The 72,089-nt window shown below is 42.4% G+C and overlaps 1 protein-coding gene and 1 long non-coding RNA gene across 4 annotated transcripts; one reads left to right on the forward strand and one right to left on the reverse strand.

Annotated features, from left to right (window-relative positions):
* Window positions 1-13,714: 13,714 nt before the first annotated feature.
* LOC114559213 (uncharacterized) lies at window positions 13,715-17,046 on the reverse strand. Of its 3 annotated transcripts, XR_003693034.1 has the most exons (4): window positions 15,505-17,046; window positions 14,458-14,513; window positions 14,002-14,382; window positions 13,715-13,832 (listed from the first exon to the last, which is right to left on the reverse strand). It is a non-coding gene; the product is annotated as an uncharacterized LOC114559213 (long non-coding RNA). The 3 variants fall into 3 exon arrangements; XR_003693035.1 differs by having other exon boundaries at window positions 14,019-14,513; XR_003693033.1 differs by having other exon boundaries at window positions 14,002-14,513.
* A 441-nt stretch (window positions 17,047-17,487) lies between these two features.
* Window positions 17,488-24,214, forward strand: LOC114558197 (uncharacterized). Its single transcript, XM_028581997.1, has 5 exons — window positions 17,488-17,559; window positions 20,666-20,798; window positions 22,499-22,911; window positions 23,516-23,719; window positions 23,813-24,214. Exons 1-4 carry the CDS (start codon window positions 17,488-17,490, stop codon window positions 23,684-23,686), a joined length of 789 nt encoding a protein of 262 aa, XP_028437798.1. The 3' UTR covers window positions 23,687-23,719; window positions 23,813-24,214.
* The last annotated feature ends 47,875 nt before the right edge of the window (window positions 24,215-72,089 follow it).

Here is a 72,089-nt window from a genome sequence, read left to right on the forward strand (position 1 = left end):
TCTTCATTTGCTCCCTCAAAGCACCAGTGAAATGATAACTGATGAACTTAAATAAAAACAGCAGGGGACATAAAATAACTGTTGGGACTAAAGCAATGATAATGTGTTTTGATATTTACAGCAGCATTTTTCAACAGTTTACTTCAAATAAAGAATGAGGGAGTGTCAATGGCCCTCATTTATGAAACGTGCATACTACCTCAAACAGGCGTAGGACGGGCGTATGCCAATTCCTACGCAAAGCAAGGCATTTATCAATTTGAACGTGAGCATAGGCTGCGATAAAATTTCAGGTCTGGTCTGAACTCATGTACGCAAGTTTTCCAGTGTGACTAGTGGTGGTTTATTGTATAACCACCCGGTTCATTGAATTGTTGTACCAGCGATTATTGATGAATGAGTGTGCATCGCAACGACCCCATATTACAAGTTACATTTCAGAATTACAAATTAATTGTATATATCATGCTATTAACTGGTTTATTTTTGGTAGGCCTAATTTCCCTTTCACTTCAAGATGGCCTAGAACATGAGGACTGAATTAGGCATACAACAATTTCAATCAAATAATTAAATATATATATATATATATATATTAGGTTAATCGATTTGTATTGTGAATGTGAAATGTTTATTCAGTCGCCTATTTAAACAAGCGCTTTAACAGTCCTGAAGTCAAAGCGATGGCAGATCTGACTCTGTTAGAGGACTTTATTGTGCACTTAAGAAGCGAGAGGGTTTTTTTGGACCGCGCAGATTTTTTTATGGAGAGTGACCAGTGGCTAATGAGTTATTTTCGTCTCCCGAGGCATGTCCTTCTGCAGCTATGCCACGATTTAGAGCCTTGGTTAAAAAGATAGACTCGAAGGTCCAATGCCATACCTGTGCCAGTGCAGTTGCTCTCTACGTTGTTGTTTTTAGCCACCAGGTCTGGTATACCACAACCAACAATTAGTCAAAGTATGCCAGCAGTTTTGGCAGCTATCAGGTCCCTTTCTGCTAGGTATATTCAATTTCCATATGAAGATGCTCAGCAAACTGTGATTAAAAGACAATTTTATGAGATTGCTGGGTTTCCAAATGTGATTGGAGCAATTGATTACACTCATGTGCATCTGAAGCCACCATCCATGAATGATTACGCATTTATAAATCGCAAAAACTGAGAGTGCACTGCATGGCCAGAGTCATCTCCTCTGTGAGTTACGCCCACGTACAATTATTATTATAAAAGTTCTACATAGTTCTTGGTGAAACGGTTTGATGCGATTCCTCTAGGTGACAGAGGTTATCCCCTGACTAAGTACCTTATAACACTGCTTGCAAATCCCCAAACCGAGCAGGAGCTATACATCTATCCACACGAGCCACAGTGGATAGATGTATAGGTTTGCTCAAGGGCAGGTGGCTCTGTCATGGGTCAGTGGGGGAGACTCTGCTATACACCCCAGAGAAGGCCTGCAACATAATTATGGCATGAAGGGTTCTTCACAATATTGCGCTGGAGAACGGGGTGCCATTCAATGAAGTGCAGCCAGATGACCCTATGCCTAGAGATTCCTAGCCACCATTGGGGGCTCTACGAAGGAGACAGGATCTAATTCTGCGCTTCTAATATAGCAAGTGACCCTATCTTTGGGTAAGGAAGCTACTTCAAAAAATACAATGTGGAATGTTTTGTGAAAATAGTTAATTTATTTGAAATGCACTTCAGGTTCTCGTTTATTGCTTTCAATGTGTTGTTAATGGCCAGAAGTGAACGATTTATTTCACTCATCCATCTGCAAATCTCCGCCTGTCTTTCCAGGACTTCAGCAGTTAGTACAGAGGCACGTGTTGGTGGACCAGGACGGGGAGAAGACAAGCGCTCTTGTTCCGCCGGTCTGTGTGGACACTGATCTGCAGAACCTTGAGCACTGGTGCTTGGCTCTGACTGATCTTTAAAAAAGAGAAAATAAAAGATTCAATGCACTTCATTTTTGTGATGATTTTAGGCAGCCAACAAATCAGTGTTTGTACTGTGGCTATTTCTCTCACCATTTGCCTGCACTGACTCAGGTACATCAGTGTCTCCCCCGCCGCGAATGCCACTAATGGAGGGAGACCCGATAAGTGCGGCCACTCGCTCCTCAGCTGACGTTAATATCAGTTTGGGGTCTGACCGGCCTCCTCCGTTCCTCAGCGTCTACGATCCTCAACATTCCCTGACTTGTTGCAAGTGTTCCTAGAAGAATTGATGCTGGTTTGAAAGCAAAGGGTAGTAACACCAAATATTGATGTGATTTAGATGGTTTTTTGGTCACTCACTTTGCATTTTGTGAATTGATAAAAATAAACAATCATTATTTATATTTTTTAAAGCATTCTTAGTTTACAGTATTTTTTTCCACACCTGCCTAAGACTTTTGCACAGTACGTATGTAGATGTTACCTAAATGTAGGCCTTAAAATTCTGGTTCTTGGGTTATACTGTATGTAAGCCAAACTACACAGCGAAATGACACTCTGATTGAACCAATCCACAGCGCAGTTACAGTAATTAGTATAATTAGATAGCATTTTTTGGACAACTTATCTTATAGAGAGAGGAATTAGATATAGTATGCTATTACTTTATCACCCATTTACATGAGCAGACAGATAGCATTTAAGTCATTGCTTACAGAAGAACTCATTAGGAGCAAAGTCTGGCCTAAGTACATTGTGATGCCGTGAGAGGTGTGTCTTTGCAGCAGGTGGGGTGTAGGGCAGAGACCAGACAAAAAGTAGTTGCAGACAAACAGAGGTTTTATTGTCAGCAGTCGTTTCAGAAAAATTGTCCAACGAAAAACAGTAATTTAACTCAAAATAGTACTGGGAGTAACACCACTAGGTTTAGCAGAGACTCAGTAGCTTCAGTTCTTTCCCCAAGAACTCTGTTCCTCTTCCCTTTGCCTCTGCTCTCTTGGTCTCTTTTTCAGTGCATGAGCACCTGCAGTAATCAACAGGCTGGGCATTTGCACCTCCCTGTGCAGTGCATGCTGGGACTTGTAGTGTGGGTGGCGGCCATTTCTTCCCGGGCCTGACGACCTCGGCAGGGCGAACGAGGACCAGAAGGCATCACGGCGGGACAGGGCATCCGCATTACCATGGCGTCGTCCTGGTCTGTAAACAACAGAGAAGTTAAAGGGTTGGAGCCCCAAAAACCACCGGGTTACCCTACTGTTTGTCTCTTTGTTTTTAGCCATCCATTGTTACGGTAAATGATCCGTAACCAGAGTAAACCGTCTTCCCAAGAAGTAGTATCTGAGTGTGTCAAGGGCCCACTTTATCGCTAAGCACTCTTTTTCCACTGTGGCATAGTTCCTCTCTCTTGGCAGCAACTTCCGACTCAAATAAAGAACTGGGTGCTCCTCACCTGCATGATCCTGGGACAGGACAGCCCCCAGACCCACCTCTGAGGCATCTGCCTGGACCACAAACTCCTTACTAAAGTCTGGGGCCATGAGGACTGGTTTCGAGCATAGTGCTCTCTTCAGATTGACAAATGCCTCTTCCGCCGCCGGGGTCCATTTCACCATCCTGGAGTGTTTCTTTGTGGTCAGTTCTGTGAGAGGAGCAGCTACCACAGCAAAGTCAGGAATGAACCGTCTGTAATAATTGGCAAGGCCTAAAAAGGATCTCACCTGCCTCTTTGTCAAAGGTTGTGGCCACTCCTGGATGGCCCCAAGTTTTGCCTCTTGAGGTTTGATCAGGCCCCTGCCGATGGTATACCCCAGGTAGTTTGTCTCACTGTACACCAGCTGGTTTGCCAGCTGGTTCGCCGTCAGGCCTGCTTGGCGGAGGGAATCCAGGACCTTTTGGACCCGAGGTAAGTGGCTTTCCCAGTCTGCACTCTGGATAACCACATCATCTAAATAAGCAGCTGCATATTCTTTATGAGATTTCAATACCTGATCCATTAATCGCTGGAAGGTGGCAGGTGCCCCCCATAACCCGAACGGCATCCTCCTGTACTGCCAAAGGCCTCCTGGAGTGGCAAATGCTGTCTTTTCTTTCGAGTCTGCTGCTACGGGAACCTGCCAATAGCCTTTTGTAAGATCGAGAGTGGTTATAAATCGTCCATTGCCTAGACTCTCAATGAGCTCGTCAACCCGAGGCATGGGGTAGGCATCAAACTCGGACACAGCATTTACTTTTCTAAAGTCATTACAGAAACGTATTGAATTGTCAGGTTTGTCAGCCAGGACAATAGGGCTTGACCAAGCACTTTTGGACTCTTCAATTACCTTCAACTCCAACATTGTCTGTACCTCCACCTCAATCAGTTTCTTACGCACCTCTGGTACCCGATATGGCCTTTGGTTCACTACGTGTCCAGGTTGCGTGCGTATTTCATGTTCCACCAGGTGCATGCAGCCCGGGAGGGAAGAAAAAACATCCTGATTGCCATCCACCTGCTCCCGGGCTTGCTGTAGTTGATGTGGGGAAAGGTCAGGACCAAACTGCACTGCATCCCGGGCCACTTCGCTTGTCTTCCTAGGGGAACAGACAGTGCCTCTCTATCATGCCATTTCTTTAGGAGGTTAACATGGTATATTTGCTCACCTTTCCGTTTTCCCGGTTGTCGCACTCTGTAATTGACTTCCCCCACTCTTTCAATGACCTCAAATGGTCCCTGCCACGTAGCCAAGAATTTGCATTCTACTGTGGGTACCAACACTAACACTTATCTCCTGGTTGGAACTCCCTAGGTTGGGCTGCTCGGTTGTAGGCTGCACTTTGGTCTCGTTGTGCCTTCGCCATGTGCTCTTTCACAATGGGAAGTATGGTGTTCATTCGTTCCCGCATCGCCCCCACATGTTCAATAATGGTTCTATGGGGACAGGGTTGCTCCTCCCAGGTCTCTTTGGCAATGTCCAGCAGTCCCCTTGGTTTGTAGGAATACAGCAAGTCAAAGGGTGAGAAACCGGTGGAGGCCTGTGGGACCTCTCTCACTGCAAACAGGAGGTAGGGGAGAAGCTGGTCCCAATTTCGTCCAATGGCCTTTCTCAGCATGGCTTTGAGGGTTTGGTTGAACCTCTCCACTAATCCATCGGTCTGTGGATGGTATACTGAGGTTCGGATCTGTTTCACTTGAAGCAGAGCACACAACTGTTGAGTAACTCGGGACATAAAAGGACTCCCTTGGTCAGTAAGAATTTCTTTTGGAAGCCCTACTCTACTGCTGAAAAGAAACAATTCTTTAGCAATTTGTTTGGCATTAGCCTTTCTTAAGGGGATGGCTTCTGGATACCTGGTAGCATAGTCCACAAGAACGAGGATGTACTGATGGCCCCTGGCGCTCTTAGGGAGGGGACCCACGATATCCAGACCCACCCTCTCAAAAGGCGTTTCTATAATGGGCAAGGGAATGAGCGGATTCCTGTACATTGGTTTTGGAGCTGTGACCTGGCACTCTGGGCAACTGCGACAATAATTCTCTACCTCCTTATGAACCCCTGGCCAAAAGAACCTCTGCAATATTCTTTCCTTTGTTTTGTCCACCCCCAAGTGAGCCCCCAGTAAGTGAGTGTGGGCTAATTGCAGAACTGTGGGGCGGTGGAGTTTGGGAACAAGTAGTTGCTCGATCACTTGGTCATTGTTTTTAACTACCTGATACAACAGACCATTCTTAACAGCCAAGTGAGGGTAGGAAGGAGTTAACCTAGTCCCCACCAGAGCTCCCTCTAAGACCTGAACATTCTTTAGGGCATTACTCAGGGTGGAATCTTGCATCTGCGCTGTTCCAAACTGACCTTTAAGGGGGGTTGTTGTTCCCATGTCCGCAGCCTCATCTTCACTGGGCCCAGGCGGCAGCTCTGAGTCAGTAGTCTCCCCGGGTTCTGAATCCCCACCCTCCACTGCAAAAACCTGAGTTGCAGCAGAAGGTGAAGAACATGGCTTGGCAAGGTTAACCCAGACTTTGCTCATTGTCCTAACTTGCGACTTACGTTTTCGGGGTTCCCGGTTTTGCGTCTTTAGGGCTTCGCTCCACAGTTCGGAGAAGGCTGGACAGTCTCGACCAATCAGGACAGGAACTGGGAGTGTCTTAATGACCCCCACTTCAACATCGAAGGAACCCTTCGTAGTTATTAACCTCACCAGGGCAGTTGGGTACTCCCGGGTGTCTCCATGGACAAAAAACAACCGGAACCGGTTCCCCTCGAGCAGGGTGTGAGGCCTCCAACACAGCCTCCTGGACCAAGGTCCGAGCACTTCCCGAATCAAGCATGGCTTCTACATCACGCCGGTTGACTGTTACCGGGCAGATCGGTCTGTGGTCTCCCTTCTCCCCAAGGAGTGCAGCGAAGTGCACCTGAGGGTTGCTTGTAGACCCCGCTGTGGGCATTGGCTCATCGGACTTGTCACACTGCCATGAGATATGGCCCACCTCGCCACATCGATAGCACTGTCGAGATTCAGGTTTCAGGAATCCACTTTGCTGTCCTGGTGGGTTAAACCCTCTTCGTTGGGAACTGGAGGGAGGGCTATCAGGTTTGGGCTCTTTTTGGCGGACCCAGCTGGGTCGAAGGGGAACAGAAGCTGAGGGTTCCTTACGGGGGAGTCGGAGCATATCGGAGGCTGCCTGATACTGCTCAACTGCTTCTACTAACTGCATAGCGGTTGTTAATTTCTGGTGACTGATTACCCTTTTTGCTTCATAGGGCAGAGCTCTAAGATAACGGTCCATAACCAGGGTTTCCACTATGGCGGCTGAGTTGTTCTTCTCAGGTTCTAGCCACCTTTTGGTAACTCGCATCAGTTCATGCAATTGGGCACGGGGCGTGGTCCCCTTTTGGAAACTCCAATTATGGAAATGCTGTGCTAAACTAAACTTGGTCAGGCCATGGCGGCTCAAAATCTCCTCCTTTAGCTTGTCATAGTCATGTCCAATGCTAGTCTCTACATCTTGAAAGGCCTTAAGAGCCTCCCCAGAGAGAAAAGGGGCCAAGAGACCTACACACTGTGCCTTTGGCCACCCCTCCCGGGTAGCAGTCGCCTCGAACGCATGAAGGTAAGCGTCCACGTCATCCGTCACTCCCAACTTTGGAATGAAATCCCCCACCTTGAGTTTCGGCTGGGTCTGTCGAAGCTCCAGTTCCTTGAGTTGATTTGCCTTTAATTGCTGTTGCAGCAAGGCCGCATTAGTTTCTTGCTGTGCCCTCTGGGTCTCCACCAGCATCTGTAGTAGTTGCTCCATGTGAGCCTGGGAGTCCTTAGTGCGAAGTCCTGAGAAACGTTCCACCAAGTCTTCAACGTCTCCGGGTTCACTCATCTGTCTCTATGCACCTACTGCCCACATTCTCCACCATATGTGATGCCGTGAGAGGTGTGTCTTTGCAGCAGGTGGGGTGTAGGGCAGAGACCAGACAAAAAGTAGTTGCAGACAAACAGAGGTTTTATTGTCAGCAGTCGTTTCAGAAAAATTGTCCAACGAAAAACAGTAATTTAACTCAAAATAGTACTGGGAGTAACACCACTAGGTTTAGCAGAGACCCAGTAGCTTCAGTTCTTTCCCCAAGAACTCTGTTCTTCTTCCCTTTGCCTCTGCTCTCTTTGTCTCTTTTTCAGGGCATGAGCACCTGCAGTAATCAACAGGCTGGGCATTTGCACCGCCCTGTGCAGTGCATGCTGGGACTTGTAGTGTGGGTGGCGGCCATTTTGCCCTTGGGTAGCCACTGCTGCAGAGGAAAATAGCGTCCCTCTACCACACGTCCCCTTGTGATGCCACAACATTCATGCAGCTTTGATGTGTCTAAAAGCTAACATTACAGTAACTTTTGTTTAACAGAGTGGAAATGGAAGAAGAGGATATGTCTGTCACTTTTTACTTGTTAACATCTTGGTTTCTTGACTGGGTGTTGACATAAGTGTAGCTCTAATACAGTAACAAAAGATGTGAGTGCAAAGATTTTGCAAACGCAAGTTACGAATACCCTGGGGGCTAAGCGCCCCCTGTCTTTAAATCCTAGTGACGTCCCTGGTGCCTGTTAAGAATGTATGATGGCAACAGATAAAAATCTACCAAGTTAATGTTAAGGCATTGCAACCTTATATTCTGTATTTTCACAGAGTACAGATGGTATACAGAATGATAGTCAGCTTCATGTATATACATCACAAAATACACTGCTGCATCATTGTGAATTAAAACAATTTCAAGTTCTCCCAACTCCATGGACTCGTCATTTATTGAAGAAAATGCCTGTTTTTATATGCTGTTCCTTTATGTCTGTGAAAACACTAGTATTGCTTTCTGAAAAGCCAAACTCTCTCATTGAGTGTTTAATTGCGTCACTGCAAAGGCTGGGGTAAAAGGTGCAACTATCTTTGACTTGCAGAAGCTGACTACATCCAGGCCCTGCTGAAAGAAATGCCTGAAGCATCTGATGTCTTTCAGATAAAGTTAGGCAGATGTTTTTAAAGTTTTTCAAAAGCCTGGCACATCTCTTAAAGTAGCTGTGTTTACTTTCAAAACGCATCGTCCACACTCTGATCAAGGGGCCGAATTTCATGATTAGTCCTGCATGAATTGACGCATGAAATGGTGTTTTGGTTTTAGAGGAATCAATCTCAGGAAATAAACACTTTCTTGATTCAAAATATTCTTGGATTAAAACATCAAGATAGGTTACCTGTGACAGTGAAATCCTTTGTGCACAAATCAAATCAACAATATCTTTAAGATGGAGTGTTAATAGGATAATACGTACTTTGTCATCAATTAATACAGGTAGCAACCTAATAAATTCCAGTTTTGAATGGCTTGACCTGAAAGCTTGGACCCCTCTCTTTCCATCTGTGCGCTTCCATGTTCCAGAAATGCTTGTTACTAACCTAGCTCTGGGGAGCTTATTCCCCAGAGTCCATATCTTTTCTTTTCGCTCCAGAATGTTTCCTTGGATTAGGGTGGCCCCTAAATCATGGTTGAAGCCTGTCACCCTGCTATGCCCTGTTACACCTGCTACGCTCTGCAGTGCCCTGCTACCTCCTGCTGCGTCCTACTACGCCCTGCTATGTCCTGCTACGCCCTGCAGTGCTCTGCTACGTCCTGTGACACCCTGCTATATCCTGCTACGTCTTGTGCCACCCTGCAATGCCCTGCTATGCCATGAACTACTACAACTACTATTTCTGGTCATTGTTTCATTATCTTTATTGTGACTATTATTGCCACTGTTCATCACACCCCCAACCGACACCGTCAGACACTGCCTACCAAGAGCCTGCGTCTGTCCGAGGTTTCTTCCTGAGAGGGAGTTTTTCCTCGCCACTGTTGCACTGAATGCTTGCTCTTGGGGGAATTACTGGAATTGTTGGGTCTTTGTAAATCATAGTGTGGGGTCTATACCTACTCTATCTGTAAAGTGTCTTGAGTTAACTCTTGTTATGATTTGATACTATAAATAAAATTGAATTGAATCGAATTGAATCACCTCTCCCCTCCTCCTCACACACTAATATTATGCAACTCAATTTTATATCATATATGTAGTAAGGGGAAGGGGAGAGTGCATCAGCTGGTGGCCACAAAATGAGTTCTAAGAGGCAAATGCGCACCGTCAAAGTGTGTTCACAAATAGTGCTCTTTTTTCTCTCTAACAGGCTCAGGTGGTTACTGTAAGTCCTGACAAAAGTATGGAAAGCATTCCCTTTACCCTTCACTTGTTTTGGCTGTGTCTTCTAAGAACTACGTTTTAGCTCATTTTGCGTCTGCCAGCTGATGCGCTCTCCGTCAATACTGGACCAATTAAAGATATTCTTCTCCCCATCAGTCTGGCGCACACACACACACACACACACACACACACACACACACACACACACACACACACACGGGAAATAGGGCCCAGGTTGAAAAATACTGAAGTCACCTTTAATCAAAATTGTGAAAAAAAAAGTGTGTTTGGGAGCTTCTAAGTCAAATACTTGCAGGCTTTTACCAGAAAGTTGCCCTTAAAAAAAGGAACATGCTCAAATTATTAATGTAAATTTTGGAGGACCAATCCCCTGAATCCAGTGCTTCATTCTCTGTGCATGTTAAAGAATACAATAATAAAAAAAACACCATGCACCATGTGAAAAGGGATACATAAATGTTGCTGGTGTTGGAAAAAAAAATATTAAATAGATACATGTAGTCTCCATAGCAAATATACAGGCATGTTTCCAAGGGACTTTGTAAATAGTGTCTGATACATATTAACTATAAACTGGCAAGAACACGAAGCACTGTAAGTAGGTGTACCTAATGAAGTGCCAACTGTCAACAGTACAGGGGTCCTTTTCAGGTTTAGTGAAAACTGTGAGTTTGTTAACCCTGAGATGAGGGAAACTCTGGGTTTTCTGTTTCAGAAAGGGAGGTTAATCAAAGCTGAGAGAGAGGGGTATCTCCAGCCCGTTTCAGAAAGAGAGGTAATTGAGGCCAGAGCAGGTTTTCTTCAAGAAACCTTGATTTTCTCTCAGTCTCCTCCCTCTGACACAGCGCCCTTTCATTTCCTCATTCATTCATTCAGTCTGTATCAGGCGCATTTTAGCACAGTTTGTTATCTGCATGAATAAAAAAACGTATGTTAGGCAGATTATTAGTTGTTTTTTTTATCAAACATTGCATGTCCTTTTGTTGACGATCCTGTTGATGAAAAAGCTGTATTACTTCACAGAGAGTTTACGTCGGGAGATGATATTGAGTCCCGACTATTTTCATTTCCAGATAACCGATTTGAGAGGTATTTTCTTCACAGTCGATCAGCTATATCCGTCCTCATATCTAACATCAACCATCGTGGGCCTGCTTTTACATCCCAGCAGATTCTTTGTGTCGCATCATGTTTTTTGCAACATTGGTGAGGCAGATCATATTAGTAAAGCCACTGTATGCAGAGCAGTCAGAAAAGTGTGCCTCGCTCTGAAACGTTTCTTAAACATTTTTGTAGTGTTCCCTGGACACAACCAGTGAGAGCCATTAAAAATAATTAAATGATTATAAATTATATTTCTGTTAATGATCATGGTGCTGCAGGCTCAGCAAATTGAAAGTGTAATACCAGAATGTGTGGAGTGGAGAGGATGGAATGGGCTGCCAGCAGTCCTGACCTCAACCCCATTGAACACTTGTGGGATCAGCTTGGGTGTGCTGTTCGTGCCAGTGTGACCAACACAACCACGTTGGCTGACTTGCGACAAATGCTGGTTGAAGAATGGGATGCCATCCCACAACAGTGTGTGACCAGGCTGGTGACCAGCATGAGGAGGTGGTGCCAGGCTGTTGTGGCTGTGTATGGTTCTTCCACACGCTACTGAGGCTTCTGTTTGTGAAATGAATAAATTGTTAAATTGCCAATATGTCTTGTTTTTTTTTCATGGGCACATATTCAGTGCTGCTGCTCATCCCACAAATCCTGTGGATGGGGCACCATTTGAAAGGGAACTAAACAGGCTTTCCAATGGAATAGGATTTATTGGCAAAAAGCCACAGAGAAATAATCTACCATACACAAATTTACTTACTTTTTGTGCTAAATGTACATGTTCAAACTCGCTGTTTGTGCGCATGAGTAATTTCACCGACCAGTTTGTTTGTGGTTGTTACCATGGTGAATCATAGTATCATGGCTCTATCCACGCTGCCTTTTTATTGTGGTGGTGCATGTGCTTAGCTCTGAATCAACCTACTCCGAGTTGATTGAACCCACTCAAATCAGCTGTCCTGGAACCGAAAACTCAGAGTTTCCCATCTCAAGGTAGATCAACTCAGAGATCAGGGTTAGACTCAGAGTTTGTTTGAGGACAGTCTAATTCTTCAAATTTTTAGCACAGCAGTTTACTTTTTAAAGACATTAACTTCGGACTGGCTTTCAGCCCATCCCGCTCAAGGAATAGCTTTTGAAATACCTCAAAAATATCTTTTGGGAAGCTGAGGTTGAGTCCGTATATCAGCTCCATTAGCAAGGCACAGGCTCTAGGTATGTCCAGGTCTTGCAGGACTTCTCTTCCCTCAATGAAGATCCTCGCGGTGGCTGGATCAGACATGGTGGCACCTCTGGATATGACAATCTTCATCACTTCATTGACAATATTCCCACCATCCTGGCATAAGTAGGTCAGAATCAATGTCAGTGTTTTACTCATCATATTTAAAATCAAGTGTAACACAAAGTACAGTGTGTCTGAACTTAATTGTCTGATTTACCTACCAACTGCTCTTAAAGAGTTCATCCTCCTTTTCTCTGAGATACACCATTAAGACACGGATAGCAACCTCTCTCCTTTTTTCCACAGACTCATCCTGTGTATAAGACAAAATATGCTAAACTGCTCCTCTATGAATTTGGGTTTTTAATAATTACATCACTAGGAAAATAGACCAAAGAATGAAGTTTATAAGACTTTGACTGTACAAATTACCAATCTGTATTGTTTATAATTAAAATCAAATAATGAATTGATCATATTAAATCTGTTGGCCATGTCTAAGTCTATCTATCCTATCTATCTATGTCCTTCTTGTGTTTAAAATGTGCAAATTTTACAAATCCAATTAATTTTAAAATTAAGAATCTGCTTGCAAAAAACTGCACAGAAATAGGCTTTTGTCTTACTCCATGCTTTTTCAGAATACAAACATTAATGGCAGTTCAGTGCCAATTAACATCGTTAAGCTACCACTGCAAAAGAAAGATACAAAAGACTGCTCTGAAGCATGGTGCTCTTAAGACACTAGCTAACTAAAAGTATGCTAACTCAACAGTCGGTGAATTAGCTTAAGACAAGTTACAACTTCAATTTTAGTGTGTGAAAACAAATCAGAATCGGAATCAGAAAGGGCTTTATTGCCAAGTACGTTTTTTGTTGTTGGTGCATGTCACACATTCTCTAAATATAAGGACACACAGTGGCCCTCATTTATCAACCTATCGTAGAAACCAGCGCAGATGAGTGCAGATATCATCTTACGACAGGCTTCACGTGTGATTCATCAAACGTTGGTATCACACCAATCAGAGCGTAAGAACGGTCATACATTGATAAATGCAGCGGCTGGAAACGATCGTAATTAAAATGTCATGCCCATATATATTCACGGATTAGAGGCCTCGCCCCTAGAATTTACGACATGGATAAGCGACATCCGGCAAAGAAAAGGAACTTCTCTGAGGCAGAAATAGAGACGCTAACGTCTCAGGTGGAGGCAAACCGCTTAGTTTTATTTGGAAGCTTAAAATCAGGTATCAAAGGATCAAGAAAAAATGCGGTGTGGACCGAGGTTACTGCTGCAGTCAACAGCGTTTCTACAGTAAATCGGACTCCTGCAGAGGTTTGAATATTTAAGTCATTTATCCAATAAGTAATAAATCATTTTCTACACTTAAATCATTAAATATAACTTGTAGTACTCTGATTTCCAATAAGTTAAAGAAAAAATGGTCCGACATCAAACTGGCCACAAAAAAACGTGTTGCTTTGATGAGGTGCAGCCAAAATCCGACGGGAGGAGGCCAGTCAGACCCCGAAGTGACATTAACGCCAGCTGAGGAGCGAGTGGCCGCACTCATCGGGTCTCCCTCCGTTAGTGGCATTCATGGTGGGGGAGACACTGATGCACCTGAGTCCGAGCAGGCAAATAGTGAGAGAAATAGCCACAGTACAAACACTGATTTGTTGCCTGCCTTACATAATCACACAAATGAAGTGCATTGAATCTTTTATTTTCTCTTTTTAAAGAACAGTCCACACAGACCGGCGGAAGAGGAGAGCTTTTCTTCGCCCCGTTCTGGTCCACCACCGCCTCTGTACTAACGGCTGAAGTCCTGGAGAGACAGGCAGAAATTTGCAGATGGATGGGTGAAATAAATAGTGCACTTCTGGCCATTAATGACACATTAAAAGAGATAAATGAGAAACTGAAGTGCATTTCCAATAAATAAATGAATTATTCTCACTAAACATTCCACATTGTATTTTTTGAGGTATTCTTACCCAAAGATAGCACGTACTATGTTAGAAGCGCAGAATTAGATCCTGTCTCCTTCGTAGAGCCCCCAATGGTGGCTGATGTGGCCACAGATCTCCATGCATAAGGTCATCTGGCTGTAGGCCTATTTCATCAAATGGCACCCCGTTCTCCAGCGCAATATTATGAAGAACCCTTCATGCCATAATTATGTTGCAGACCTTCTCTGGGGTGTATAGCAGAGTCCCCCCCGCTGACCCAAGACAGAGCCACCTGCCCTTGAGCAAACCTATGCATCTCTCCACTGTGGTTCGTGTGCGTGTGTGCGTTGAACCTGCGCTCTTGCTCGTTTTGGGGATTTGCAAGCGGTGTTATAAGGTACTCAGTCAAGGGATAACCTTTGTCACCTAGAGGAATCACATCAAACCGTTTCACCGAAGAACTATGTAAAACTTTTGTAATTATACGCAGGCATAACTCACCGAGGAGATGACTCCGGCCATGCAGTGCGCCCTCCTGTAGCTTTGTTCCAACGCTGCTGTTTTGAAAAAGAAAAGAGTTGTGCGTCCCACCGGGCTACCATATTCAGAGAAGACATCCTGGCATCACATATGATCTGAACGTTGATTGAATGAACGTTTTTGCAATTGATGAATGTGTAATCATTCATGGATGGTGGCTTCAGACGCACATGAGTACAATCAATCGCCCCAATCACATTTGGAAACCCAGCAACCTCATGAAATTGTCTTTTAATCACAGTTTGCTGAGCATCATCATATTGAAATTGAATATACCTAGCAGCAACGGACTTGATAGCCGCCAAAAGTGCTGGCATACTTCTACTAATTGTTGGCTGCGATATACCAGACCTGTCCCCGATCTCCCACTGAAAGGTCCCGGTGGCCAAAAACCCCAACGTAGAGAGCAACTGCACTGACACAGGTATGGCATTGGACCGGTGAGTCTCTCTTTTTAACCGAGGCTCTAAATTGTAGCATAGCTGCAGAAGGACATGCCTCGGGAGACGAAAACGACTCATTAGCCACTGGTCACTCTCCATAAAGAAATCAGCACGGTCCCGAAAAACCCTCTCTCGTCTTAAGCGAGCATTAAGGTCCTCTAACAGAGCCAGATCTGCCATTGCTTCAACTTCAGGACTGCCAATGCGCTCGTTTAAATAGGCGACTGAATAAACATTTCACCAATCACAATTCACTGAACCGGGTGGTTATACCATGAACCACCGCTAGTCACACTGGAAAACTTGCGTACACAAGTTCAGACCAGACGTGAGATTTGATCGCAGCCTACGCTCACGTCCAAATTGATAAATGCCGAGCTTTGCGTAGGAATCGGCGTAGGAATCGGCGTACGCCCGTCGTACGCCTGTTTTAGGTCATACGCATGTTTCATAAATGAGGGCCAGTATGTATTAATAAAGATAAAAATACATGTAAAATAAATAATAAAATAAGATAAGATAAAAGTTAGTACATGTTGCATATGAAACAAAGAAAGATACTCACCAAGACACTTTTCTTGCAAACTCTGTTTCTCCTGCTCTTCCTTTGTCTTGTAGAAGGCGTCAGTTCAGTACTGAACTCACCTTTGAAAGATGCTCAGTAGAATGACGAGTAGCACTAACTCAATCCTTTTCTATTGTTAAGAAAAGTTAAAAGTGTTCACTCAAAATCAATATATATTTAAGTTAAGACACTTTTCAATATTTTCATTTTGATCTACTTCTTAAAATAAGTTATCAACTTGCTAAAACATGTATATGTAACAAATTAAATTTGTTATGCTGTAAAACCTCATGATTTTAAGCTTTACTTACTTATCCCATGACTTTTTACAGTGTCAGAAAGTTATCACTGAAATTCTTTGGTAATTCAGTGCTTTCATTTGTTGTATCAGTTGAGCATTGGCCAGCATCTGCACATGCAGCAACAGCAGCTTCAGACTGAGAAGTAGTTTCCCTGTACATGTCACTTATGCTGTATACTGAACATGCCTATGTTTTCTGGACATATGAGCAGTAAATGACGACTTCACAGTGAAAATATTTTTACAGCCAGTGACTTGCAACAGGTCGCCCCTCCACTATATGCTCTTTTAAGTGGGAGAGAAGTTCCTTCACTGTGTGAAATTGGCGCTCACACAGTGAACAGCACATTTCAAATCTGTAACGACTAACGTCCTAAAATGTCCACTTGCAGTCAATGCTAACGCATTTGAAAAGACAATGTGGTTCATTCCTGTGAACTCTACAATGCAGAACATAACCCCTTAATGTAGCTACTATTTTGCTGCAAAAATGGCAGGTAATAATTTTTAGAAAAAAATAATAAAACCACCTGTTTTTTAAACGTTTAACGTGGCGCTGCAAAACCACAGCATGAAAAAAACAACAAATGTTAACTTAACTTACTCAAAAGAAATTTACTAGTAACGTTAGCATGGAACCCAGCAGATTAACCAGCAACCAGTCAGCTTTGCTGTTTGTCAAAAATAGAAGCGAGTATTTTTCAGAATAACAGTCATCAAGTTAAAGAAAAGCATGCGTTTACCTGATAAAAGAGGATTCTCCACGTTGTCACTTGTCACGTTACATACAGCTCCTCCATGCTCCATTCGCGGGCAGCTTGGGCGGTGGTGCGCTGCACACTAACGTGAACTTTGCCAAGCTTGGCTGCTACCGCAATTATTACGTTCTCCCCATGTCTATTATCTCCGGTTACTCTGGCTTCCTCCCACCATCCAAAGACATGCAGATAGGATAATTGGTGTGAATGTGTGTGTGAGCGGTTGTTCGTCTGTGTGCGATGGACTGGTGACCTGTTCAAGGTGTACCCCGCCTTGCGCCCAATGCTAGCTGGGATTGGTTAGAAGATGCCTGGATGGATAGTCTGTAACTAATCAAATTAATTATTAAGCTGTTTGTCTATTTACAGTTTTTAAATTATGTTATGTCCACAGACTTTTTTTTACAGTGTATTATTGCCACTGTTCACTCATCACTCCCCCAACTGGCACAGTCAGACACCGCATACCAAGAGCCTGGGTCTGTCCGAGGTTTCTCCCTTAAAGGAAGTTTTTCTCACCACCGAGGTTTCTATCTAAAAGGGAGTTTTTCCTCGCCACTGTCACACTAAATGCTTGCTCTTGGGGGAATTACTGGAATTGTTGGGTCTTTGTATATTATAGAGTGTGGTCTAGACCTACTCTATCTGTGAAGTGTCCTGAGATAACTCTTGTTATGATTTGATACTATAAATAAAATTGAATCGAATCGAATTGAATCACCCCCCCCCTCCTCCGTCCTCACACACTAATATTATGCAACTCAATTTTATATTATATATGTAGTAAGGGGTCCCTGCTCGTTTCTCTCTCTGGTTTGGGTTCTTTGCCCTAAAAATGCAAAGACTCCTGCTTTAGACTTTAGATGACTGTGAAACTAAATCAGCCTTATTGAACAAATAAAATTCAATGGAACATCAGTATTGATGGTCAGGGGGCTGAAAGCCAATGTGTCCCAGGAGACAAACGCGGTGAACTCCAGTCCATCCTCACTGCAGGTTGTGTTGTTGTTTTCCTCTCTGTCCCCCCCTCCCCACCTGCCCCTATCTGCTGTGTGCCATCTCTAATAAAGCTGCAATCCCATAATACTAATCTCATAAACTAATGAATGCTTGGCGCCCAAAGCGTGGGTGGCTTTGTAATCAAATCACACAGCTATAAACCTTTATTGGTGTTTGCAGAAATTGCTGAAATTGACGTTTAACATCACGAGTATGAAACAAACAGGCCGGCAAAACTCGGTGGAAAAATCACATCTCTAAAAGATCAATTCAGAATACAATTTTTCTTTTTTAAATTCCATGAGACACACAGCAGATGTAAGTATCCAGCAAATCCACAGCAGCCACTTGCCAAATGATGGTAACATTTGATTCAATGTCAATTTAATAAATTTCAAGTCTCTGACTCACCCTGGACAAGCAAATCACTTTCCATAAATGCACTACTGACTCCCATCATTTCTCAAACAAAGGCGTCATATCTGTGAATTCAGAGCACTTTGCTGCCTCCAATCTTCTGCAAAGGGATAACTCAACACATTTCCCTCCTTCGTGCCTTTAACATTCAAACTGTCGCCAGCAAAGTCTCTGCTTACCTCCTCACAAAAACAGAGCTACTGCTGGCGTCACGCTGTTCTCATGAACCATTCATATACATATAGCTATGAAAAGTAAAGCACTCTAATTCTAACCCTAACCTTAACCCCAACCCTGCTGTATAAGAATGCTCTGTTGCCGCATGGGAGGAGGTCAGGGTGGATGACTGGGTCATAAACGTAAGACATATACCCAGGAGTGTTTTAATTTAAACCACGATCTTTTTTCTAATCTTAACTAGTCGTTTTGATGTCTGAACTTAACTGTTGTAGCGGCATGACCTAGGGCTGCACGATATGAGGGAACTATGTGATATGCGATAACATTGTTGAATATCGCAATAACAATATTACTTGCAATAGATAGACCGAAGTGCAGTTTTCTGCTGATATTTTTTTTCAACAAACAGTAGAGTTGGGTATCATTTGGATTTTTTTTCCGATATTGTTGCTTTTAAAACGGTGCTGGTGCCAAAACGGTGCCTGAACCGATACTTTTAAAAATATTTATATATATATTACAAGGAGCACAAAAACGACAGTCGGCGACATTTAAGAATGGCTTGTTTATTGCTAACCATACGCTCAAATAATTTTTTAATAATAACAAATGATAAAAACAACCACTAGATGGGAAAAGGGTATTTTACAATAACTTTGAATGCACCACGAGACTAACGAGGCGAGTTTCAAGTAAACGCACCATTGAGTTGTTTTTCCGACAACGGCAGCTGCAGACTGTTTAATGTCCCGCTGTTGGAATCCTCTACAGTGAAATACACTCACACTTTACACCGTTTAACGTTAGCTGTCAGCATTTTAACCGTGTTTAATCCAGCTGCTAGCTAACGGTAGGCTTGTAGTGAACGTGACATACATAATTCACCTTTGTTGTTAAACGTAATATGTTATACATGTAATTTACTGTCCTTAGTCACTTCATGTAAATACGTCTGTTCAGGGATCGCGGCCCCTTTAAATGTGTGATGACGTGGGACCCGAGGGGGTGGGGTTGCTGGGCAGCACCTTTCTCTGTGGAATTGTATTTCCTATAAAAATAAACGACACACACATTTGTGTGCTCAACGTAAAAAGTGGTCTCTTGCAATTTCGGAGCACCAGAGAGCAGCACAGGCATTTCAGTGGCACCGAAATGAGGCACCAAAGTCCACGTTGCTATTCGGTCCAGTAGATACCGGTCATCAAGTTACCCAACCCTAACGAACAGTGTCTATCACGATATGTGGCAGCCTTTTGCGATGTGTATATTGTGGCAGTTGATAAACGATGACGATAAAAAAATGTATATATTGAGCAGCTCACTTTTTGTTGGCTAAACTTAACTGCCACGGCCTCTGAAAAGACTGACCACTCACTGTGCTCTGTACAAGGTTCAAAGTCACTTTTCTGACGGCTAGACTCAAAGTAGCCAGGATATCAATTTGTGTGCAAAAGTACAATATCATCAATGTGTTGCTGGATCAATACAGTGCAATACAAGTACATTATTTTACTATATTACTAAACTATTTAACTATTTTCCTACCTACTTTAGTTTCAAATCCTTTAACCATCTTCACATTATCTGATTCTGACATACCGAAGCACAATACTTTCACCCATTTACACTATTCCTATTCTGCTACCATATTGTCGCAACAAGAAAGGTTAACTCTTACATTTACATCCAGGAGTTGACTCAAACTTGCATATGGCTCTACAGTTAGATTGGTCAGAAAAGGTTCTTCTCTTTGAGGGAGCTTTCAAAGAATCGGAGCAGGAATGAGAATTTGTAGAGCTCAAAGGTGATTCTCTAATCCAGGGTGAGTCAGAAACTTCCCAAACTGTCTCCAAACATCTATAAGCTTTGGCTGCAGAATGTATCAGGTTTCTCTGTAAATCTAACCCAGTGGGATACAACATGAAAATGGCCAGTAGAAGTTGCAACTATCAGAGTTATAGGAACTATAGTGTCTTAATGCTACATGAGAAAAGAGTAAAAAAATGCTGACAGAGACCATCACATGGGTTGTTACCACTGATTCACTGGAACCTGATGACTGCCATTTCTCAGAGTGTATTACTTTCTCCTGTTATTATTATTGTTGTCTCAAATGTGGTCCTCGGTTAACTTGAAAGGATAGAACATGATTACATTAGCTTTTATGGGAGGCTGTACAGAAGCAGGTGTTATTGAGTTTAGGTTTATATGATGAATGCTGCATGCTGCCATGTACTAGAAATCAATACATATTATATTCACAAACAATACAAATCCACACTCACAACATTGGAGTTGTGCCTTCATCACTACTCTGCAGATTTTTACAACCAGTCCATCTTCAATAACTCAGTAACTCTCCACAGGCATAAAGACACTGTCTAAACAAATGCACAGTGGAAAGAGTGTGTGTGTGTGTGTGTGTGTGTGTGTGTGTGTGTGTGTGTGTGTGTGGGTGTGTGGAGAGGGCTCTCACTCTCTTCTACTCTCCTTGTGTGTCCATTAGGAGGTGTGCTTTAATCTTTCCCAACTCAATAATCTTGACCCAGAACAGGTGTCCCAGCTGGCACCGGCATGGCGGGAGGCCTTCACTGTCCCCCTCTCTGCCTCTGTCACGGTGCAGGCTTGGACGGACCCAAGTGCAGGAAGGCGAAGAGTGTGCAGCAGTTTGAAATAATAATAATAATAATAAATGAAACACAAAGAGACTTACAAATGTGTAAGCAGGAGACAATAATCCAAAAGAAACTGGAACTCGGAAGGAACAGGTCAAAATTTGTGATGGGACATCTGACACCGAGGCACCGAAGCTTGTATCACTTCTGCAAAGCACACTGGTTCGAAACAGTGCTGGAGGTTGTATGAAATTGAAATAAGCATGTGACTGATGACGTCTGAAGCTTCGAACGTCACTGAAACTCCGGAAGGGTTTGCTGGTTTCGCATTTTTGCCGCTGCACCGATACCCCGGGGTATAAGAGAGAAGCACACCCGGAGAAGTTTTGTTGTGTTTCATCGAGTAGACTTGCCTATTTCAGAGTTTATTCAAAATACAATGTGGACAACGTTCAAGGGAACATTTTGATTTATCCCCGAATAAGGTAAATGGCTATGTTTTATTTATGTATTATTTGGCCTTTTATTATTATTATTATTACCATCACTGTCATTCAGACAACATTATCTGCTTAACAAAGTAGCCTAGATGTATTAATTACCTAGTAAATCAGATCAAATTGGCTATTCTAACAGGCCGGTCCAGGTTTTTATTTCAAAACAGTCACACTCTTTGCATTATTTTAAGGTTCCGTGTTTACTGTGCCCACAAGAACTGGCATACAATAATAATACCGCTTCAATGTTGAGGCACCTCCGTGCAAAACACGAGGCAGCAGCAGAAGATGCAACATCCAATGCTCCACCCAGCAACAAGATTCATGGCAATGTTAATTCCGGTCCTTCATTTGGTTTGTTCATTATTGTGATCATTATTATACAACACAGCCTACTAATCTTGTCTCACCCCACCAGGAAGAAACACGCACCAAAGTGGGCGAAAGGATATCACTCCAGTCCTCACACCTTGCAGAAATCAACATTTATCGCCACCCTTGATCACTATATATCCTTTAAAATGTCACCTAATTCAAATACAAAGCTCACTTCACTTTTTGTTGTGGTTTCTTTCTTCAAACATTATGCTAGGCCTACTTCATGGCTACATTGTTTGTCCCAAACACTGGCAGAATGGTTTCCTTTAATAAGGCTCAGAATTCGCATTTAAAACATGCAAACACACAAAAAGCAAATGTCAGATTTTTTGTATTTTTTTTTTAATTGATAAACTTCCATATACATTAGCTGCATAATAATGAAGTAATGAATAACTAATGAATTAATATTGTCATTTATATCAGTGGTTCCCAACCTTTTTTCCTTGGCGCCCCCCCTACTCATGTCTAAGAAAAGCTGAGCCCCCCCCGCCCGAAACCGAAGTTGAGGTAACTCTCGAGATAGAGCCTTACTTTCTTTTTTGATACAGAGCAGTTATCAGCACTGTTACGTTTCTCCTCCATGTTTCATTCATAAAATAGTGATGCCGTGGCGGCAGGAAAAATGAGGATACAACAAAATATATAGTTTTCATACAGACTTTTGTATACATTAGATATTCTAGTGTATTATCATCATTTGTTTAACATGTGCAAAATTTTTTTTTTACCTCAACCTCAAACCAGATAAAGACTCGCGCCCCCCCTGTGATCTTTGCCGCCCCCCCTGGGGGTGCCCGGACCCCAGGTTGGGAACCACTGATTTATATGATGCTTCTTGTGTGACAGTGTCCAGGAAACTGGAGCTGGATGAAGCCTTGCTGGAGATGCTGGTGGTGGATGCCCAGCCACTGAGCATTGTGGAGAATGTAGGGTTCAAGGCCTTTGTTAATCTCCTGGATCCTACATATGTTAGACCTGGGAGGAAGACCTTGAAGGCAATGCTGCAGAGGAAATATGAAGTCACCAAGGAGAAGGCTATGGCTGAGCTCGGGAAGGCATCCACAGTAAGCTTGACTGCAGACATGTGGACCTCTATAAACATGGATGCCTACTTGGCAGAAACATGCCACTATGTCACTGAAGAGGTCAAGCTTTCCACTGTGCTTTTAGGAGGGAGGAAGTTCCCTGACACGCACACAGCAGCTAACATCGCTGAAGCAAAGTCAGCCCTAATGACAGACTGGGGAATTACAGGGAAGGTAACAAGCTTGGTGACCGACTTTGCGTTGAAAATGATTGCATGTGCTAATCTATTACATCTCCGCCATGTCCCCTGTTTCGCACGTTTTAAATCTTGTGGTGAAGCGATCCCTTGCTCTAACCCCTGAGCTGGAAGAAATGCAGTCTCGTGCACACCGCGTTGTACATCTTTTTAAATGCAGCACAACTGCCAAAGAAAAACTGTGTGAAATCCAGCTACAGATGGGTAGACCTTTGCTGAAGCCAATTCAAGAGGTGGAATAGCACCTATGCCATGCTGTAGAGGATTCATGAGCTGTGAGAGCCTTTGGGAGCATTACTCCATTTTCAGCAGAAGAATATGACTCCATCCAGTAGTGTCTGCTGGTTCTGAAGCCATTCAATCTAGCCACTGTTGAACTGTCTGAAGAAAATCAAATGTCTGGCTCCAAAGTCATTCCCATGGTTAAGATGTTAAGACATCATACTGGCAGACTTTGTACAACAATAGCAAACCCCTTGGCACAGAAACTGGCCAGTAATGTGCAAAGTACTCTGAATGATAAGTTTGCCATTGTTGAAAAAATGACTGCTCTCAGTGTGGAAATTCTTTTGGGCCCCCAGGTACAAGGAGATGGGGTTCTGCAGTGCAAACTCGTCTCAGCCTGTAGTGGAGAGACTCACCAGGGAATGTGCAAACATCATTCCACCACCATCATCACAGGAGTCTTCAGAGCAGGAGGACAATCTCTGGGGCCTGCTTGTCAGCCACATTGGCACACAACGTGTTTCTAACACAATAGCCAGTGCCATTGCAGAGGTCCAGAGGTAAATTGTTGTGATTGGTGGTTTCCCTACAGACAAATATATATATATATATATATATATAATGAAATAATTGTATTTTCCTTCTGCTTACAGGTATTTGAAAGACACACATTGCCTAGGTCAGAGGACCCTCTTAAATACTGGAAAAGGGACCAACTTGTATTTCCAAATGTTTTTCAAATAGCCATGCACTATCTGTGCACTCCAGCATCCTCAGGTCGATTTAATCACTTTATGTACGCAGATGATTTGGTCATTTTTAACCCATATAGTGTTGGTCTCCAACAGCTTCTGAGAATATGCAGTACAGTATGGTGCTGATTTTGATATAAAATACAATGCCAAAAAGAGTATATCATGATTATTAGAAGTAGAGAAGACAAACAGTCAACCTTCCCTGACTTCTATCTGTCTGGCACTGCACTTCTATCTGTCTGGCACTGCATATTTGGGCCATATTATTGCAAATGACCTGTCTGATGATAAAGATATCTATAGGCAGCGTCGGAAGCTGTATGCTCAAGCGAACATGCTGTGTCGTTTAGTTTAGCATGTGCTCTGTATCTGTGAAGATCTCACTCTTCAGAGCGTATTGTACACCTTTGTATACTGCCTACCTGTGGTGTCGTTATAAGCAAGGCAGCATTAGAAAAGTCATAGTGGCTTATAATGACAGCATGAGGCTGCTGCTGAGAGCTCCAAGAAGCTCCGGTGCAAGCCATATGTTTGTCAGTGTCGGGGTACCTACCTGCTCTGCTGTTTTACGTAACCTGATGTATAGATTTATTTGTAGGTTATCTGAGTCAGAAAAGGACTTGATCACTGTTTTGGCTAACCCTGTATGCAGTTCTGTCAGCTTTTCTTCCAGACTGTGGAACCATTGGCAAACATGTCTGTATGTCATACACTGAACATTGTGGAAGGTTTTGTATTTTATGTTATACTCTGTGTGTTTTTTTATTGTGATATGGATCCCCCTGGGTCTGAAGTAAAGTTTATATAAATGTAAACACCAATCAGAGGGCAAGAATGGTCGTACATTGATTAATGCAGCGGCTGGAAACGATCGTCATTTAAATATCACGCGCCAATATATTCTCGGTTTTGAGGCCTCAACATATGTATGCTATAGTCCTAAATGAAATATACAGGCTTATATTGAAATCTCTTAGGCCTACATGTAGTATTGGTATTTAAATAAACACACGGTAGTGGAGTTTATGCAGTGTCTTTTATTTTACTCGTGTTTTTTTTTACTCGAGTCAGCCAGGCAACAGCTGAGGGAAAGCGAGTCCTCCGCCCCCCATGCAGGACCACCACCTCGACCCTCTCTCCTGACAGCAGAGAGGCTGGAAAAACAAGCCAAAATATCTCAGTCAATGGCAGAAATAAATCGTTCACTTGTGGCCATTAACGACACTTTAAAAGAGAAACGAAAACCTGAAGAATTAATAAAAATGTTCGTGTGCATCGTCATGGTTCCTGAGTATCATTGCCAAACATAACACTATAGGCTACCTTTTAAAAGCAAGGAATAATATCAAGTCTCCGTATAGACCCCAGTTGGGGCTGTGCTGGACACTGCCCTCTGGGCATCGGGTCATCTGGCTCCATCACTACATTTATGGCACCCTGTTTTCCTGCGAGATGTTGTGCAGAACCCCACAGGCTAAAACAATGTTGCAGACTTTTTCTGCCGTGTAGCCTATAGTAGGGTCCCCCCTGCTGATGCAAGACAGAGCCATCTGCCTTTAATCAATCCGATGGAGTGCTTCACCGTGGCCCGTGCGCGTACATGTGCACTGTTGTACCGGCGCATAGAGGTCTTCTAAAAGAGCCAGATCTGCCATTGCTGATAAGTGATCAACTGATGACTTCTCTTTCTCCTGTTAAACTGATTATATGCTGCACCGCAAGTCCACATTAACTCTAAAACTTGCGTACACAAGTTCAGACCAGACGTGAGATTTTATCGCAGCCTACGCTCACGTTCAAATTGTTAAATGCCGAGCTTTGCGTGGGAATTGGCATACGCCCGTCCTACGCCTGTTTTAGGTTGTACGCACGTTTCATAAATGAGGGCCAAAGAGACTTACAAACGTGTAAGCAGAAGACAATAATCCAAAAGAAACAGGATCTCGGAAGAAACAGGTAAAAATCCAGGAGCACAAAAACACAGGACGGCCCTCTTCACAAAAGACAGACGATGAATGACGAAAGACAATCAACCAACAACAGACACAGAAAGCACAGAGACTAAATACACAAGTAAACAAGAGTTAAGGGGCAGGTGACACAAGCGCTGATGAACAGGTGAAAGACATCAGGGCGGAGCAGACAATCACAAAGGCGGCAAAACCAAAGACACAAAGTAAAACAAGACACATAACACATAAGAGAACAGAGAGACAACAAAATAAAACAGGAAATGGAAACAAACAGAATACATGAAACCAACTAAACACAGAAACTTGACACAGGGACAAGACTTGATAGCCTCCACAAAAACACCCACCGATGCCCCATGTTTGCCATTTACAATGTGCACTTTAAGTATGCATATCTTCTAGAACTGCTTCTTCTTGTTCTGAGTTATGCAGGATCTAAAGCCTTTTGTCAGCATTAGGGGAATAAGCATGGGAGCACCACAGCTTTGCAGCCTCTTCCTGGGCTAACAGTAGTGAGCCCAGGTAAAGACATAATGCACATGCACTTGGGCCTGTGACCCGGAAGGACCCATGCACGGGGTGCCACAGCACAGCTGGTGCAGGCAAGTAAAGAAGTAACCTTAGTACTAGTCTCACATTGTCAGATCTTCCTCCACAGCGCTGCAAAGGGAGGTCTGGCTAGTCCACACAGCATTTTGGGATGGTAGAAAAACATGTGCTGCTTTATTGGCATTTCTTTAAACCAATCACATGTGCCAGATGGAGTAACAGCGCCTCTGAAAAATAGCCTAAGGAAGGAACTTGTTTTGGTGGAACATGTGTACGTTCAAAAGTTGTTTTAGTCGTGCAACAGAAAACTCAGATTGGACAGATAGTCTAGCTAGCTGTCTGGATTTACCCTGCAGAGATCTGAGGAGCAGTTAACCATAGTCCTCACAAATCCACTGGAGTTTAGAATGCCAACACAAAGAGGAAGGTAACAGACATCCAGCGTATCTTCTGGCGGCACCGTAGCAATCCCTTAAATCAGTGGTTCCCAACCTGGGGTCCGGGCACCCCCAGGGGGGGCGGCAAAGATCACAGGGGGGGCGCGAGTCTTTATCTGGTTTGAGGTTGAGGTAAAAAAAAATGTTTTGCACATGTTAAACAAATTATAATACACTAGAATATCTAATGTATACAAAAGTCTGTATGAAAACTATATATTTTGTTGTATCCTCAATTTTCCTGCCCCACGGCATCACTATTTTATGAATGAAACATGCCGGAGAAACAGTGCTGATAACTCCTCTGTATCAAAAAAGAAAGAGAGGCTCTATCTCGAGAGTTACCTCAACTTCGGTTTTGGGTGGGGGGGGGCTCAGCTTTTCTTAGACATGAGTAGGGGGGGCGCCAAGGAAAAAAGGTTGGGAACCACTGCCTTAAATTAATGGTCGTCAATATAGACTAATGGTGACTTAACTTAGGTATGGTACTTCACTTACCTCAAATACATAACATACATAACTTAAGTTACGTAACAAGCATAATTTATTTCAATCCATACCATGGTCTTTTCCTAAACCTAACCAAGTAGTTTTCTTGCCTAAACCTTTGTTTCAATTCACAACATTAACCATGTGTTGAATACTGGGACCATTTCAATGTTTTTACTGTCACTGGTATGGACAGGATGTGTAATCTGCAAAATACAGTTCCCCTGAATAGTGATTGAAAATGCAGTTTAATTGTACTGGAACATCATTTTTGAGAGACAGGGCTGGTGTATGACATGTTTCTGTATGAAACTATGTACTGTAGCCACTCTGAGCCGCATGAACTTCAAAACAAAAAGGCACACAGACCTTACATGTATATTACAGCAATAAACAAAGATTTTTTGTATTTTTTTTTTGTACTTTGTATTTCCAGGGAGAGGCTTGAGGTCTTCTGATTTAATTCATGGCTATTTTTGGAGAATATCTACCAGCCATGAGAGTAACTGCTGCAACATTCAGGCAGCTGGTGGGCGGTGTACACTGAACTGAGATTGAAACAGTGTATACCAGCCAGGACACTTTGGGATTGAATCAGAGACCAAATTAATCAAAATTAGTGTCTCCTTGTAGGGCAAAAGTCACATTGAAAGACCAGTTAGAGACAGTGAGGAAAAAAAAGACCCAGAAGTGCATCAAGACTCAGACTAAGACTAAGTGATATATGCTCTGATAGGAAGATGAATTGATAAGCAAACAAAGAGGTTAATGGACAGGGAAAACACTCAAGTATGTGTCGACAGACAAACACCTCATGCTTAGCTTAGGGAAAATGGAGAAAGGAAAAAAATACCATATGCCTCTGCTCACTTATCTAGATTCGCGCACACACACAAACACACACGCACACACACACACACACACACACACACACACACACACACACACACACACACACACACACACACACACCATTATTTCCACGTGTCGAGAAGGTTGCTGATGTGTGCTTGTGTGATATTTATGGTGACCCTGAGATCTCAATGCACTGCAAATAAAAAAAACACACACATGCGAACAGACACCGACTTCAACACCAACTGAACACTTGAAACCATCATCTTGACGACATGAAAAAACGCTGCAAGAAGCTCACAACACAACGGAAAACGCTTTCTAGGGGATACTATAAAGTGATGCACACGGCTGGAACACACTGCACTAGTTGTTGCCGTTCGTGGCTTGTGAAGTTATTGAAGTCGACTATGTGTCAGTCAAAATGACCCAAAATTAAATTAGTTTTGGCTTATTTTAACATAGTGATTGCAAATTTCCGATATTATTGCAGATATCTACTGCTAACCTAGCGTTAGCTTTTTGTTTCTTATCATATCTGAATCATGCGATCACAACAACGGATAGCCGACTTCAATAACTTCATAAGCCCATAAACAACAACAAGCTATCCCAGCCTTGTGCAGCCCTTTTTAATGTCTTCTGGAAACCGTTTCCATTGTTGTTGCTTCTTGCAGCGTTTTTTCTACAGTTTTTTTTACTATCACTTTGGCACTAATTTCAGAACCTTGACGTCATTTTTCAAAACTCTAGACACAAAACTCACAACCAATGATCAAAATGTACATTTTTTAAAATTCTAACACTTGTTTCAATTGCTTGGATATAATACACATAAACCTAAGATAATTTGTTCATTTAACAAAGATCACCTGTTCAATATGACACAACTTAACATCAAAGTACTACTATTTCAAAAGGCAATTCGCACATTACATTTCAGATGATTGTCTATTCATTTCATTACAATCATCTAACTATCAATTGATACAAATGCTCAAAATGATAAGTAACTGTTGTATTACTCTTAATGCATAGTTGTATGGAAACAGACAAACAATATTCCATGTTTAGATCATGAAAGTTTCAAGATAACAAGATTTATTGTCACCAATTAGCGTGGAGCATGAACCAATTAGGCTACGTGATCGGTGGATGTAATATTTCATCATCATTCTTTAATGTAATGTATTACTGTTTTTCAGACACTGTTTCTATGGTCCCATGTACCACCTTTGAGAGTATTTACAGTATTGACAGTAATATATGCATGCAGGCCCTTGGAATTGCTTGTCCAATTCTGCCAACTCGTTGATGATTGAGATATATATATATATATATATATATATATATATATACACACACACACACATTCTGTATATTGTAGGATTCTCGTAGGGTACAGATTTGATCATTGGCAAATTATCAAAGAGGTTTTATCAATATTAATAAAGTTATGAATATGGTTATTAATAACTTTATCAAATCGACAAACAATCAAAAATGGGGCACCACCCTGCAAGTCAGGGACCAATAATCAAACTGTGGAACAGTCTCATTCTGTGGTAATCCTTTAAAAAGGAATTAAAGGAAGGGGTGAATCCAAGCACGGACCTGATCGACCAGCAATTATTACAACAAGTACACAAATAATCACAAGCAACTGCTAATTAAGCATAATAAGATTTATTAACGTCACAATTATCGGTGGCTAATCAATAATCCTTCACTAATAAACTCATATACCTTTTTACAATATCACAACCAAAAACAAAGCAGCATGTGTCATGGACAGTCTGTGGGTGTGGGTGTGTGTGTGTGTGAGAGAGGAGGGGCATGTCGACATGTATTTCTAACACAAAACAACTCCAAAAATGGCTACTCCTGTGAGCTGCACAAAACTATTTGGCCTCAAGAGGGCGGTAGTGGTGCTGCGTGCACAAGGAGGGGCTGAAGAAGCCGGGGTTGCTGGGCAGCGCTTGCGCTTAGTCGGTATGGTAGCTAGTTCCTGTGTTAGCTCTGTCCGAGCGTAAGCAGACTCCACGTGTGAAGCTAGCCTGCAGCGTTAGCTCGGGAGCTCTGTGGCTAGCCTGTGGGTGTGTGTGTGTGTGTGTGTGTTAGAGAGAGAAGAAAGAGAAGAAGAATAAAGAAAAAAGGGGGGCACTCTGATCTTTAGTTATCGATAATGACCCAGTTCCCCTCAGCCACTCAGGTCTGGGCTAACGTGTGGTTTAGGATAGACTGAGACTTTGTTTTGCTGAGGAGAACGTCACTATAACTAATTCAGTGACTAACAGCTGATTTTCGCGATTCTATCGCAGACAGTAACTAAACTCCTGAAAGGAGTGATTTAAGCAGGTAGCGATTACGGTTATACCCAGCTACTTAACACAACATAAATCAACGAGTATAGTGATCAATTTATACATTCACAGCACAGATTAATAATCACATATGGACCAGTACATGATTAAATCAGATCACATTAATGGCAACAATGGTAGCAAACCCTTTGCTCATTAATAACAAAACAAAACGCACTAGTTCTAATATCTGCCCAGAACTGTGTAAGCCTCTTACTGTGTGCGTTGTTTGTCAGTTAAAACTCTTGCCAGAGTTTAACGATCCGTTTCGTCCCGAAGCAGAGGGGACAAGACGTAATCCAGGTCAACCAAACAAGAAACAGGACGCTGTCCTTTTCTTGAATCCAGGCTGATTAAACCCGCTGCAGATGAGGGAATACTTCGGCCAGTATTTCCTCGGATCCCCTTTATATCAGACCGATATAAAGTTGTCCCAGCTCAAATCTCGACCAGCGAGGTGATGCTGGCTAACTAATCCGGACCAGTGCCTCCTTTCAGCAACCGGGGGTTACCGTGAAAAGCAAAGAAACACAAACGCGGACAGCTTTTATCCTTCCTCCGCCTCCTAGTGGCGGGGTGGTGCATTCAAGGACCCGACGACCAATGGGAAAACTGCAACCTGGCCACAGGTGTGAAGCAGTTCTTTGTCTCACCACCAGTCTGCCTTGCCGTCCTCGTGTTTGAATGCACTTTCTCCATCTTGTGAAGTGGCGGCTTGTAGGAGTTTGGTGAAACTGGCTTTGGGATTCACATGTAGGCCAAGATCCTTTGTCTTGCCTCCCCTGTGTCTCACCAGTCAACTCAATCTGAGCCAAATCACCGTTTAACCAGCTTCTTGGTCCCCAACAATATATTAGGGCTGTCAAAATTAACGCGTTAATTTTTGCGTTAATTTTTTAATATTTAACTTGTTAAAAAAAATTTACGAAATTAACGCAGCTGTTTGTTTACTTCATGTGGCGGCTAAGAAACGTAATACGTCTCCATAACACCAGGCGGCGCTACTCTGTATTGTTGCCCAAGTAATGAAAACCGGCAGCTGATTGGACGAACGCGTCACATGGGTTTGTTTTCTCCGGATATTGAGAGCCAAACTGTCATGGCTAAATGAACAAATTATCTTAGGTTTATGTGTATTGTATCCAAGCAATTGAAACAAAAACAAAACATAAAATGATGTCAAAGTTCTGAAATTAGTAGCAAAGTGATTGTAAAAAACTGTAAATGTGGCGCATGTGTCGTCAAAACGGTAAAGATGTTTCTTCTTGTTTGTGTTGTGTCTATTTTCTCGTTTGTTGTCTTAATTTGCAGTGTGTTGAGCTCTAAGGGCCACCGTAGATGTTGGTTTCTAGGACACAGTAACTGTCTACGAGGTCCACTGCTGTCTAGACGCTCAGCAGGAAGAAAAAAAAAAAAAAAAGACTCCGGAAATTGGAGCGCAGCTTCAGCGGGGAGACGAAATGTAAAACAAGACCTTTTCACGGGGCAGCCGGAATTGGATTTAAGATCAATTTAACAACCAAGATAAAGAAAGAAAGAAACAACCGAAACAAAGTGCCGCTGATTGAACAAAGCCAATAACCTTCTGACACTGAAGAAAAACATTCGGAAGAGTGAAGTCCAGCTGCGTTTAAATCGCAGATGCAATAAAAACAAAACGTGTTCAGCATGTAATATTAATCCGGCTCTTTATTAATCTAAATTGCTGATTATTCTGTTGGTTTGTCACTGTGAGTCTAACCTTTTACATTACACGGTGATGCTGTTTAGATCTACTATTAATATATAATACACAATACATACAAGAGCTATAGATAAGAGACGTTTAAAGGGCTTTAGATGGTTTCAGGGATATATTCGAAATTTTGGAGGAACTGTAGTTTGGGCTTTTGCAAACCGTGGATCATTATAAACGAGGCTAGCGGTAGGGGAGTCAGACAGAGTTACAACACGCACGGAGATGAGAAGGGTATGTATGGACTATCTAACTCTGGTGGATACAGTGAATAAGCTTAAAGTCCCAGTAAGTCGGCATGGTCCTTTAACTTCCAAAATACACATTTAGATGTTTGTGTAGAAGCCACATATTGGCTGTTGTTTATGGTCTCATTTATGTTGTTTGGTGATTATTGTGTTGTGCCCTGATGTTGTGGGTGGTGGGCGTTTTCATTGCGGTTTAAGCGGAAGTCTATTTGTTTGCTTCACCTGTGCACCTGGGGTTTTTGGCCATTGACAGAGAGGGGGTGAGCCTGGGAGCATCACGGACACAGAAGTATGGACCCAAAGATACACAACTCAGGTACGTAGAATGGCAAAAGTTTATTAACAGACTAAATAAACTTACAAGCACAGAGTCCCAATCGGCAGGCAAAAGGGAAATCCAAAATACAGGCAGTGGTCAAAATCCAGGGAATCAACAAACTCTCAGAATACAGGACACTAGGGAATCGCTTGAAGGCTGAACAAAAAGGAAGCAGACGATCTCGCACTGGGGTAAGGTTAAGACTGAACTTAAATACACAAGACAGGGAAGACATTCACTACGTTTACATGCAGCCAATAACCCGTTCAAAACCGGAATATTAGCAATAACCTGATCGCGCACGGCCATGTAAACACCGGCAAAAACCAAAATATGCTCATATTCCGGTTTTTAAAAACCGGAATATGCTATCTGGGTTACCCCTTTTCTAACCCGAAATTTTGGTCATGTAAACGCGTATCGGCATATCCCCATCAAAAGGAACATTGATTTGTGATCTGCGCATGTTCTATTCGCAAGGAATCTTGGTCTTTTGAGTAGAGGAACTTCTTGTATGCGCCAGAAAACATAGTTATAATAATAATTATATACTATAATAATATAGTTATATATAAATATATATATGTATGTCAATGCAGAAAACCTGCGTGCAGTATACCGGAAGTAAACAAGAACCAGAGGTAAACATGGCGAGACGCAGCACAGCACCACACTTTTGGAGCGAGGAGGAAACCAATTTCTTTATTAGTGTGGTGAAAACCATGAATATAATGTCTTTTGTTGACGGAAGAAAGTACCGAGATAGTGAGATTTATAAGAAGGTGACCGAAAAGTTATTGTGTCTTAAGGTTGTCTGTACGTCCAGACGCTAACCGTGCGTCGCTGTTTCCATCGGGATATTGCCAATTGATTACAAATTCCATGTATACAGGAGTAACTCTCTCTGCTCACGCATGTAAACGGGTTATTCCGAATGTTTCAGAAACCCGAATAGTGACCTTAACCCGACCATAACCCGAAAATTGACAGCTTGTAAACGTAGTCAATGAGACTCAGGTGCAACACATTAGGGCAGGGATATATGTAATCACAATGGCGGGTAAAATGACAAACAGGAAGTAAAACAAGAAACACTAAGAGGAACAGAAACCTTCAAAATAAATCCGGAAATGGAAAAAACAACAAAAATGAGAACCAAACTAAAAACAATAACTTGACACAGGAGCGGGCATGACAGGGAGCGAACACTTTCTGTTGACCGCATCACGCTGCATTAGCGCAATTATTCTACTCACCAGGTAACCACCTGTCCAGTGAATGCAAATCAGCATATTTTAATTAGTTAATGTCAATGTGGCAATTGTGATGACGTTTTTAGACACAAATTGTACTGTATTCACCTGGAATGTCTCCATTAAGTACAGTCCATTAGCCTGTCTGTCCATGATGCCTCAGCTAAACCTTAGCTAACGCATTACATAAGCTACTAACTCATGCATGTTAGCAACAGAGATGTTCACAAGTCATTTTTTGGAAGTCCAAGTCGAGTCTCAAGTCTTTGAGCTTGAGTCCAAGTCAAGTCTCAAATCTTTGGGGGGCAAGTTCAAGTCAAGTCTCAAGTCTTTTGCCACGAGTCCAAGTATTTGGTGGACCGCCATTTATTAATTTATCTTCACTTCACTTCACTCCGCTTCGCGTCGTACCTAACAGGCTACTATTTTGACCCTTTGCCGCACTTTGCCATGCTTCCTCGTAACACATCCGGCTGCTGCAGGCATGATGGAAAAGGACAGCAGCAACGCAATTCTGAATGCGATTAAAGTCGATTAACTATAGAAATTCAGCGATTAATCGTGATTACATTTTTTATTATTGTTTGACAGCCCTAGTCCCTAACACTGTATTTTTAAATCTTATAAATTCAAAGCATGTCCTGTAGCTACCATCCATACAGTACAGTATCAAAATCAGTTGTAGGATAACTTTATGGGTGTTATGGTTGTGTTTGTTTCTGTTTCCTGTTTTATTTTGGTAGTCTAGTTGTCTGTCTTGTATTGTCTGGTTTTACTTCCTGTCCTGTGTTTTCCCGCCTTTTTTGATTGTTCTGCCCAGACCTAATGTGTTTCACCTGTTTCCCTCTCCTTGTGTCAGCTGTCTCTTGTTACCTCATTACCCTCTGTTTTTACCCTGCGTTCATGGACATCGGAAAAACGTTTTTCCGAGTGAAAACCATTCATGTAACGTCCTGTGGGAATCAGAGGTCGGAAACTCGGGCTGGATTTTGATACCCGAGTTTCCCACTGAACATATTTTAATGACAATAAACTGTTTATTGTGGACAAATGCCTCTTCCAAGAAACATACACAGACATAATATGTTTCAAATTATTCATAAATAGGCCCACGTATATAAAAAAAAACACATTATCCGTATCCTTTCCCGTTGGTTGTCCTGTAGATAACACAAACACACACCTGTCGATGTGCTGTTTGGATGCTCGCATAAGAAAACAGCAGAAAATCTTTTTATTATATTTATAGTTATAGTTATTGTGGCCTCCATGTTTTCATACACCTGATGCTCTCGGCTACGGCCGACCGTTGGTGGCAGTAATGCAAAAAGTTGTTATGCCAAACGGCAATATAACAGAAGAAGAAGAGCATCCCGACCATGTGAACGCTACCAGTCGGAAAAACAACGTAACCACGGGGGCGGTGCCTGTTATTCCGAGGTGGCATGAACGGGGTAAGTCTCTGTCTTCCCCTTGTCTGTTGTCAGGTCATATTGTCTTTCTGTTTCGGCGTATCTGTTTGTTAGTTCCCGATTTAATCTCTGTGATTTTAGTCCCTGTTATTCTGTTTTTACTTTCACGTATTTTGGATTTTCTCTCTGCCTGCTGTTTTGCTGGACACCTTTTATTTGTATTTATTTTAATTAATTAAATATTCCAGCTCTAATCTGCCTTCTGCCTCTGCTTTTGGGTCTACTATAACAATGGGCTCTACTGCAATGCAATCTGAAGAAACACAAATGAAGAACTGTTTAAATTTCAAAACTGTAATTTTAACATTTTGGTATCTGCACCAAATGTTTGTCTGCGTTACTAACTGGTTGTAAAGCCCAACCTCATCATGCATTACATTTTTATAATGAATGACTCAATGCTGCTCTGTCCCTCTCCAACAGTACCTTTTTTAGCATTGGTGAATTCTGTCAACTTGTAGATGGACATACGAAATCATTTTGCTTGCCACTAATAAAATCTGCATACAACTGACATATGTGTAGTGTTCTGTGGGGGAAATAGCTAAAGTAATACTGAACGTTTCTATCATGTATATTTTTTTTTTTCTGAAATAAAATGTGGGCACTGCAGCCAAGAGTGGATGTGAACTTGTGATGGGAAAAATATCATGTATGCTTTAATGGAGCTAGCTTAATTTTGTTACATCTATAACTTACATTGGGTCTCCAACTTAGGACATTGCATAGTCTAATCTTCTGCTACTTAACACATCCCTCTAGCCCTCGGACCTGGTGAAATATTAACCTAAGTCTGTCACATCATATGGATACAACTGTAAAGACACAATGTGCCTGTTCCCAGCATTAGCACAACACGTTGTGATGGTTAGCTTGTTACCTGTGACGATATATGCTAAATTCTTCACATTGGCAAGTGACTGACCTATCTGGGTGCATTTTGAAATGCCTGAAGAAGTTCAACGTTTTTGATCCGGCATCATTTTTCTTGGTGCCACACACATTGCATGTAGCTGTTAGCTTACTGCCACTGTTTATGAAGTTATTGAAAGCAAAACTAATGACAAAAGGCACCACTCCGGGAGGACTTGGTGTCGCCATGCATGTTTTTATATGCGTTACGCTGCACATTATGGCAAAGGGCAGGGCACATGCAGCTCGTTAGCTGTTTCCCGAACGTATATGCGCCAAGAAAGGAAAATAGAAATACATGAATAAATTTAGATTTAAAAAGCAATAATTGCATGAAAACAGGTTGTTGATGAGTCTCGAAGCTCGGATCTGAGTCAAGTATGAAGTCTTTTGGGTCGAGTCGCAAGTCAAGTCTGAAGTCACTGTTTGTGCAACTTAAGTGCGAGTCTCAGACTGGAGTCCCCATCTCTGGTTAGCAAGACACAAGTTAACTTTATTTGTTTGTTTTTTTGTCTCATATCCCAACCTGATATTTAGATTTTTTTACTCAATAAATATATTTGTTTGACAGGGAAGCTGTGCACAAACAGGAATATATATGTATATATTCATTTATAATAGAAAAAAAAACAGCACTGCGGAAAAAAGAGGAAGAAAAAGGGCAGGTGCTCAAACCCGTTTCATGTCTGTGTGCAAGTGCCTTGGATCAATGTCCACAATCCCTGTATGTAGTATTGGACGTCGGACTCCGAGGAATATCATCACTCCATTAAAAATAAAACCATAAAAACTCTTCATATGCCTTCTAACACTTTTCTTATGTCATTTGATTTTCTCTCAATTTCAAACAGAGAAAAATGACTTCCCATGTCTGCCTGTCACTGCCTCTTTCATTCACAGACATAGAAGGAAATATGCAATGATCAAAGAAAACACTATGACACTTAGCGTGACTGCATCCACGGCTTCAGAAGAAAAGAAAAAAACAGTAATGAGACTAGTAATGAGGCCTGGATCTGCCTAAACAAAGACGCAGCAGGCAACAAAGACATCTGACGCTGAGCCGAGATGTTCCCTAAAGAGGAAATTACGCGAAGTGGTGTAGTCTACGTGATACGCAGGTATATGCAGTATAACCACTAAGAAAGCTCCAGGATTTCGATATACCCACTGAAAAAGGCCCAATGACACACAACAACATACTTTCCATTATATTTTTTATATATTTTGAATTGTCATCTGTGTTTTTCTTCTTCACATAGGATAAATACAAGTATTTACACTGTAAATTGGTGCATAAAAGTGTATCCGAATACAGGAAATGAAGTCGTTGATGCTGAAAACTTCCCTGGGGAAGGACACCCAGACCCCTTACTATGATATGGCCCCCCTCTTCCCCCAAAGGCAGATTCTGGCCAATATACAGTACAGTATACCAACTACAATACATTAGACTACACCACTGATTACGCAAAGACACTTATGCTAGCACACACTGATGCGCCGTACGCAAGCAGCACGTGCAAACTTTCTCATTGCAGGATCAAACCAAAAGGATGTAACTGCAGATTGGCAACTGCTTTTTTTTTTAAGATACAAAGTGAAGAATAAGACATTATGTGTGTAACATAAGCGCCCAAAGGGATGAGTCTAAAAATGTGGTCCGGTGGCGTTTGTTACTGACACTAATAGTTTCCTCTTAGCCCTTTGACTTAATTTTTAGAGGTCGGGACTCTTGGCGTCACTTTTTGACGTACATTTAACTGACATGCGCCACAAGAACGGGGCAATTAGGTTTAGGAAGAGATGATGGGTGGGGTTACAAAATGACAAGGACAAGAACGGGACATGAGTCCCAGTCTCCTGGGTGAAAGTCCCGTGTTGTTTGACCCATCCATCCCCCCCAACCCCTTACGAGGCATTTCGGGCTTTCATACTACTCGCTACTGTTGTCTCTCCGTTTTCAAAGTTTCTATATCAGAAATTTGGGTTTCTTTCAACCAAAGTGCATGACATAACATGGATGGTTCCATACAACGCTCTTCACAAGTGAAATTAAGGATCAAATCTCTACTTTCCTTGAATTGTGGGTGTTGTATTCAATTTCATAGCATTATCCTGACTAAACTTTGACATATCTGTGATTATCCATTACCTTCATTCCTCTGATCTTAACCATTAGTCCAAATCATTCATCATTTCTGCTTTTTTCTTACACAAAAATTAGGTGTAATTTCATTAAATGAGGTTTATTTACCATCGTTCCAAAAAAACTAAAACTACAACTAGTGTAAATGAGTTGGTTCTCGTGGTGAAGATACTGGTGGTAATGGGAAAAAAAACAATCATTGAACTAAGCAAGCAAAACGTGAAAAAAACATACATCAAAAAGGTAAAAAAAAGCAGTGTCTAAAAGTGTTAATTTTGACCCGGGAGGACAACACAAGGGTTAATAGAGCTCAACAGTGTGGTTCTGAAAGAAAAATCCTGTTGATTTTCTCCATAAAGATTTAGATTATAAGCTTTATTTGGGTGCTACACATTGGTGGTGTTAGAGAGTAGTCCTCCCCCCTGAAGCGCTTTGAGTGTCTATGATAAAGCGCAATATAAATGTAATGAATTAATTATTAATTATTATTATTAAATCATCCGAGGTAGAATGGCTGCGAGGTTGTGTAACTGAAGTTTCTGCTCCAGTAGAAGCTAACGTCCGTACGAAATCACCCTTCTTTTAAGAAAAAAATGCTATCTCATGGAAATGGGAAAACATAAGTCATGCATTGGTACCACTCTAAACGTGCTATCAAACAGAGAAGGGGGCTAAATAATTCACCAAATTTAACCAAAAGTTTAAACCAAAAAATCCTAGCTTGAGTGCAGTTTTTTTTTTTTTTTTTTTTTTTCAGGTACAGCAAGTAACCTACTTTATCTCTGAAATTGTTGTCAGTAATACTCTGTACTGTTTTATAATTACAAGGTTGTGTAATTTGGGGTTTCTGTAGCCAGTGAGATTTCATTATTTTTATTTTATTTTCAATGCAGATGTAATGGCATTGTACATGTTTTATTTTTATTTGAATAAAAATAAAACATAAACACAACCCCAATATTCATCATTGGTTTTGAGATGTTACTTGCTGTGAAAACCTCGTCTGATAGACTACAGTATTGTGGCATAGTATCAGGACATCATGGCTAGTGTCTGTCGTGCACGGCTAGGTGCGAATGGCCGGATGATGGGCCTATTTGGGAGAAAGTCCAGGGCTGTTTTTTAGCCCCAGTCTGTCCCTGGTCATGCCTGGTGGCTCCTTCAATTAAAACAATTAGAAACTAATTTATAGGATGTGTAAAGATACACGCCTGGTATAACGTGGTTTGGGAAATGTGATGTGACTGTATAGGTAGACAGAAAAAATTTGATCAGCGTTGATGAAATGATTTCCTGAATAGGGATTCTTTTCAGAGAAAAATCCTAATTAAAAAGGAGATTAAACCTTTGACCAAATATTGAAAGAGACGTAGGCACACTGGGAAATATGGAGAGCTATTAAATCAGATCAGATTAATGGAAATGAAGTACAGCCGCTATAAAAGGCCAGCAAGAGTGTGTGTGTGTGTGTGTGTGTGTGTGTGTGTGTGTGTGTGTGTGTGTGTGTGTGTGTGCGCACGCATTTTCACATCCACCCACTCACGTCTGTGCAAAAGAAAAGTGAAAAAAAAGTTTGCTGAAGTACTTGTAAGTGTAGAGTAGAGTAGTTTTCAAAAATCTGTAAAATCATGGACATTATATGTAAATTAACAACCCAACTGTTATTTTAAGTATTATGCCAAAAATAAATCTGTACAATAACAGTGTTTTGCGTCAAACCCTTAAATGAATGACTGTAAATGTATTGTTTTCATATTAATTTGAATTAAGGTGTTTTACATGAATTTTACGGCTTTTGTTTGCCTAACAAAAAGCTTGCCTAATATGTGAATTCAACAGCCAACTTAAGACTATTTTGTTAAAGCGAAATATATATATTTTTTTTTTACGGTGCATCTATCCACCCCGACCTCCTCATATACGGCGGGCCGCGTTCTTATACAGCAGCAGTCAATATGGTGCATATAGCAAAAGAAACTTACGAATAACATCTTATCTTATCTTATCTTTTCGTAGCTTTTTGAACGTATGGTTCATGAGAACAGACTATAACTAGTACACAGACACGCCACCTCAGGACAAACGACTCTCATCTAGCATGCAGACGATCCTTAATGGCCATTTTGTCCATTTTGTTTGAGAGGAACTGGCTGATTTGTCCATTACTGTTCAGAAATAGCTGCCGAATGACAGACAAGAGACTGACAGAAGCAAAGACAGGGTTGATAGTGGCTCACTCTTTTCCATTTTTTTCAACGTTTTTTTGCCTTTTTCAAGGTTTGTTTTGGAAAATTTTCTTGACTTTTTTTGTTGCCTTTTCGAGTTTTTTTGGGGAAAATTTATTATATATAAGTCTTTGTCTTCTAATATTTTTGGAGTTTTTTTTCAAAGTTTGTGTCGCTTTTTCCCCGACAATTGCTGTCTTTCAACAATTTTGTCTCTTTTTTCCCGCTTCTTTCAATACATCCCAGGACCTCCCTAGAGGGGACCCCCCTACTACCACCACCAATGTGGAACCCAAAGTTACGCCCTAGGGAAGATTTATCCAGTCGATGGTTTTGTAAATCCAAAAGCAGTCTCTGTCCTGTCGGTCCAGCCCGACATGTTTAAAAAAATAAATAAAAAAGTCTTAGTCAGGTAAAAATGTCCATGACTAGTCATCATCATCACCACTCACATCACTGTCACAGCTTCATGATGCTCAATCAAAAGCAACGTGTGACAGCAATAAATCAGTTCATTACAGCCACGTTGTTGATCACGTTTGAATTAGAAGCATTCCTTCATTTGCATAAACTCATAAACTTTGGCAAATTATTTCCTCACAAATTGAAATTAGGATCCAAAATGGTTTTCCTTTCAACTCCTGGATAAGAGACTTACTCTCCCCCAGAATGCTCTCTGGTAACAAAAAGTCAATTTAGTACTGAAGTATGAATTCAGGATGAGTAGCTTCCTCAGGAAGAAGAACTTAATATGAATTTCAAAGGAAATAGGAAACACCTGTTGTGTAAAGAATATTTCAATTACATTTAAATATTAAGCATCAAATAATAACAAGCATTATCTCAAGACACTTTACAATATGTCCATTAGGGGTGTCCCCGACTAAGGATTTACACATTCGAATCAGAATTGACGAATCTTTCTATAGTCGACTGATAGTCGAATCATCTGTGTGTGTGTGTGTGTGTGTGTGTGTGTGTGTGTGTGTGTGTGAATGGGTTGGGAGGGGCACGACACTAGTCAGCAGGAGGGTAACATGTAAACCGCAGCCGCGTATGGACGCGTATTTCGCATCCGCCGCATGCATAACCGTCTCTCTTTTGGGAACTGTGTATCCTGGCTCAAGTGTGCACATTAATTCTTTATAACCTTCACCGTCCACAACGTTCACTGGCCTCATTGTGAAGTGAAATAAACTCTGCAATTTTGTCCGGGATTTCTCTTTTCCTTTTCTCGGGCAATGGCGGTCTCAAATCTAGCTTTCTTTGAGTTAGTTTTGGCGCAGCTCCGGTACTACTACTACTACTACTACTAGATGAACTGCTGACGTCAGTCTGATACTGTGGGTGGATGTAGAAAAAAGACTAACATATTTTAAGTCCCAACATATGATATTGCTATTCGTAAATTAAAAGCGCCAATATATATGAAAAAGTGAAACGTCTTTATTGGTAATAAACTTACCCGTTTTAAGTGGAAAGCCATGTTTGTTGTTGACGAGTGATAGGACATGAGCTGTTGGCACAACTTGCATTTTACTTTTTTTGGATCTTTTACCATTTGAAAGTGCATCCACACTTTAGATTTTCTTTTTCCAGACATTGTTAAGTAATGTTAATCTCCTCGTCTGATGCTCCTCGTCTGTCGCAGATCAGGGAAAGTGAAACTTAAATCTTTCACAGGGGTGGTTGGATTTACACACACACACACACACACACACACACACACACACACACGTAAAAAATATTTATTGAACTTTTCTTTCTTTCTTTTGACGTTTTTTTTTACAGCATAATCATAATTAAAGGCTGTATATAACTTAATATAACCGTACAAAACCAGTAGTTCTGTGTGAAATTAGACATTGAGCACCCCCATATTGCCAAAATGGTATGATCCTCGTTTCATAATAACACCCGCGAAGATCCGACTGTGAGATTGGTGGTTGAATCAGGCTCCGCATATCGATGCATCGAATCTTCGACTATTAAGGGTCACCCCTAATGTCCATATTAAAGTGTTTTTGATCACTGGTAGAGCTTTGGGGTGTCTTTGTTTATCTTTTGCACACATGCACACTCACATGGGTACTATAATACCCTTCGCTGCAAATGGTTTTACACTATTTTTATTTATTTTTTTAAAGTGAATTTTTGGGGCATTTGAGGCCTTTATTAGTTCGGACAGCTTTATACAGGAAAGGGGAAAGAGAGGGGGAATGACATGCAGCAAAGTTTTGGGCAGCACACTAAACCATAAACATACAATTTCTTTAGGAAAGAGCAATTTTTGAAGGGGACACAAATAATACAGTTGGCAGTATGTGTAGTTGTGGAACTGCAGTAAGTAGGCTGGCAAGGCTATTTCATTCACTTTAAACATCAGATTATAGATTGATTATGCTAACAAAAAAATTATAGTAATCCATGTATTTCTCCATGAGTCCGCAATAATAGGGATTATAACTTAACCTAGCTTGTTTGTTTAGCGTGTTGGATAGTAAGTGGTGATAAGCCTATGTGTGAACTGACTAATATTGTAGATATGAAGCTCAGCGCAAATTCTTTCTGGAAATCGTCATTAACCCAATCACTACTCATTCTTAAATCAAATCAGCTGTTTAGAAGTGATGCTTTCAGATAAACCAATCAGACTTGGCCACAAAATTCAAGGACCAATCACAGCCTTACAACTCTGCTTTAAATCTGTTCTCTCCCTGTGGTGTCAGCTGTTGTTTCAGGCAAAGCGCTCGACCCTCCTCCTCCCCTGCCGCCTCCGGTCTTCGTGTTTCTCCCGGCTGCCCGCTCCGTTGCCTCTTTGGTCCGGTCTCTGGTCTCTTTCTCCGCCGCCACCAGTGTCTGGACTCCATCGGGGGGTTATGTTCCTGTTCTCTACCCCCTTGAAATATATTATTGATTCGATGGAGTCTAATCTCCAAAAGACTTTGCGCCCTCGTTTAGAAGAAGTCTCCCGGGTAATCCTGCCTTGTACTAACTGAAGTTGTAGAAACAAACAGCTGGCTGATGTGTATCCCAACAAAGATGGGACAGAAGTGAGATGTCTCACTCTGTAGCTAAAACAGAGACCTGAACACAGGGTGAAAAGAGGAGCTGCAGCAATGTGCAGTAGAACAAAAATATGGTGTTTTTTGAAAATTAAACCATGTAAACCTATTCTGGTATAACCTCAAAATACAATTATGAACCTGAAATGAACATAATATGGTCACTTTAATGTCTTGACTTACCTCAATTTCATTATGGAATGCCTTGAGATGTGTCTTAAGGTTCATGGTATTTTTTCCGAAAATGTATGGCTTATTGCAAATTTGGTAAGACTGTGTCGGAGTTCAGCTGCCGGTGCTGCCTGTGTTGCTGCCTAGCTGCACGGCCTGCCTTCCTCCACAGACCCCGGCCTGCAGCTCCCCTCTTCCTGCTAGCTAAATGGCCCGTGTGCGAGCTTGTTACACCAGCAATCTCTTACAACAGTTCCAGTTAATCTTGGCTGGCTGTCAGCATAACTAGCTATATTTACAGTTTGAATTTTGTCACGCCACTTATACAACATATCTCTAAAGGTCTTATAAAGCTAACAACGGTGTTAATGAATTTTTGTGAAGATTAGAGGTTTCGTTGTCTATGACTGTCCCTTCAATCGTACCTATGTGTGGCTAGCTACAAATCACAGATAGTTAGCTTCATTTTTGGCGTAATTTCTGTATATTTACAGTTTGAATTCCATCACGCCACTTATACAACATCTCCCTAAAGGTCTTATAAAGCTAACAATGGTGTCCGATTTCAAGTTAATGAATTTTTGTGAACAGTGGGGGTTTCGTTAGCTATGACTGTCCCTTCAATCCTAGCTATGTGTAGCTAGCTACAAATCAGGGATAGTTAGCTTCATTTTTGGCGTAATTTCTGTATATTTACAGTTTGAATTTCATCACGCCTGTTAAAGTTAAAAAGTTAAAACCCGGCTTATGTTTTGAAAACAATGCACTTGCTAGATCTAATCAAATAACTACACTGATTAGCATTGGTCTGGCTCACACCGTCTGAAGCTTCTAAAGAATTGATTAGGTCATGGCTGTTATTTAGCATACTGTAGGAGACTCATTGTCCCCACAGGAAAGGTAACTGTTGAGCTAGCCGTAATTAGAACAAAGGAAATGCATATTACTGTGGAATCAACACTTCCATGATAATCAACCTTAGTCTGTGACCTGTAGTAAACCTAAATTCAGAGGTGTGTCCTTATCCTGAGGGAAGGGAATAAATGTGTAATCCGGAGAATGATTCAGGACTGTTCTTCTGTAACTCCGCAAGGAGAAGCATGAGATCAGTCCGCTGTCAGCTGCAGTGTAACATTTGTGTTTTGACTGTTGTTTTCATCGTGTTGTTTTATTAAACCTTTTAGTTAACTTTCAATTCGACCACAGCCTCTCCTCCTTCCTCCATAAATCAGAACGAACATGTATTTTAGATATTCTCAACACGCCACTTATACAACATCTCCCTAAAGGTCTTATAAAGCTAACAACGGTGTCCGATTTCAAGTTAATGAATTTTTGTAAACAGTGGGGGTTTCGTTAGCTATGACTGTCCCTTCAATCCTAGCTATGTGTAGCTAGCTACAAATCAGGGATAGTTAGGTTAATTTACCGCATAATGTGTGTATATTTACAGTTTGAATTTCGTCACGCCACTTATACAACATCTCCCTAAATGTCTTATAACGCTAACAACGGTGTCCGATTTCAAGTTAATGAATATTTGTGAATTTCAGAGGAGGACAGGAGAATTCTAGGAGGAGCTAGCTCTCATTGATAGCGCTACATTCAGCCGCAGGCTCTATCAATGAGACTTGCGGACAAGCGGCGTTTATTTCCCCAATAGTTTGTTTAAATAACTCAACACATTATAATTACACACGTTAAAAGATTGACTGGAACCTGTGGTAACAGATTGCTGGTGCGACAAGCTCGCTGACTGCGCTCTTACTCACACACACCGGGCATTTAGCTAGCAGGAAGAGGGGAGCTGCAGGCCCTGGAGCTCTGTCAGAGCACCAGCGTGTAGTAGTCCATTTGCCAAAAACCGGTGACTTTGCGCGGGTATGGAGTGCTGTGGGCTGCAAGCCGTAACGGAGCTCAATCGAACTCAGAGCAGGCCAGGGTGTGTAAAGGAAGGCAGGCCGGGCGGCGAGGCAACAACACAGGCAGCACCGGCGCTGAACTCCGACACACAGTTGGACAAAATTTGCAATTAGCCATCCATTTTCGTAAAACGGCCCATATTAGAGCTTTACATAGTTGATTTCTCGCATAAAAAAGTGAATTTTGTAATGGAATAGCAGAGATCTGCGTGACCTAGCTAGATTCAGAAGACTACCTGATCTCAGGTCAGTTGTGTAGCCTATGTAAATGGGGTGTGACTGTTCTCTTAAGGTTCCGGATTTTGAGATGCTTGCATAAGCAACTAGCTTTGTTGGGATTCGCCCGTTTTCAGCGGCAGTTTCAAAATATGAGATTTTCATAGTAAAGGGGTGTCAGTGGGACTTTGAGCTTCTATGTACAGTATGTCCTATTTACCCATAGCGTTATCAAAGCCGGTCTCCGGAAAGCCTTTCCACTCCCTCTTCAGCCCCATTGTACCGAATGTGGTTGCAGTTCCACCAGAGTTCCACTGGGGGTGATCGTGGTCCAGTGCAAAATGAATGGGACACTATGGAATTAGACGGCTGAATTTGTCTCTTTCACCTGATTGTGGTTGAGAAATCTCAGATTTGATTGTAGTTTTTGCAATTTCAACATGGATTATAGGTCAAAAGTTGAATGAACGAGTATTTGTGTCCTTTCGATTTCTTACAGGGTGAGTCGTTGTTGCCCATAACACGCTAGCATTTTGTTAATGAATGCTGATTGGTCAGTGAAGGACTGATTACAATCAGAGATCCCGCTTGACGGCATCCAAAGCAGAACCAGAATGTCAGAAAAAATCTATAAATCTATAGCGCTTTTTTAGGCGTCTCACAGTAGGGACATCTGCTGTCCTCATGCCTCCTTGCATCATGCAGATTAGCAAGGACCCTGGGCATCTTTCTTTTGGTGTTTTTCAGAGTCATTAGAAAGGTCTCTTTACTTTCCTAATTTTCTTATAACTGTGACCTTAATTGCCTACCGCCTGTAAGATGTTATTGTCTTTTCGACCCTGCAACAGGTGCATTTTCATTAATTGTTTATGGAAAACATTGTTTAAACCCTTTTCAATGAAGATCTCTAAAGTTATTTGGATTTTTACAAAACTATCTTTAAAATACAGTGTCCTGAAAAAGGGGCGTTTCTTTTGTTGCTGAGTTTAAATAGGCTATATTCATAAATAAAAAGAATTTAAAATTACAAAAAACATGCATCCAGAAAAAAGGGCACTTTCTCTCGAGGAAGAAAAAGGACAGGTGCTCAAGCCCCTTTTGATGTCTATCTGTGCACATGCCTGATTGGGAGGTTGGAGAGATGGTAATGCAGACTGAAAAGGATGATGGAAGAGAAACGAGGAAATGGGATAGAAATTACAGTATGCAGGGGTAACACTTTATAATAACCATCAGTAATAAATGGTAAATTCATAGTTAAACTTTAGTTGATAGTTATTTTACTGTTAATAAACAATGAAATTATGTTTACAAATTATTAGTAATGTTATGTGTTATTTTACCAGTTTATTGTTGCACTCATATTTTAAATATATTATTAAGTATTTGTTAATGATTACCAAATGTTAGTAAACCCTTAAGAAATAGTTTGTAGACCAATTATAAAGTTGCAGCTGATGATTATAATACCTTGTTAATGGTTGATAAATATGTTTTTTGCATTATAAACATTGTTTAGATACTGTTATCATTGCACGAATAATCAAATGATCATTTCTTTTATAGACCACCAAAAAGATTATATTTGGCCAAACTAATGTTACTTCATCCTTTATAAACTACTTATTAATCATTAACCAATCATTATAAGCATTAGTTACAATTTATAATAGCCATCTAAATAATGCTTATAAATGGTTCACTAAACAATTATTAACCATTGACAAAGTAATATCTATTTTACATTACACTAAACTAATGATGACATAACAAAATAACATTACTAATAATTAATAGACACAGACATGGTGTTTATTAGCAGTAGAATAACTATTAACTAAAAATTACTTAACTATCAATTAATAATTTATTGATATTATTATGAAGTGTTACAGCAGGATGTAATTACAGCCTGTTATTTCCAAAGCAAACAAACAGACAAAAGGGAAACCATGCAGGGGAAAGCTGGCAGCATTTTTTACACTAAATCCTTGTTTTGTTTTCTGTCTTTATCTTCTCCTGCTCGTTGCTGTCTGTCTTTGTCATCGTAAACAGATGCGTCATTATGGAACAATAAGCTGGGCTCTTAAAGAGCATTAGCGCATCCTACAAGAACAGATGCATTTCGATCTTGTTAAATACCTTAAAAGACACTAAATACTAAAAGTAAATGGGCTGACTCTCAAAATAGCATTCAAGAAACTTGGAGAACTACCACTCAATTAGACAGAATTTAATGACATGCATCCATGGCAATGTGAGACATCAATGTCACATCTAATCTGTGCTATTCTTACAGGCATGAGATGTATGTGTGATAATAACGCTACAGGTCAGCTCTTCTCAACCTGGGGGTCGCCAGATGGTTAGGGAGGACAAATAAAATAACATTCTAGACTGGGGAATGGTTCTTACATTACGGTGTGAATTTGGTACATTTCTTTCAGAGCTTCATTCATAAATCAGGAAGTCAGGAAGACCGCTTTCTGGAATACAGAAAGCGGTCTGAAAGAGGGTCAGGGGGAGAGAAAAAGTCACAAACGTGTCAAACATCCACAGAGCTTGGAGCCCATTGGACAAGGCTAGGTGCTAGCTGCTAAAACCCAATTTTATTTATAGTATCAAATCATAACAAATGTTATCTAATAGTAGGTCTACACCACACTATAATTTACAAAGACCCAACAATTTCCCACCAGCAAGCATTTGGTGCGAAGAAAAATCTTCCTTTAGGCAGAAACCTCGCTCAGACCCTGGCTCTTTGTTGGCGGCATCTGTCACAGAACTAAACTGTCATTAAAGCAAAGCATTATTTGTTTACATGTATTAGCATTCAGAAAAATCAATCAAAATCAGCAAGGCGTCTGTAAGATGACGTAGTATTAAGAGAGACAACGGTAGGGAGTACTATGAAAGCCTGAAAATCTGCGTAAGGAGGTTGGTTGGGGTGGTGGATGGGTCAAACAACACAGAACTTTCACCAAGAAGACCGGGGTTCATGTCCCGTTCTTGTCCCGCATGTCACTGAAATGTACATTTTGTAACCCCACCCGCCATCTTTTCCTAAACCTAACTGTCCCATTCTTGTGCCGCATGTCAGTTAAACGTATGTCCCGAGCCATAGCGTCAAAAAGTGGCGCCAAGAGTCCCAACCAAGCATGGCGATAAAGGAGACTTTTTACGTCAATATCTAACGCCAAAGGCACCTTACCAAGCGTCACTTTTTGACACTATGGGAGTGAGAATGTGTTGGAATGACAGTTACTGTTGGATGTGACAGCTTTCACACTGCACCAATTGAATTGAACTCTGAGGGAAAACAGCTTGGCTTTCAGTGGAGCTCCTCAGTGGGTGTCAGAGCGTGAAAATGCCTGAGGGGTTGCACTTACACAACAGGAATTAAAATATCTGCTAGAAAACAAGAGCAAGAATGCTTAAACCTCATTCAAACTACAAACATCAACTCAGCGCTATGCCCGTGTGACGCACGACACTGAAGCGCCTGTCTATACCAAAAACTAGAACTGGTTTGGACAGCCCTTGTCCAAGAGAGATACATAAATATAGCTTGTGTTTCCGACCCATGTTCGCTGTCATTCTGCTCTTCATTTGAGGAGGCACCAGTTGGGGCTGTAGCCCACAGAACAATGCTAAACTTGCGTAGTACTCTCTAAAGGTTTGGCTAGGCCCGCTCCGTCTGAGGGTGCAGGGAAACAGTCCCAAAAGCCAGCGGGCCCCCTCAATCAAAGTAGGTGTCGTTATAGAATAATAAGCACGGTGCCTAAAAAGCTTCAGCATTTCAGAGAATTAATTGCATCCTACACATATAGATGTGTTTTGATCTTAAGTAAATGTAAGAAGTAAATGGGTTGACTCAAAATAGCATTAAAGAATGCTGGATTGGGAGAACTACCAATCCATTCCACAGAATTGAATGACACGCATCCATGGCAATGTGGGGCATCAATGTCACATCTAATATGTGCTATTGTTACAGACATGAAATATATGTGTTATACTAATGCTGTAGGTATAGAATGACAGCTACTGTTGGATGTGACAGCTTTCACACTTCAAATGAGAGAAAACAGCTTGGCTTTCAGCAGAGCTCCTCATTGTGTGTCAGACTGTGAAAATGCCTGAGGGGATGCACTTACACAACACCAATTAAAATATCTGCTAGAAAACAAGAGCAAGAATGCTTAACCCTCATTTAGACTGCAAACTTCAAGTCAGCGCTGTGCCCGACACTGTGACACTGAAACGACTGTCTATACCAAAAACTAGAACTGGTTTGGACATCCCTTGTCCAAAAGAAATACATAACCGTGTTCGCTGTAATTCTGCTCTTCACGTGTTGCTCTTTTACTCCCCAGTATTTTATATAGGGGTGGCTGTGGCTCAGGTGGTAGAGCAGTCACCTACCAATTGGAAGGTTGGTGGTTCAATCCCTGGCCCCTGCAGTCTGCGTGTCGAAGACCCCTTGGGCAAGACACTGAATCCCAAACTGCTGCGCCATCGGTTTGTTAATGCACTGTCAAAGAACAAAAACTTAAATGGTGAAATGACTGGCAGCAGCAGCTGCCAAACATAAAATTAATGTAAAACACCTGAATTCAAAAAACACATCAACAACAATACATTTACAGTCATATTCATTCAGTGTTTTGCAGCAAAACACTTATTTCACAGATTTATTTTGGCATAATACTTAAAATAACAGTTGGGTTGTTAATTTACATATAATGTCCATATTTTTAGTTTAGTTTATTAGTTTATAATGTCGTGGACAGTCCCATTTAATGAACTATACAGTAAAAGGAGCAGCTTTAGCCTCAACGGCTAATTTCCAGCTGTCATCCCTGGCCAGTTGACAATAGGCATCCTAAAATACAATGATTAACATATTAAAATAAGTTACATTACATCTATAATAACAGCAGGCCTAAACAAAAAGGGTTAAAACATACAAAAAAGTGGCACACAAACAAACAAGCACAGATAGTGGCAATGGCATTAAATCAGTCCATGCAGTTAATACAATATGAAGGAGACAAAACAAAAGATTCTGACAGATTAATGTGTACACATTAATCTGTCAGAATAGTTATCAGACTGCCATGTTTTAAGGTATTTTGTGCAGGTGGAATATGTATGTATATCTTTGATTGTAGTGGGCAATGAATTCCAGTTTTGTAATGCTGTAACAGAAAATGATAATTGGCCAAATGTGCTTTTCCTGAATGGAATTAGAAGGTCACCTCGTGCGGTGCTTCTGGTAATGTGACTGCTGTTGTTACGTTGGATTATGAAAGAGTTCAAAGGGGGAGGAGCAGTGTTATGCAGAATTTTGTACACCAGACAGATGTTTTTGTATTTAATTACATCTTCTATAAAGAGTAGCTAATGGCTTTAATGATGAGCTGTTAGTTTGTCCCCAACTTGTCATAGGCGTCTGCATATATGAAAAAAAAACACAAAACAACAAAAGGTTTCTCAGCTGTTTTTTGAAGTATTAGGTGTCCTTAATAACATACTAAAAGTTTACCAAAGTTTGACCACTATAAAAGTGTAATTTTCAAGCTGGCGTCCAAGATGGGTAGGAAGCCATGCATGAAGCCCTCAAAATATCCTTACTCCTTCATTATTTGACCTAGCCAAGTAATCTTGGTGTGTAACCCCATGTTGTATGGGTCTATGAATCCATTGGACTTTTCTAAATTGCACTGACATGATGACATACTTATGGAATACATTTTGTGAGATTACTGTAAGGTTTTTATCTTTTTTGGGGTGAACCAGATATGTAAACGATTTAGCCTATGTCATGTAACTCCTATTCAGTACACGTTTTTGGACACATACCCTTTCTTTGCTAAAACACAGACTTAACATTCAATGTAAAAGTTATTCCACCCAAAAGTAACTTAAATTACTTTTACCACCACCACACCTAGGGCTGGGCGATATGGAGAAAATCAGATATCATGATATTCTTGACCAAATACCTCGATATCGATATTGAGGCGATATTCTAGGGTCGACAATTGGTGCTTTAACAAAATATCTTCACACTTAGATTTTAGATAAATATCATCAGTAATGTGGACATAATGTCTAAGTGGGGAAAAGGAAAATAATAGAACAGCTACAACAATCTGGTAAGTTCAGAAAATGACATCACTTTACTGTAATGCAGCCTTTAAAACCAGGAAAAGACAAGACTTCTGATAACGATATCCAAAATCTAATATGATATCTAGTCTCATATCATGATATCGATATAATATCAATATATTGCCCAGCCCTAACCACACCCCTCCTCACTGGGAACAATTATTTTCCCTCAGTCTGGCAACAGGTGCGGCCCCCTGTCTCCATGGTAACTGAACCTTCAGAACTCCTATATTACGTGTGGTGGATAAAAACAAAAAAAAAGAAGAAAAAAAGAAAAGAAAAAAACACCCCAATTTTTCCAGGTTTCTATTGAAATTCATGCAGTTCAAAGTCTTATTGTACTCTGAAATGAAAGAATAGAAAAATTAACAATTTAAGTTAAAAGAGAAATCATGGGATTAATTTATGAACCAAAATGTATTCTAAATTTTTGACTCATCAAAGTAGCCCCCTTTGGCAGATATAACAGCTGAACACACTTGTGGCATTCTTTCTACAATGGAAATCAAATATCCTTCAGAAAGTTCTTCCCAACTTTGTTGCAGAAGTTCCCATAATTGTGTGGCACTTGTAGGTTGCTTTGCTTTCACTTTTCTGTCCAGTTCATCCCAAACCAGCTCAATGGGGTTTAAGTCTGGTGACTGTGCTGGACACTCCATGTTTTTAAGTTTACCATCTTGTTCTTTTTTCCTAAGGTAGTTCTGGCATAGCTTGGACTTATGTTTTGGGTCATTATCTTGCTGTAGGATGGACCCCTGACCAACTAGGCGCATACCAGAGGGTACTGCATGGCGCTGCAAAATGCTGTGGTAGCTGTTTTAGTTCAGGGTGCCTTTCACTCTGTACAAATCACCGACCCTGGATCCAGCAAAACAGCCCCAGACCATCACGCTTCTTCCTCCATGTTCGACAGTTGATGTCAGACACTGAGGAACCATCCTTTCGCCTACTCGACGGTGTACAAAAATCCTGCATGATGAACCGAAGATTTCAAATTTTGATTCATCAGTCCATAGCACCTTCTTCCAGTCTTCAGTAGTCCACTGACGATGTTTCTTGGCCCAGGCAAGCCTCTTTTTCTTATTCTGACGTCTTAGTAATGGCTTTCTTGCTGCAACTCGACCTATCAAACCTGCAGCTCCAAGTCTTCTCTTTACAGTTGAAACTGAGACTTGCTTATTACGACCACTATTAAGCTGTGCTTGAAGCTGTTGTCCTGTGAGCTGCCTATTACGCAAGCTGTTGACTCTCAGAAACTTGTCTTCTGATTCTGTTGTGGCTTTGGATCTGCCAGACCTCTTCCTGTCAGAGTTCCCCCCAGTTTCTAAGTGCCTTTTGATGGTGAAGAATACTGTACTCACTGACACATTGACCTTCATTTGCAATTTCTCTGTAGGAAAGACCAACATTCTTAAGTGTTATGATGGTCTGTCTCTCTTCCATTGTTGATTGCCTTTTTCCCGCCATTTTTATAGCAACACACTACTTTCTGAAGTACAATACTGTTCAAATAATGCTCACGAGGGTATGGTACCACAGTGTGTTCCAACAATACCTTTATACAAACGGGTTGTAAGTAATCCAGACAAATTGGAAAACCTGTGGGAAGTGGTAGCACCAACTTTCAAAGCTCGATCAACATCCATTGCTACAGAACAGCTTTACAATGTTTACCCATTTCTTGTTCCCTGAAAAAGGCTTTTTTGTAAAATTCTGAAATGTACATTATTTTTCAGTTTTGGGTAACCTTACTTTTTTTTTAACCTCAGGCAGTTCACCACCATGTCAAGCTATTCATTGGACTTGAACTGCTAAAATTTCAATAAAAAACTAAAAAGATTGGGGTGTTCTAAAACCTTTAACTGGTAGTGTACATTACAGCACAAATATCTTATTCTCAGACACATGCTCAGTGTCATTTTATGGGGGTATCAAAAAAACATTAGAAAGATTTCTAACACATGACAAAGGCCGACATTGTGAGTGTATTAAGAGAGGATGACATTGTTGGATTAGCTTGAGGAAAAAGTACACTCCAAATGCAATTTTGACCATGAGTCATATTGTTGTAAACCAAGAAACTTGCCCCATTTGCTGTAAAAACTTAAGAGATGGCTCTGATGTGGTAGAGGTTCATCAGTAGGGAGCTGATGGACAGAAACCACCAACACTAGGCAAAACGATATGAGAAATATGCAATTACTTAAGGGAAATTTTATTATTAAATTGTAATTGTATTTGCCCTTATTTTTTGCATAAATATGCTTGTAACCAATTGCTTTAATGTATATAATTGTGCTTGTAATCAGTTATTTATCATACAGATATGCTAATTAGAATATTACATGGCCAAAACATGTATAAGGTACCAGTATTCATGGTGTAATAGGAATACAAAGGAGTAATGGTCTTTTTAAGGACATGGCGGCCGCCATTTTGAAAATGGGGCCTTTCTTGAAGTCAAACTTTGGTAAACTTTTAGTATGTTTTTAAGTACATCTGATACTACTGTAAACCACTGAAAAATCTTTTGTTAGAATTTTTTTGGGGTCAAGCCATATTTGCAGCTGACTATCAGACAATATGTTAGATGTGACATAATCATGGCATCCATAAATAATTTGGCAGTATTAAAAGTTAGTGAATTTTTAATATATTTAAAATTGGCTAGGCTAAACTTGACCCTATTGCACACTTTCTTAATATGCGCTTTAAAAGCAAGATTAGAGTCAATAATAATGCCCAGATACTTAAATTGTGACATAATCATAATGTTTTGCCCTGAGATGGTTATATTTGATACAATATTACATTGTCTTTTTGTGAAAAACATTCCTACAGTTTTATTTACATTAAGTTGAAGGCAGGAACGATTTAGCCAATCTGTGAACTGATCCATGGCTGTGGTAAGTTTGGCAGCAGCCAGATGTTTTGTTTTGGCATGCACATATACTACGGTATCGTCCGCATACATTATTGTTTGGACTTCAGGGCAAACACATGGCAAATCATTAATATATAAGCTAAACAAAAGCGGGCAAAGTATCGATCCTTGTGGTACCCCTGTGCATAAGCCAAGAGCTGATGAATGATAACCGCTCACAGAAACATATTGTTTTTCTCTTCCAGTTAGATACGACTCAATCCATTTTGTTGTTAACGGGGAGAAATTAAAATAAGACAGTTTGGTAATAAGGACCTGATGGTTGACTGTGTCAAATGCTTTACGAAGGTCTAAAAACACAGCACCAACAACACCTCCCTTGTCGACCAATGCTCGGATCGTCTCTGTAAAGAAGCAGTTAGCTGTTTCCGCAGACAAACGTGCCCTGAAGCCAAACTGCATCGGATGAATATTAAATTTAGACCATTATTTAGAAAAGAAACAAGCTGCTCTGATACACATTTCTCAGCAACCTTGGAGATCACAGGCAGAATACTGATTGGGCAGTAGTTACATATATTCAGAGGGTCATTTGACTTAAATATGGGAGTTACAATTGCAGTCTTCCAGGGAGTTGGGAATATCCCCTTGAGTACTGATTGATGGTTTGTGTGATCAGGTAGGCTAGGGGTTCTTTCAGGGATTTAAGCATTTTGGAATCCATACCATAAATATCCTTTGCCGTTGAAATTTTTAGAGAATTAATAATTGCCTGAATGTTCAGAAGTAGGTTGAATGCTGAAAGAAGGCTTGCTTTCATCTACTTTAACAATATTTCCAGTTGTTGGAGGAAAATTCTGTGCGATTTCAGCCACATAATTGATAAAATATTCATTAAAGGCTACAGATATTTGTGCTGGATCTTGTATTAATTTACCATTCCGGTTCAACTCTGGCCGGTTCCTAGTCCTATATCTAATTCCCATTACATTCTTAATTTGTTCCCAGATCAGCTTTGTGTTACCATTTGCCTCTAAATGGTTATAAAAAAATTTGACTACTCTATTACGTAATGAAGTGAACAGATGCCTGTCACTATTCAACTTGGTTTTTAATGATCTTTTTAATGCAGAATCTCTTTCCTTCATCAGATTAAATATGTCAGTACTAACACAGGGGAGTGCGTTGTTTTTTTTCTTTCCTTTGACCTTTCTGGTAAATTCCTTAACTAAATATATAGCTTGGCAGCAAACATTTTGCTGTCTGTTTTTGTGTTGCTCCCAGTAATTATATTTCTCCAATCAGTCTGCTGTACTGATTAGTCATTTCATTTTTTGGAATCCTGTGTTGCTCCACAGGTTTATTAGAATTATGAAAGCGCTTCTTTGTAAATTTTCTTGACAATGATATCATATTTGTTCAGATAGCCCAGTAATAAAATGTAATGTTTTTACAATCCTTTCAGATTTGTTGCTAAATATTAAGTCTATCTGTGTCCGGGAGGATGTGGTTATTCTAGTAGGACCTTCCAACAATTGTGTAAAATCCAGAGTGTCTGTGATCTGCTTAACTTTCCTTTTAGTTTTATCTAACCAGTTACAATTTAGATGACCAAGTAGTATTACCTCGGTTTTAAAATCACATGCTTGAAGTAGTTTTTAAGTGTGATATAAAAATCACTATTAGAGGAGAGTGGACAATATACAACAATGAGCACAAAGGACATTTCAGATGAGAGCACTATATTCAATCCAATACACTCTAAATCATAGTCAAGAGGCCAGCATATCTGATGACAGTTGATGTAGTCTTTGATATAAAACACCCCCTCCCCCACCCCCCTTTCCATTTAATCTGTCCCGTCTCTGCATTTTATAGCCTGGTACATGCAATGCGGCAGATGGGGAGTTGTTAGACTTTTGTACACAAAAAAAAAAAAAAAAAAAAAATGGAAACTACTGTAAACAATTTGAGTTATTTTCCATATAATTTTATATTCTTTTTACAGTGTGTGTATGCATGTGACGGTGAATGGTTCACGTAAAAGTGCTTTGAGTAGTCATTTAGACTAGAAAAGCACTATATAAATACAGTCCATGTACATGTTTATATATAATACAGTCCATTTATATGTATGTCTATATCTTTATATATTGCCCTGTTATCAATCTATCTATCTATCTATCTATCTGCATTCATGCAGGCTTACACACAAACCAATCACCCAAACTCACACACACATTCACGCATCAACACATCAGTCATTTTTGCTGGGCAGCGAAGCGTAGCAGGCTGAAACACTCTCTGAGGAATAAACATGAGAAGAGCGAGAAGAGGATGGGATGAGAAGAAAAGCAGTGTGATGACAGGAGCATTAAACAGCACAGGAGAAGTTAGCTATTTAAACAGGTTTGAGGTGGTGTTTTACCAAATGCAAGTGGGCTGCACACACGTGACCTGATTTGTGTGAAATCAAGGGAAGAAACACAAAAGCAGAAAATAATCCTTTGTTTTTCATCTTGTGTAATATTTTGTTTATTGCCAAATAATCATGCTGAAGCAAGTATTGTTCCCTGTGGGCCACTGTAGGTGATTAATGGGACCCTTCAACTGAGTGGGATAAATTGGGGGATTTTGGGAAAAGGCATGTGGCCTAAAGCAGGGGAAATGTTTACCTCAAATATCCAGAAGTAGGAGAAAATACAGAACAACACAAAATAAAGCAACAAATAAGATGGAATAAACATTATGAAGGAAAAAGAAACTGAGGGCTGGAATATGGACCGTTTGGAGACAAACCTGGTGCTAGTTTCAAGTAGCGGGAAATATGAAATAGAATTTTGATAATTTAGATAAACAAAAACTAACAAGATTAATGAGCCAACTAGATAAAAGGCACTAAAATACCTACATATTTAATATTGTCACTATCAGCCTTAGACCATAAAACAATATATCTGCCAATATATGTAAAAGTAATAAACAGTTTGACCAAAGGTACAAAGACATTCTTGTATCTCTGGAGGGATTGGGCTGAGAGAGGACAGTTGGGAGTGAAGGGAGTCTAATTCAATTCAATTTTATTCATAGTATCAAATCATAACATGAGTTATCTCAAGACACTTTACAGACAGAGTAGGTCAAGACCACACCATAATTTACAAAGACCCAACAAGTCCAGTAATTCCCCCAAGATCAAGCATTTAGTGCGACAGTGGCAAGGAAAAACTCCCTTTGAGGGAGAAACCTCGGACAGACCAAGGATCTTCGTAGGCGGTGTCTGACGGTGCAGGTTGGGGGTGTGATGAACAGTGGCAATTATGGTCGCAATAAAGATAATGGAACTATGACTAGAAATAGTTGTAGTAGTTCATGGCGTAGCAGGGCACTGTAGGTTGTTACAGGGTGTAGCAGGGCACTGCAGGGCATAGCAGGGCGTAGCAGGATGTAGCAGGGCGTAGCAGGGTGTAGCAGGGTGTAGCAGGGCGCGGAGCAGGACCACGGCGACAGCTGCAACTATAATTTAGGTGCCTGCTACACACTGCTACGCCCTGCTATGCCCTGCTCGGGGGGGTCAGTGTTATGTTATGAGGTCATAAGGAGCAAGGTTACCTCCCCTTTCTCTGCTTTGCCCGCCCAGAGAATTTGGCCCACCCATGACAAAGAAAGAGACATCATGGCTTTCCATCGAGCAAAGTGGCAGTTGGTCAAGGCCACACCCCCACCCTCCACCTTGCCCCCCCTCTCCTCCTCAATAGCTGCAGTCACAGAAATGGCACATACTAAGGAAAGCTCATTGTGGGACTGGCTCTGTAATTCTGCACCAAGGCTGACTTTCGGGAAAGAGACTTCAGATACAGTATTAGGGGACGACTAAGGCCTATATAAAAGAGACTTCAGATACAGTATTAGGGGACCACTAAGGTCTATATAAAAGAGACTTCAGATACAGTATTAGGGGACCATTAAGGTCTATATAAAAGAGACTTCAGATACAGTATTAGGGGACCACTAAGGTCTATATAAAAGAGACTTCAGACACAGTATTAGGGGACCACTAAGGCCTATATAAAAGCATCCAAGGAGCACCATGTCATTGGACCTTTAAAATGGGGGAGCTGCTGCTGTAGGTCAATCAGGATCCAGTACTGAAGACATCCTTCAATTAAATTTGAGTATAAATCATGAAAAAAATATGCTTACCAACTAAACTGTTTATTTTAGTTTGCTTTGATTTACGCAATAGGAGTTGGAAGAATTCTATTTGAACATTTCAGACATTGAAAGAGACTTTCATCAGCCATTAATTGTCCCAGTTATTTCCAGCTTCCATCAGAATAAAAGCCTGTATTACACAAATCTCCGGCTACACATCTTGGTCTAGACATCCATGGTTATTAGTCTGATAATACTTTCCTTTATTCACTTCAAAACATTCCATTAGTAGCACTTTATATTGACATATCACATAAACAGCTATACAAATGCATACACAGAAATCACACATTTCTTCTGTTTTAATGCTTTTAATTCTTTTTCTGCAGCTCTCCAGCTCCAACTCCATCTCTCTTTCTCACACACACACACACACACACACACACACACACACACACTCACTGTTTGCTCAGAGGCACAACTGTATACACATCATTTGTATTTCCACACCAAGTGACAGTCGGGCATGTGCAAATGACCACATGTCAGCACACATTTGACCTAGAAGACACACACACACACACACACACACACACACACACACACACACACACACACACACACACACACACACCGTGTGATTTTGAACGCTTTGGGCAGTGTGAAAAGGATCCCTGATCCATCACTAAGGGATTAGTTATAGGGGCCATCCACACGAAATTTTTTTTTGTGCAAACGCACATCTTTTGCATCGTTTAGGCCAGCGGTTCTCAAAGTGTGGGGCGCGCCCCACTGGTGGGGAATAAAGACGTGACAGGTGGGGCGCGCCAAACGGGAGGAAATTTTCCTTTTTATGCCTATATATCTTTATCCAGACATCCCAACTGTCCCTGGATTTCCGTGACTCTCCCACATTTTGATAGCGGCTCCTTGACGCCCGCAAATGAGATCCGATCTCCCGGAATCTGGAGCAAGACCGCGCACTAGACTAGAGAGTGACTGTGCGTGTGTGTGCGTGTGTGTGAGTGTGTGTGTGGGTGTGTGTGTGTGACTATAAATGCAGCGCGCGTGACAGCAAACCGTCCTTATAGCTGTGTGTTGCCGCTTATTAGACCGATCACCCCCGGGGGCGACACCAAGTGTAACAGGAATTCCCCTCCCCACCCCCACCCCTTTATCAATGCCTTTCTTTAATGACAACAAAGATCATACATTCAAAACAAAACACCCACAGTCCGTACTAGCCTACAGACTGCATGTAGGCTAGTAATGATTATAAACATTAGCCTACTAGCCTACATGCAGTCAAAATTAAAAGAACATTAGATATGAGACCCCAAGAAAAGTAACCTGGAACCGATCGTGTCAAAATAATGATTGACGTGACGTCGGAATATTAACTGTAGCGGAACAAACTTTCGCGCCCATAGATATATGTGTAAATATAGATATGTGTAAATATCTATGTTTCGCGCCGATGGGTAGCAGGCTATAGCGTGGGGCAATAACACAACATGGATAAATTTGTGACACGGACCTCAAAAGTTGTCGAGCCAGCGCCAGCAGAGAGACACAAACCAGACGGGCCTAATCAACCAAAAAGCCAACCGAAAAGAAAATATGATGAAGGGTATCTTGCTCTTGGATTCACGGCAGCGGTGGTGGGAGCAGAGGAGAGACCCATGTGTGTCCTGTGTCTTAAACCGCTAGCAGCAGACAGTATGAGACCCAACAAATTAAGAAGACACCTAGAGACCACACACCCCAGTCACGTCAATAAGCCACTTGATTTCTTTCAAACAAAACTGGCAGAATACCGTCAACAGGAGACTCGCATGGTAAAAGCTGCATCAGTAAACAGCAAAGCAAAGATGGCTTCATATAGAGTGGCATACAGAATTGCACAATGCAAGAAACCACACACAATTGCAGAGCAGCTCATTCTCCCCGCTGCTCTAGACATGGTGTCAATTATGCTTGACGAGACAAGCGCAGCAAAATTAAAAGCTGTCCCCCTGTCAAACGAACAGTTGCGAGACGTATATGCAACATTTCAAGTGATCTTGAGGAACAACTCATAGAAAAATTAAAAGTCAGTCGTTTTGCATTACAAGTGGACGAAGCTACTGACAGTAATAGAGACTGCTTGGTCATCTCGTATGTCCGCTTTGTGAATGGCGAGTCACTGTGAATAAGCAAGGCAGAGATGGAGTGACCCTGCCCGGAGGAAGCCCGGGGCCCCCGTCTGGAGCCAGGCCCAGACGGCGGGCTCGTCGGCGAGCGCCTGGTGGCCGGGTTTGCCACGGAGCCCGGCCGGGCACAGCCCGAACAAGCTACGTGGCTCCCATCTCTCCAGCCCATGGGCCCACCACCTGTGGGAGGAACCGTTGGGGTCGGGTGCGATGCCACATGGGTGGCAGTGAAGGTCAGGGGCCTCGACGGACCAGACACGGGCGGCAGACGCTGGCTCTGGGGACGTGGAACGTCACCTCTCTGTGGGGGAAGGAGCCGGAACTGGTGCGGGAGGTGGAGCGCTACCGGTTAGATCTGGTGGGGCTTACCTCTACGCACAGTCTTGGTTCTGGAACCATACTCCTGGATAGGGGTTGGACTCTTTTCTTCTCCGGAGTTGCCCAGGGTGTGAGGCGCCGGGCGGGTGTGGGGATACTCACAAGCCCCCGGCTGAGTGCCGCTGTGTTGGAGTTTACCCCGGTGGACGAGAGGGTCGCCTCCCTACGCCTGCTGGTTGTGGGGGGGAAAACTCTGACTGTTGTTTGTGCAAATGCACCAAACAGGAGTTCGGAGTATTCGGCCTACTTGGAGACCTTGACTGGAGTCCTGCCTGGGGCTCCAGTGGGGGACTCCATTGTTCTACTGGGGGACTTCAACGCACACGTGGGCAATGATGGAGACACCTGGAGAGGCGTGATTGGGAGGAACGGCCTCCCTGATCTAAACCAGAGTGGTTGTTTGTTGTTGGACTTCTGTGCTAGTCATGGATTGTCTATAACGAACACCACGTTCGAACATAGGGATGCTCATAAGTGTACCTGGTACCAGAGCACCCTAGGCCGAAGGTCAATGATCGATTTCATAATCGTTTCATCTGATCTGAGGCCGTATGTTTTGGACACTCGGGTGAAGAGAGGGCAGAGCTGTCAACCGATCACCATCTGGTGGTGAGTTGGGTCAGGGGTGGGGAAGACTCTGGACAGACCTGGTAAGCCCAAGCGTGTAGTGTGGGTAAATTGGGAACGTCTGGAGGAGGCCCCTGTCCGACAGACTTTCAACTCACACCTCCGGCGGAGCTTTTCGTGCATCCCTGTGGAGGCTGGGGGCATTGAACCCGAGTGGACAATGTTCAAAGTTTCCATTGCTGAAGCTGCGGCGAGGAGCTGTGGTCTTAGGGTCTTAGGTGCCTCAAGGGGCGGTAACCCACAAACACCGTGGTGGACACGGTGGTCAGGGAAGCCGTCCGACCAAGAAGGAGTCTTTCGGGATAGGTTATCCCGGAGGACTCGGAGGCTGTTGCAGGGCACCGAAGGGCCCGAAGGGCTGCAGCCTCTGCCGTGAAAGAGGCAAAGCAGCGGGTGTGGGAGAAGTTTGGAGAAGACATGGAGAAGGACTTTCGGTCGGCACCAAAGTGCTTCTGGAAAACTGTTCGCCACCTCAGGAGGGGGAAGCGGGGAACCATCCAAGCTGTGTACAGTAAGGATGGGACACTGTTGACCTCAACTGAGGAGGTAATAGGGCGGTGGAAGGAGCACTTTGAGGAACTCCTGAATCTGACTAATACGCCCTCTATGTTAGAGGCAGAGGTGGAGGATAACGGGGGATTGTCGTCGATTTCCCAGGCGGAAGTCACTGATGTAGTCAAACAACTACACAGTGGCAAAGCCCCGGGGATTGATGAGATCCGTCCAGAAATGCTCAAGGCTCTGGGTGTGGAGGGGCTGTCCTGGTTGACACGCCTCTTCAACATTGCATGGAAGTCTGGGACGGTGCCAAAGGAGTGGCAGACTGAGGTGGTGGTTCCCCTTTTTAAAAAGGGGGACCAGAGGGTGTGTGCAAATTATAGGGGTATCACACTTCTCAGCCTCCCTGGTAAAGTCTACTCCAAGGTGCTGGAAAGGAGGGTTCGGCCAATAGTCGAACCTCGGGTTGAGGAGGAACAATGCGGATTCCGTCCTGGTCGTGGAACAACGGACCAGCTCTTCACTCTCGCCAGGATCCTGGAGGGAGCCTGGGAGTATGCCCAACCGGTCTACATGTGTTTTGTGGATTTGAAGAAGGCGTATGACCGGGTCCCCCGGGAGATACTGTGGGAGGTGCTGCGGGAGTATGGGGTGAGGGGGTCTCTACTCAGGGCCATCCAATCTCTGTATGACCAAAGTGAGAGCTGTGTCCGGGTTCTCGGTAGTAAGTCGGACTCGTTTCAGGTGAGGGTTGGCCTCCGCCAGGGCTGCGCTTTGTCACCAATCCTGTTTGTAATATTTATGGACAGGATATCGAGGCGTAGTCGGGGTGGGGAGGGGTTGCAGTTTGGTGGGCTGGGGATCTCATCGCTGCTCTTTGCAGATGATGTGGTCCTGATGGCATCATCGGCTTGCGACCTTCAGCACTCACTGGATTGGTTCGCAACCGAGTGTGAAGCGGTTGGGATGAGGATCAGCACCTCTAAATCTGAGGCCATGGTTCTCAGCAGGAAACCGATGGAATGCCTTCTCCAGGTAGGGAATGAGTCCTTACCCCAAGTGAAGGAGTTCAAGTACCTTGGGGTTTTGTTTGCGAGTGAGGGGACAATGGAGCGGGAGATTGGTTGGAGAATCGGCGCAGCGGGTGCGGTATTGCATTCAATCTATCGCACCGTTGTGACGAAAAGAGAGCTGAGCCAGAAGGCAAAGCTCTCGATCTACCGGTCAGTTTTCGTTCCTACCCTCACCTATGGTCACGAAGGCCGGGTCATGACCGAAAGAACGAGATCCAGGGTACAAGCGGCCGAAATGGGTTTCCTCAGGAGGGTGGCTGGCGTCTCCCTTAGAGATAGGGTGAGAAGCTCAGTCATCCGTGAGGAGCTCGGAGAGCCGCTGCTCCTTTGCGTCGAAAGGAGCCAGTTGAGGTGGTTCGGGCATCTGGTAAGGATGCCCCTGGGCGCCCCCTAGGGAGGTGTTCAGGCACGTCCAGCTGGGAGGAGGCCTCGGGAAGACCCAGGACTAGGTGGAGGGATTATATCTCCAACCTGGCCTGGGAACTCAGGATCCCTCAGTCGGAGCTGGTTAATGTTGCTCGGGAAAGGGAAGTTTGGGGTCCCCTGCTGGAGCTGCTCCCCCCGCGACCCGACACCGGATAAGCGGACGAAGATGGATGGATGGATGGATGGATGGAGTCACTGTGCGAGGATTTGCTGTTTTGCAAATACATAAAATATAGAGCCACAGCTGATGAGCTGTTTAAGATCATGGACAGTTACCTCAAAAAACACGGCCTTAAATGGGAAAACTGTGTGGGCTTTTGCTCTGATGGCGCACAGACCATGGCAGGGTCAAGAAACGGGCACTAATAAAGAGGGTTGCGCCAGATGCGCACTGGACGCACTGTGTCATTCACAGGGAAGCGCTCGCGTCACGGCAGCTCAGCCCTGAACTAAATGAGGTTTTGACAGAAGTTGTGAGTGTGGTCAATTTTATCAAAACCCGACCCCTGAAAGCGCGACTGTTCTCCGCACTTTGTGAGGAAATGGGAGCTGATCACACATCTGTGCTGTTTCACAGTGAAGCAAGGTGGCTGTCCCGGGGCAAAGTGCTGTCGCGCGTCTTTGAGCTCAGGGCAGAGATTCGGATGTTCTTGGAGGAGGAGCGCATGTATGAGGCTGCAAGCAAGTTCAGTGATGAACAATTTCTGTTTAAACTGGCCTACCTCAGCGATGTGTTTGGCAAGCTGAATGAATTAAATCTTCAGCTTCAAGGCAAAGACAAGCACCTACTTCACCTCGCAGACAAGATCACTGCCTTCACCCGAAAGCTTGAGGTATGGGGCAGGCGCCTCGATCAGCAAAACATAGATGTCTTTGAGAACCTGAGTGAAGTTGTTGAAACCACTGATTCTGGAGCCACCACAGTGATCCCATGTATTAAGGAGCACATCTCTTCCCTGAACTTCCCCAACAACAGTGCTCAGTATTCCTGGGTTATGGATCCATTCAATGCAGCAGGTTGGTATTTGGACATTTTATTGAATATTATACTCATATATTATACATGCATTTTATTCATGTTGTATGCTACTTAGCCTATAACTGGAATGGATTATTGTCAAACAGATTTTTTTGTGTTTATTATGCAATGACAAATAAAGTAAGCCTATTTATTTATATTCTGTCTGCAGCACCTGCTGATTTTAGGTCTGCTGAGGAGGACCAGTTTATTGAGATGACATCTGACTCCACCCTGAGGCTCAGGTTCAAAGCTCAGACTCTGAGTGAATTCTCTCATCGGGCAGAGAGCTGTGTGCATTCTTCTTCCCTTTGCCACATCATATATCTGTGAGATGGGCTTTTCAGCTGTTGCTTCACTGAAAACCAAGTACAGATCTCAGCTGAACATTGAGCATGACTTGAGAGTGGCAGTATCAAGCCTGCACCCCCACTTTGAGAAATTGTGCAATGCACAACAGGCTCATTGCACCCACTAATGCAGGGATAACTAGACCTGTCTTGCAAATAGATTTCTCTTCTTTTCTTTTTTTTAACAGATTGCAAAGTGGCACTTTTATTTCTTTTCTATTTTTGAATAGAGATGCACCGGCGACTGGCCGGTCAGTCCGACATATGCCGATTTTATGCTGGTCAAATGCACTCGGGCGCCGCATGATTAACATCTCAAGATCAGCGCACCGCCACTCAATCATCTGTTCATGAAATGTTATAAAGTCGTAATTATACACAGCTCTGCAGAGCAGTCTGCTCTACTAATCTCAGCCGCTCTCTCTCTCTCCCCTCTGAGGCTGAATAAGTGTAACATGAAAACCGCGGGTCCCGTGAAATATGACAGCTACAGTTTATTGGAAAAAAGTGTTGGGCACACTGACTTTGATGGATTTTTGGTGTTGATCAGACCCCAGATGAGACAAAAAGCTAACGTTAGCAAACGCTGCGGTAATGGTCCCTCTGCCTCTGACGCTGCAAGAGACGCTGTCAAAAAAAAAAAAAAAAAGAGACGCTGTATTCCTCCAACACGCTGTATTAACGCAATTGTTTAAAGCGCTTTCCAGGTTAGTGGGGATGCATACCGCTCCACACCAACATTAAAAACGTAGTAATCTTCCCCCAGCGTTTAGTTTGTTGCTAAACTGTGTAAAATGAGTGGTGACGTTTATGTTTTCAGGTAACTGTTGTGTGTAGCGGGAGGATGAGGACCCAAATGCAGAGAGAGGCAGGCAGGCAGGCAGGTAGGAGATGGTGGAACTCAGGGTTTTTAATTTAATCGTAACAAAAAGCGGCAGCACAAAGACTGGAAAACTTACAAACATAAACTGATGGGCAAAACACAGGCAGGAGTAACGTGGCGCAGGAACAGACACAAGGCACAGGACGGAAACACGAGGGCATGGTAACAAACTAGACAAGCACGGACACAAAACGATCTGACACAAGACAAGGGGAACACAGAGGCTAAATACATGAGGTGATGGGCAAATCAAAACAGGTGAGACAACAGGTGAAGCACATCAGGGCGGGGCAGGACAATCAACCAAGGTGGGAAACAGAAAGCAAAGCTAGACATGACAAGACAGAAGACCAGACTATCAAAATAAAACAGGAAGCAGGACAAAGACAAAACATGACGTAACCTCACTACAGACAACACTAAACACCAGGGATAACCAAGATGACAAGAACACAATGCAGAGTAATAAAAATGGGAAACAAACATAAAACACAACACGGTCAAAACAGGGTAAACAGAAAACATACAAAACAGGAACAGAAATGTCCAAAACCACAACAGAACCCCCCCCTCAAGGGGCGGATCCCAGAAGCCCAAAAAAAAAAAAAAAAAAAAAAAAATCAATCCAGGGAGGGCGACAAAGGACCCAAAAGTCACTGGGGCTCAGGGAACAGAGGGGCCCTGGGGCACAGGGAACAGAGAGAGCGCCCCGGGGGCACGGGGAACACAGAGAGCACTGGGGCACAGGGAACACAGAGCACTGGGGGCACAGAGAACACAGAGCACTGGGGGCACAGAGAACACAGAGCACCGGGGGGCACAGGGAACACAGAGCACCGGGGGCACAGAGAACACAGAGCACTGGGGGCACAGAGAACACAGAGCACTGGGGGCACAGAGAACACAGAGCACTGGGGGCACAGGGAACACAGAGGACACTGGGGGCACAGGGAACACAGAGGACACTGGGGGCACAGAGAGCACAGAGCACCGGGGGTACAGGGAAAAGAGGGAACAGAGAACACAGAGAACACCGGGGGCACAGGGAACATAGAGGACACTGGGGGCACAGGGGAGGCCCAGGGACAACAGAGGGTCACTAGGGACAGGGAACTTAAGGACTGGGGACCGAGGGAACACTGAACTGGGCAGACTTTGACAAAACAGACGCGGACAGGACAGACTCAGACGGGACAGACTCAGACGGGACAGGGACAGACGGGACAGGGACAGACGGGACAGGGACAGACGGGACAGGGACAGACTCAGACGTGACAGGGACAGACTCAGACGTGACAGGGACAGACAGAACAGGGACAGACTCAGACAGAACAGGGACAGACTCAAACAAAACAGGGACAGAATCAGACAGAACAGGGACAGACTCAGACGGGACAGACTCAGACGGGACAGGGACAGACTCAGACGGGACAGGGACAGACGGGACAGACTCAGACAGGGAAAGTAATAAGGACACAGATATTGAAGGGGACAGAGACGGGCACGGTGACAGGGACAAGGATGGGCACGGTGACGGGGACAAGGATGGGCACGGTGACGGGGACAGAGACAGGCACAGTGACAGGGACGAAGACAGGCACAGTGACAGGGGTGGAGACAGGCACAGTGACAGGGGTGGAGACAGGCACAGTGACGGAGACAGGCACAGTGACGGAGACAGGCACAGTCTTGGGGGCGGTTTCTGGGGGGCCGGAGACCGGCAAAGTCACAGGGGCGCTGGGCAACGCCGGGACACTGGGCAGCCTGGGGACACCAGAGAGCCCACCAGCTAGCTGGGACTCAGGAGAGCTGCTGGCTAGCTGGGAGTCGGGAGAGCTGCTGGCCAGCTGGGAGTCGGGAGAGCCGCTAGCTGGCTGGGAGTCGGGAGAGCTGCTAGCTGGCTGGGGATCTGGGAGGTTGCCAGGTAGCCGGGGCTCAGAGAGACCGCTAGCTAGCGGAGAATCAGGAAGGTGGCTTGCTAGTCGAGAGTCAAAGAGGCTGCTAGCAGGCCGTAAGTCAGGGGAGAGACCGCTAGCAGGCCGTAAGTCAGGGGAGAGGCCGCTAGCAGGCCGTAAGTCAGGGGAGAGGCCGCAATTCAGGGGAGGAGCTGTACATCGGCTCAGAGGCAGGAGAGCCGCGCGTCGGCTCGGGGTCAGGAGAGCCGCGCGTCGGCTCGGAGTCAGGAGAGCCAGGAGAGCCGCCCGTCGGCAATCCAACAGCACATTATACAATGTAAACAAAGATGTGAAGGAGATAAAAGAAAGAAAGCGACGAGGGAGCGAAAAATAAATCTGAATCAGAAAAGGGTTTATTGCTACTACAAGTACACTTATGTGAAATTTGCTTTGGCAAAAGGTGCATACATAATGAAACAAACAAACATTAATATGAAATAAACAATAAATAAATGATGAATAAAAAAAAAATATTCCATGGAAAAAGGAAGTGGAACTACAAAAGGACAAAGAAAAAGCACGACACGTGTAGAGGAGAGGGAGAATTGAAGGATTAAAATAAATGGGGATATAAAAGTGCGTTCCATTTACCTCAGAACTCGGAAGCCAGAGCTTGGAATAACGTCACACCCGAGTTGACTGCGTTCCATTTAACAAGTCAGATTTGTCATTGTGGGGTTAGCTCTATCAAGGTTAGCCATTGTTAGCAATGCCAGTTGATAAAAACGCATTACGCTGTTTTTTTGTGCATAGTAACAGTAACATGTCCACAGATTTAGTGAGACTCAAATAAGACAGAATTGCTAATAACTGTATGTTAATACAGCTTTCACAACTGTTGATGCACATGGCAGCCATGTTTAATTTTGAGCTTGGGGTACTGCGAGGTTGTCTGAGATCCGAGCTTGGGAAACCGAGTTCAGGGGGGCGTGGATCCGAATTTGACCTTGGAAAATCCAACTTCCAAGTACAAATGGAACGCATTATGATAGAAGGGAGGTTTCTATGAGGGGTGAGGGAAGTAAGGACAGAAAAAAGTACAAGGGGAAGGGAAAGAGAGAGCAGACAATGAATACAAAGGAGTACAGAGGAAAGAGGAGGGAGTAGAGAGAGAGAGAGAGAGAGAGAGAGAGAGAGAGAGAAGGATGGAAGGATGATAGAGGGTACAAGTGATGGAGGAAGAGAATTACGGAGAGAGGGATAGAGGGGGAAAAGGAACAGCTGGCAAGATAAACTGTAATGTCCACAACAATGTTTCTGTCTTCTGTCTCTCCACAAACAGAATTACTGGCACAATGATTAAACCAGAAATTGAGGCGAGGAGGACAAAGAGCAAGAGAGAGGGATGAGTGAAGGACTCCGGGAAAGACAAAGCATTATGAAACCATAAGTTACTCTGGGTGCGACCTTCACTGTACTTCACACTGGAGTAATTGTCGCCTGTTGAAACAGTGGGTCTGTCTGTGTGCTTTCATGCATGTGGAAGCCTGTGTGTGTGTGTGTGTGTGTGTGTGTGTGTGTGTGTGTGTGTGTGTGTGTGTGTGTGTGTGTGTGTGTGTGTGTGTGTGTGTCTCTAGGTCAAATATGTGCTGACATGTGGACATTTGCACATGCCTAACTGTCACATTGTGTGTGGAAACACAAATGATGTGTATACAGTTATGCCTCTGAGCAAACAGTGTGTGTGTGTGTGTGTGTGTGTGTGTGTGTGTGTGTGTTTGTGTGTGTGTGGGTGGGTGTGTGTTTAAGTGTGCGTGTGAGTGAGTGCTGTGAGTGATTGGGGTGAGAATAGATTCATCGGCTGCACTTGCTACCTTCCCCTTTTTTTTCTTCTGCTGAATCTATCGCTTCTCATTTCCGTCAATGTCTCTTTACCTTGTTTCCAATCTCTTTCTATAGTTTGAAATTCAGTTTCCATCTTTCAGATGCAAATATAATTTAATGTTATTAAAGAATAATTACACACTGACAATATAACATAACAATTGATATTTGTATATTTAGATTAGATTAGATAATACAAATAAACGAAAAGACAACAATACATACAAATGCGTACAAAAATGTCTTTTCTATATATATAAAGAAGCGACTTTGAGTTTGAAAAGCGTTTTTATTTGTGTCACTTTAGCCTACCATCCACTAGAAGACTTTGAACAGACTTTGAAAAGACTACAGTCTAAACCATCTAAAGACATCTCACATCTAACGTTAAACGTTGAAGACATAACTACAAATAGACATAATATGTAAAGACTTGCAGGGTCACAACTAGACAACTAGATTTGTGTAAAAAAAAAAGTAACCAAGCTAGCTAGCTACTGCTAGAGTTAGCTGGTAACTTAAGAGAAAGTTTGCTGATTTCTGCTGTACATGCAGATGAATGTCTCCAGTACCCGGAGGTCTGTTTTATCTGCCAATAAAACTCCCGTTGGATGACGCGCTTCAGAAGGGTTGAATATTGGCAACTTTCCCTCTTTAGCGTTTAACCTAGCACGGCGCCATAGCAACCATAAACAACACTAGCTCTAGCCGTTTGCGGCTTCCTTGGTTGTTGACAATGTTCACGTTTTAACTTCACTACCAAGACTTAAAACTTAGGATAATATCAAACACGTTTGATTTCGTCGGAACGTTCAGACAGGAAAAAGACTGACAGGGACTGAGTTTTATGACCACCTTACTCCAAACGATTGAGACGACGGGAGCGCCCCAACTCTAGCAAGACTCTCAGGATTTCATTCAGGTATTGGAAAATAGTCTGCGACAGTGGAATCGCTTGAAAAGTCATTTGGTATAAGGTTGGCATAATGTTTTCTTTCTTTTTTTAAGATTATTAGGGGGAATGACATGCAGCAAAGGGCCGCAGGTGGGAGTCATACCTGCAAGGACTGAGCCTTTGTACATGGGGTGCACGCTCTACCAGGTGAGCTATCCAGGCGCCCCAGAATTTTGCCTTCTTAATGACTCTTTTAGAAATCACTCCTTGTTTTTTTGGACACTCTCAAGGATTTTAATTTGACACTGTTCACTTTTAATTGATGAAAATGTACTTGCACTTACGTCTTGCTGTCCAGAGTTTGTACTTTCAAGGTTGAAAGCACTTAATTGGAAGTCGCTTTGGATAAAGGCGTCAGCTAAATGACATGAAAATAGCTCCTAATCAATTTGTTGTGCTGCTTCGATGTTTCATGCCTTGTTCATTG

This window comes from Perca flavescens, chromosome 7, assembly GCF_004354835.1.
Source record: "Perca flavescens isolate YP-PL-M2 chromosome 7, PFLA_1.0, whole genome shotgun sequence".
In the NCBI taxonomy this organism is placed as follows: domain Eukaryota; kingdom Metazoa; phylum Chordata; class Actinopteri; order Perciformes; family Percidae; genus Perca; species Perca flavescens.

Bases quoted from the DNA above. Each gene is read 5' to 3' on its own strand.
- LOC114558197 (XM_028581997.1), top strand. From the start codon at position 17,488: ATGGTCAGGGGGCTGAAAGCCAATGTGTCCCAGGAGACAAACGCGGTG. The intron at 20,799-22,498 runs GTGCAGGAAGGC...CTTGTGTGACAG, and splicing joins GCAGGCTTGGACGGACCCAA to TGTCCAGGAAACTGGAGCTG. The intron at 22,912-23,515 runs GTAACAAGCTTG...TTGGGCCCCCAG, and splicing joins ACTGGGGAATTACAGGGAAG to GTACAAGGAGATGGGGTTCT.